Below are 72,089 nucleotides of genomic sequence, written 5' to 3' on the forward strand. Positions count from 1 at the left end.
GCTATAATTCAGACCTGTTTTGACTTCATCACAGACTTTGCTTCTCTAATCTGATGAGCATGAGAGACCAAAAGAATAGAAATATTTGGCTACGATGAATTTGGTTTATTAAAATCAGACAGCTTGATATAGTACAGTGGTACTATTGTATTGTGGCTTCCTTTCCTTGAAATGATGAACCAACTAACAGATTAAAAGAAGAGCATGAGGCATAGTGGGTGTCAATGAGTGTTAGTTGTTAATGTCGACTTTGATGAAAAAGATAACAATAGCTTACATTGTATATTTTTACAAATCTAAAAAGGCAAAAAACATACTTAGCCCTGGCCCCCCATGCTGTATGAAAACAGGCTGCAGGCTGGGTTTGGCTGGCAGCCATTAATTTGCTGACTCCTAAACTAGCATCAGCTATGCAGAAAGCCAGAACCTATTTATTTATTTCCATTCTCCTTAGAGAAAGTGCTCTTTGCAAGTGGAAGGAATACTTTCATCATCTGCTTAAAGTACGGAACACTGAAACACCACCTGCCTCCTCCCTAAGGTATATAGCCGAGTGACAATGGCCTGATACCAAACAGCCTTCCGAGTAGGGCAGGTCTTTTCAATCACAGAGCTCTCACTTGGCTTAGTGAGATTTGCAGCTTGGGGGTCAGAGCTGAATTGCCCAAGACGATAGGGACAGCATTGACCATTCCCTGCTTTGCCACCAGGAAGCCCTCAGCTTGCATCTCAATATATGCTGGCCAAATCCTTGAAAAGTGCCACACACTTATTTCTCTGCCCAGGTCGTACTCTGCAGGAAGGGCATATTGTGTAATACGTCTGAGACCCAGATAACGAAGACAGAGATGAATAGAAGAGACAAGAAACATACCCTCCTACATTTCAGAGCATTTTTATTTTATCCCTCACCACGCCTCCGCTATTCCTGGGGTAGCTTATATGCAGGACGTGGAGTGACCTTCCTTGAGCACCAGAATTCCTTCTTTCATGCAGTGCAGTAGAAGAGGAGGCACAGACACCTAGTTTTATTGGATCCAGAGCAGGTAAGTGTACAGACAAACTGCCTGGTGATCAGGCCCCACTAAGGCTGCTTTTCCTTGTCCTACCTGCTGATGAAACTTCCACAAGGATTAAGTTACTTATCTTGGGAGCTGTTTCCCATAGTATCCTACAGTGAGGACTCAGGCATGTGATAGGTTTAGATGAGAACCAAGGATGGATATAACCAGGGCAAATGGACAAGCCTAAGCTGCTTGACTTTAGGGAATAGAGTAGAGAGAGAATACTTTACATTATGATTCCTAAATTGATCCTATTGCCAGCTGCCAGGATGGGTATGTTAGAATTACATTGGAAGACTATTTCAAAGTAGAGATTTCTGAGCATCACCCAGGAAAAGTTTTATTTGGTTGATCAGAAGTTAGTCTGTCAATCAATGTCTTTTATAAGTTTCACAGGTAGTTGTGGTACCCAGGCTCTTGGAGGAGCTGACTTTGAAAATACTCTTGTAGGAGAAAGCACTAATTCTCAGAGAATGGCCTGTGGTAATTTATCAAGGGGTCAGAAGTTGTTTGGGTAGTTCTCAAAGAAAAACAAATATCTTGTTTACTAATATTTCATAGATTTGAAATGAAATGCATTTCATCCTACCCCCTCCTTAGGCTAGTTTGAGGTTGATTTCTATCACCTGTTTAAAAAAAGGTCTTGTCTAATACAGAGGACTAAAGCCATGAAAAATTTGATATAATTATCAGGCAAAATTACGATTTTCCTCAAATTTCTCCATATTCTTAATAAAAATCGGTTACTCAAAGGTGGTGCACGAGCCATAAGGGCTGTTTGGTCAATTAATCTTGACTAGTATTCAGTTCAAATGGAACAGTTTGGGATTCGTAAACATTTTTATATATCATTTCAGAGTTGTGTTTGTTTATGTTAAATTTACATTTTACTGGCTTCCATTATGTAATTTTAGATTCTCACTACACAAATAAATAACTTAAAGGCTTAAGAGTGGATTATTGAAATTAAGTGTAGTGGTAAAAATAGTGACAAATACTTCAACTTAAAATAATTTTAGACATAAAGTGAAGAGCTTCTTTCCAAATATCTGTGTATACAGTGGTTTTACGCAGTTAAGTTAAAAAGAAAGTGTAAAAAAAATACAACCACAAATTTCTGACAATTAAATTCTATGGAATTAGTAATCTACTTTCCCCTTGGGTATTATTTTTTATGAGACTTCATCAAATACATCTGCAGGAAAAGAAAAACATTTTTGTGTCTACATTCTGTCCTTCACTTCTAACAATAGAATCTGGCCATAAGGGTGGACATATGATCTAGACTTGATAACCAAAATCATTTACACCCTGGGCCACTGTCATTGGGTCCAACATGGACGTGTGACCTAAACAGGACAACCAGAGTCTTCTCTATGTTTTTTATCTATATATAGGCACTAGAAGAGGGTTCTATTCCTCTGGGATCACAAGTCCCAAGGATCAAGCAACCTTTCAGCTATCGCATGTAAAAATCCTGCCCCAAAATGAAATCACCAGAGAAACACAGAACCAAGAGGTGGTAAGGGAGAAACAGAGGCCTAGCAATGCTCTGTAAGGATCTAGAGGCAACATTCCTCAATTTTTCTGCCCTCCCTGTAGTTTATAGTTATGAGTCAATACGTTCCTTCCTACCCCTCCTTAGGCTAGTTTGAGGGGGATTTCTATCACTTGTAAAAAAAAAAAAAACAAAGTCCTAACACAGAGGACTCATGCCATCAAAGATTTTATATAATTGTCAGAGAAAGCACAGTCACCTCTCTGCTAAAGCAATCTGCTTTTTTTCCAGAGCAGCACAAACGATGTATTCTATCAGTAAAGTCAAAGGAAAGATTAGAATTACTAAGGTATTATTCAGCATTGCCCTCCCGATAGTGAAAAAAGGTTCACATCAAATCACTGATGAGAAGTTTATAAAGCCAACCACAAGTTAATGATAAATATGGTTAGTGCTAAATGGGGAGGAACTTTTGGCAAGATTCCTTTATCAAATGAAACTGTTATGCAAACACAGCATGGATAGCCTACAATGTGGATTGAAAGGTGTGTACTAGAACACATTTTGCTTTACAGTAAGTTGAAGTGATTGATATGTAGGGTCTGAATAAGCTCTTGGCATCTGTGCAGCATTTATAAGAGACTGAAGCACTTGATGGTTTTTTGCTTCTGGTTGTCATTGAAAACTCATGCTGTAGAGGAAGAATTTTTATTTTAAGTTATTTTGTGAGCTATGGTGTAGAATGCAAAGCAGCATTGGGATGACTCCTACTAGGACAGCAGCTGCATGTGCAGCAATACTTATACCTGAAGCCAATTCGCATGGTGCTTTACTAACAGAGAACAGTTAGGGTTTTGTTCGTTTGTTTGTTTGTTTGTTAACAATATGCCTCCTAATGCTGACTTACTATGAAAGAAAATTAAGAATTCAAGTCACTAACAGCCACTGAGCAACTGAGACCATTTCATTGTAACATGCTGAGCAACGAAATGAGCAGCTCTGGATTTCGACACTGATGTTTGTTTGCTATGAAAAGGAAAGAACATACATCATGTAAAAAACATATAACATTAAAGTTACCACCTTAACCATTTTTAAATGTTCAGTTCAGTAGCATTAAGTATATCCACATTGTTAGACAACAGGTCTCTAGAACTTTTGTCTTGTAACACCAAAGCCCTACACCCACTAAATACTGGCTCCCCCCTCCCCCACCTTGATAACCACATTTGTACTTTCTGTTTCTGTGATTTTTGACTACTTTAGATACTTCATATGAGTGAAATCATACACTTTGTCCTTTTGTGACTGGCTTATTTTGCTTAGCATAATTTCCTTGAGGTTCATCCACGCTGTAGCATGTGATAGGATTTCCTTTTTTTTCTTAAGACTTCCATTATGTTCCATTGCGTGTATATACCACCTTATTCATACATTTGTCAGTGAGCATCTGGGTTGTTTCCATACCGTGGCTATTGTGAATAATGCTGCAGTAAACATGGGAGTGCACATATCTCTTTGAAATCCTGATTTCAGTTCTTCTGGATATACCCAGAAGCAGGATCAGTGGGTCATATGGTAATTTAATTTTTTAATTTTTTGAGTAATCGCCATATTGTTTTCCACAATAACTGCACCACTTTACATTCCCACTAACAGTGCACAAGAGTTCCAACTTCTCTGCATCCTCACCAACACTTGTTTTGATAGTGTCCATCCTGATAGGCATGAAGTGATGTCTCATTTTGGTTTTTTTTTTATAACTTTACTTTTTTTTAATTTATTTATTTATTTTATTGGTTGTGTTGGGTCTTTGTTGCTGCACACGGGCTTTCTCTAGTTGTGGCGAGCGGGGGCTACTCTTCATTGTGGTACACGGGCTCTTCATTGTAGTATCTTCTCTTGTTGTGGAGCACGGGCTCTAGGTGCATAGGCTTCAGTAGTTGCAGCACATGGGCTCAATAGTTGTGGCTCATGGGCTCTAGAGCACAGGCTCAATAGTTGTGGCGCACAGGCTTAGTTGCTCCGTGGCATGTGGTATCTTCCTGGGGCAGGGATCAAACCCGTGTCCCCTGCATTCACAGGCAGATTCTTAACCACTGAGCCACCTAGGAAGTCCTCATTTTGGTTTTGATTTGCATTTCCCTAATGATCTCATTAGGGAATGCAAAGATGTGCAAAAGCACATCTTTTCATGTGCTTATTGGCCATTGGTATGTCTTCTTTGGAGAAATATCTTTTCGTTTCCTTTGCCCATTTTTTTCTCTGATGCATGTCACTAATCTGGTGACTGACTATGCCATGAGGGCCACAGCCAGTGAAGACAGTCAGCAGTTACTCTTCAAGGACTCTAGCACACTAAGGCGATAGCTGATACCCAAGTGTGACTCCAGCCTCGATCCTTTGCCCATCTTCTAATCAGGTTGTTTTGTTGCTGTTGTTGTTGAGTTGTAGCTGTCTCTTATATATTGTGGAGATTAACCATAATCAGATGTATGATTTACAATTATTTTTCCTGTTCTGTAGGCTATCTTTTCATGAATTGTTTCTCTTGACATGCATAAGTTTTTAAGTTCATGATATAGTCCCATTTGTCTGTTTATTTTGTTATTTGTGCTTCTGGTGTCTCAAAGAAATCATTGCCAAATCTAATGTCCCAAAGATTTTCCCCGATGTTTTCTTCTAGAAGTTTAATAGTTTTAGGTCTTATGTTTAGGTCTTTAATCAGTTTTGAGTTAATTTTTGTATGCAGTGTAAGTTAAAGGTCCAACTTCATTGTGTTGTAGGTGGATGTCCAGTTTTCTCAATAGCATTTGCTGAAGAGACTGTTCTTTCCCTATTGTTTAGGCTTGGCACCCTTGTTAAAAATCATTTGGCCATATGTGCAAAGGGTTATTTCTATACTTTCTATCCTGTTCCATTGGCCTACATATCTATCTTTATGCCAGTACCACACCACCTTAATTACTATTGCTTTGTAGTATCATTCTGAAATCAGGAAGTCTGAGTCTTCCAACTTTGTTCTTCTTTTTCAAGATTGTTTTGGCTATTCAGGATCCCTTGAGATTCCATATGAATTTTAGAATTTTTTTTCTATTTCCACAAAAAATTACCATTGGAATTTTGATAAGTATTACATTGAGTCTATAGATTGCTTTAGGAAGTATGAACATTTTGATAATATTGTCTTCCAATCCACAAGTATGTAATGTCTTTCTATTTATTTGTAAACTCTTTGATTTTTTTAACAATGTTTTATATTTTTTAGTGTACAAGTCTTTCACCTTCTTTGGGATAAACCTAAGTCCTTCTCTGGAATAAACTTAAGTTTATTCCAAAACATTTTATCCTTTTTGTGGCTATAGTAAAGGGGATTGTTTTCTTAATTTCTTTTTCAGATTGGTCATTGTTAGTGTATAAAAATACAACTGATTTTTTTTATTGAAGTATAGTTGATTTATAATATGGTGCTAGTTTCAGGTGTACAGCATAGTGATTCAGTTACATTTTTCTGATTATATTCCCTTAAAGGTTATTACAAGGTATTGAATATACTCCCCTGTGCTATATAATACATCTTTGCTGCTTACCTATTTTATGTACAGTAGTTTGTATTGTTAATCCCATACTCTAATTGTTCCCTCCTTCCCTCCCTCCCACTCCCCTTCGGTAACAATAATTTTGTTTTCTGTCTGAGTCTGTTTCTGTTTTGTATACAGATTCAATTTGTATTATTTTTAAGATTCCACATACAAGTGTTATCACATCGTATTTGTCTTTCTCTGCCTGACTTGCTTCACTAAGTTTAATATTCTCTAGGTTTATCCATGTTGCTGCAAATGGCATTATTTCATTCTTCTTTTTATTGCTAGTAATAAAAGTCCATTGTATATGTACCACATCTTCTTAATCCAGTCATCTCCTGTTTCCATCTTGGCTATTATAAATAATGCTGCTATGAACATTGGGGTGCATGTATCTTTTTGAATTAGAGTTTTTATTTTTTCTAGGTATATACCCAGGAGTGGGATTGCTGGATCATATGGTAGCTCTATTTTTAGTTTTTTAAGGAACCTCCATACTGTTTTCCATAGTGGCTCTACCGATTTCCATTCCCATAAACAGTGTACAAGGGTTCCCTTTTCGCCACACCCTCTCCAGCATTGATTATTTGTAGATTTTTTTTATGATAGCCATTCTGACCATTGTGAGGGCATACCTCATTGTGTTTTTTATTTAAAAATGCAACTGATTTTTGAGCGTTGATTTTGTATTTTGCAACTTTGCTGAATTTGTTTATTAGTTCTAACAGGTATTTTTGTAGAATCTTTAGGATTTTCTAAATATAAGATCATGTCATCTGGAAATGGAGATAATTTTATTTCTTCTTTTCCAATTTGTATGCCTTTTATTTCTTTTTCTTATCTAATTGCTCTGACTAGAATGCCCAGTACTATGTTGAATCTTTACCTTGTTCCTGATTCTAGGGGGAAAGCTTTCAGTCTTTCCATGTTGAATATGATGTTAACTGTGGGCTTTTCAAATATGGCTTTTATTACATTGAAGTAGTTTCCTTCTATTCCTAGTTTGTTTAATGTTTTTATCATGAAATGGTGTTGAATTATGTCAAGTGTTTTTCCATATTGATTGAGAGAATCAAGTGGTTTTGTCCTTTTTATCAATGTGGTACACTACCTTGATTGATTGCTGTATGTTGAACTGTCCTGGTTTCCAGATATAAATGATGTATGATCCTTTTAATATGCTGTTGAATTCAGTTTCCTACTATTGTATTTAGGATTTGTGCATCACTATTCATCATGGATATTGAGCTATACGTTTTTTGTTGTGTCTTTGGTTTTGGTAACTGGTAATGCTGGCTTCATGGAACACACAGAGGGAATGTTCACTCCTCTTCTATTCCTTGGAGCAATTGGAGAAGGATTGGTATTATTTCTTCTTTAAATGTTTGGTAGAATTCTCCAGTTAAGCCATCTTGTCCTGGGCTTCTCTTTGTTGAGAAATTTTTGATTACTGCTTTAAAGATCTGTTTGTATTCCGTGTGGTTATATGTTGTTCAGATTTATTATTTCATCATGATTCAGTTTTGATAGGTTGTATGTTTCTAGGAATTTATTCATTTCTTCTAGGTTGTCCAACTTGGTGGATCATTGTTCATGGCAGTCTCATAATTTTTTTTATTTCTGTAATATCAGTTGTGATGTCATCTCTTTCCTTTCTAACTTTGATTCTTCTTTTTTAAATTATTTTTTTATTTTTATTTTTTTATTTTTGGCTGTTCTCTAGTTGCAGAGAGTGGGGGCTACTCTTTGTTGTGGTGCGTGGGCTTCTCATTGCAGTGGCTTGTCTTGTTGCAGAGCATGGGCTCTAGGTGTGTGGGCTTCAGTAGTTGTAGCATGCAGTCTCAGTAGTTGTGGCTCATGGGCTTAGCTGCTCTGCAGTTTAGCTGGTATGGATCTTTCTGGACCAGGTATCGAACCTGTGTCTCCTGCATTGGCAGGCGGATTCGTAAACACTGTGCCACCAGGGAAGTCCCTGATTCTTCTTTTTTTCCCTTAGTTAGTCTAGCTAAGCATTTGTCAACTTTTTTGATCTTTCCAAAAAACACAACTCTTGCTTTTGTTGATTTTTTTTCTATTGTTTTCCTTTTTTCTCTTTTATTTATCTCTGTTCTAGTCTTTATGCTTTTCTTTCTTCTACTGACTTTGGGTTTAGTTTGTTGATTTGAGAACTTTCTTCTTTTTCCAGTGTAAGCGTTTATCACTATAAACTTCCCTCTTAGCACCACTTTTGCTGTATCCTGTAAGTTTTGATATTTTGTGTTTTCATTTTCATTTGCCTCCAAATATTTTCTAAATTCACTTGTGATTTCTTCTTTGACTCACTGATTTTTTTGAGTCCATTGTTTAATTTCCATGTATTTGTGAATTTTCCTGTTTTCTTTTTGTTACTGATTTCTAGTTTCATTCCTTGTGCCTACAAGGGCTTTTGAAAGAGGCTTGATAATACCAGTAAAGAACATATTTAGCATTTCAAATGACTTGCTCAAGTCTTGTAAATACACAAGCAATGTAGTCAATATCTGTAATAATCTGAAGCTATCAGTTCAAGGCCAAAGCATTATGAACTATAAAGATACCAGGATTACTTTAAGAGACTGAACCAAAAGAAAATGGCTTAAAGGTCAAGAGTTTGATACTTAGCAATATTTGATAATTTTTTTACTCACCATAAAAAAACTACAATATATCATTGGCCTTATTTTTAAAAACACATTCAAATACTACAACAAAACATTAAAAAATACTCTCCAGAAACAAACGAAAGTAAACATTGTGCTGTCAGTTCAGCACCACTAGCCACATGTGGCTACTGAATGTGAAATGTGATTAGTGCAACCAAGGAAATGATATTTAATTTAATTTTGATTTAAACAGCCACATGTGACTAATGGCTGTAATACTGTACTTTGCAGCTTTAGAACAAGTGAAGTATTAGACCTGCATTATTCGATGCTGCTTGATCACATTTAAATTAGAGCACTCAACTTGTTGAGGTGAGAGATGGGGTAGAAGGCATGCTGTAGAATGACACAGACACACTTCAGTGCAATCAGAGAAGGGTAACGGTAACAAAACTGGAAACTCTGTCATCTCAAAACTAGGTTAAAGGAACTTAAGGTAACTTTGGTGGGACAATGATAACTCACGTAAGCATTTAAGAGTGCAATGATTGGAAGAACAATTAGATTTATTTTGAAAGTTTCCTATGCCAGGAATTAGAACCAAAGGAAAAGATTTCTAATGTGTGTTCCCTTATTTAGAGGAGCCTGGTCCTAAGCTATATGGACTGACCTTTATACTGATGTTACAGTACTATAATTTCACTTCCTCTGCCTAAGAAATACAGTCCAAACAAAGAAATCATCTTGGAGTAACGATATTTCCACTCTTGTGACCTCAAATATATTAATGGGAAAGGAGGATACTTTTATTCTGAGAGGACAATTTAGAGACAAAGCTTATAAAGTCATTTGAGGTCCTCTGTAGGGGCTCTCACCTCATCCTTTTAGGGTCAGCAAGAACCAGGGCTGTAGGGTCTGTACATTGACATAATACTATTTGGTTTCTTTCTTAATGAGTTTGTGTGTTTGGACTGTGATCCCCGATTCTTACTGAAATCTAGAGAACAACTGGTTACAAAATTTCAAATAATTATCTAAAGCACAAAGACTGATATTACGATTCCACTGAGTTTTCTCCTACATTTCACATTTTCTCTAAACTTGAATCATTTAAACTGCTCCTTTCTAGGCCTTACATTTCTTAAAATTAAACTATGAATGATGGAGTTTTGCTGTTCTGTCATCATACTCAGCACTGGAGACAATTGTTTATATTTGGTTTCCTCTTCATAGCAGCATTATTCACAATATCCAAAAGATGGGAAGAACCCAAATGTCCGTCAACAGATGAATGGATAAACAAAATTGCGGTACATACATAATACAATAGAATACTATTCTGCCTTAAAAAAGGAAAGAAATTCTGTAATATGCTACAACATGGACAAACCTGAAAGACATTACAAAAGACAGTACAAAGGACAAATGCTATAGAATTCCACTTATATGAGCTACTTAGAATGGTTTAATTCATAGAGACAGAAAGTAGAATGGTGGTTGCCTAGGGGTAAGAGGGGATGGGGAATTACTGTTCAATGGATATAAAGTTTCTGTTTGGGATGATGAAAAATTCTGGGTATAGATCATGATGGTGGTTGCACAATATTGTGAATGTCATTAATGCCCTGAATTGTACACTTAAAATGGTTTAAATGGTACATTTTATGTTATGTACATTTTAACAGTAATTTTAAAATTTTGTTTCCTCCTACCTTGGATTGCATTAAACTATCCTTGCAGTATAAGTGAAGTTATCTATAGAGAATGGCTGGTACTGTTTTTTTTGTATTTTTCCTCTAGCAAATGTAGTTTAAGAACATGTTAATCTGATTTCCAATCACATAATCAGGTGGATGGGCATTATCAGTTTTATATGCAATAGTCATGTCCCAGGCATCAATAATACCCACGTTGAGGTCCACAAAAATATCCCTCATGACAAGATTCTGAATATAATCATGAAAGTCACTAAACATCTCTGCATCTTGAGGCATCCCCCTGGTGTTTTCAGTTTTCAGAATCACCTTGGTCTCCGGGCTTCGCAAGAATAGACGTTCAATGGCCTTTTGAATATTGATGACCCTACGGATAAAAATTTTGATGGGGGAGGGCCTGAAGTGCTGACCAAGAGTGATGACAATGGCTGTGTCATTGTCTCCTGCTACCTGGTCAATTTCCCGTGGGATATAATTTTCATCCTTCACCGAGAACAGATTTTTGGTAATAAATGGATGACCGTGCTTTTTCCACCGAATCAAAGTATGTCTTTTAGCATCCAGAAGCACATGTGTTTTAAAGATCCCAACTCCATGGTGATCAAAACATTTTAAGGCTGATGGGAAAAAAAAATCAATAAATCTTTTAACAAAAGGAAAATAACAATATAATTTTTAAATGCACACATTTATAAAATTCTAACCAAGATCACTTCCAACTATGAGAGCATTGCTGCTTATAGGAGGAAGGGAACTTTACCAGGTGCAATAAAATCTTAACAAAATTTTGAACTTATTATCAGCATAGAGAAAGAGGAAGAAAATGTTAATATTCATGAATGAAAAAAATAAAATTTAACTTTTTATTAAAAGCAAATTTGGCAAATTTTAAAAAAATAAAAACATCAGAAAAGGAAAGCAAAGAATTCTATTATAAAAAATAACCTCTGAGGACTTCCCTGGTGGCATAGTGGTTAAGAATCCACTTGCCAATGCAGGCAACACAGGTTCGAGCCCTGGGCTGGGAAGATCCCACATGGCGCAGAGCAACTAAGCCTGTGAGCCACAACTACTGAGCCCACGTGCTGCAACTACTTAAGCCCACACTCCTAGAGCCAGTGCTCTGCAACAAGAGAACCCATCACAATAAGAAGCCTGTACACCGCAACAAAGAGTAGCCCCTGCTCACCGCAGCTAGAGAAAGCCCATGTGCAGCAACGAAGACCCAACACAGCCAAAATAAATAAATAAATAAAAATATTAAACAAAAACAAAAACCTCTGGAGGCAACTACAGTTACAAAATAAAAATAAAATACATACTTTTTACCACTTTTTGCAAGTAGTAAATCCACTGACGCAGTGTTGAATCTCCCATGAGGTAAATAAGTTTTCTCTTCAAGCAGTCATTTATACTTTTTGTTTCACTTAACTCGATCTGTTTGCAAAATGCTGAGATCCACCTTCTTTTCACAGTATAACCACTGGGGGAAGGAGTCTTCATGCCAAGCTGACATTTTGTTTCTGTGTTCTCACTCTCTGGAGATAAAAATTCCCACAGTCAGCAATTTTTATTATCACAAATTATTTCAGAGACATGGTCCTCATTTTCTTTCACTTTTTCCTCTTTTCCCTTTACCCTTTTCTATCTCTGCCCTCCTCTCTTCCAAAATATTTATTTAATAAGATCATGTTAAGGGATGAGTTAAAAGGTCTCACTTTTGAATAATCTCAATAACAAATGGTATTTCCTAGTAGGGGCTAGATTTTCTTCCTTGTGCATTTGCAATGTTTCCCAGGGCTTCATCTTGTCCCTAAGGTCACTCAATTGTGAGACAGCTAGCCAAAATCAGTGGGAAATGTGTGGTGGTGAAAGAGCAGGACTCAGTAGCTCAGCTGAATACCAAACCCATGACACTGGCCAGGCGGGACTGGACATCTTCTCCTCAAACTACTTACCCATGGAGAAAGCTGGAACACATTTACAAAATGACTGTTACACGTTGTTTATCTTGTATGTATCAGAACCATGTTTTCTAGTTAATAGGAAAACTCCTTCAATGTTTCTTTCTTGTGCCCAGAACTGAACTTAATATTCTGTGTGGTCTGATTAGTGCAGAAAAAGAGAGGAACATTGTCTGTTTATTCTGAATATTCCACTTTGAAAGTGGCCTAAGCTATCCATGTGTGACTCAGGTCGTGTTTATATTTTGCCACTTTAAAGATATATATTTTTGTCATCTACCTACATTGTTTGGAATTGAGGTTTAAGTTTAGGGACTTAAGTTTATCCATATTGAATTATATCAGGTTTATAAAGGGCTCCAAAAATGTCTGGCACTGTCTTATAAGAAACTGCCTGACTGTACTAGAAATTTCTGTCCAGGCAAGAGGGAAACCACAGGGGTGTTAAGAGGGCTCAAGCGGCCTCAAGAGTCAAAGAACTTTTTCTGGTGTAAAAGTTGGGTATGGATGATGGTTGCCATGGCAGAGAAGGGATCAGTCTCCCCCATAGACTGTGAGCTTTAGGTCTGGGTTCCTGATTTATTTATGACCCCACAGGGTTTAGCAAAGTTCTTTGCCTATAGTTGGTCCTCAATAAACATTTGCTATGTACATGAGAAAAAGGCAGTGGATAAATGTATACCCCATCAACTGTTAAAACGGAAGTAATTTCCTTTTCTGAAGTCACTTTAATTTCAGTATAGCAGAAACATCACTTCGATAAGTGAGATGTCTTTGTATTGACCGCTGAAGTTTATGTGATAAAGTTGAAAAAAATCCACACAAATTGCTAGTTCATAGGACTTTAACTGAGATGGTTTGGCTGAAAGAGGGATTAGAAACCACCAAAGAAATTTCCTAGCTCTGTAGTTCATTTGAGAGATTTTCACCACTACCCAATTATTGGCTTTTCAGGAAAAAATCCCAAGTTGAAATATAAATACAAATAACCTGTACATTTTGAGAGAAGGCAGCTGAAATGAAGGGTTGCCTAGCCTTTCATACCTGACTCAAGATGAAAATTCGTTTAAATTGATATGAAAATAATTTCCAAGAATAAAACCGCTTCTGCAAAACCCAAGATGATTAGCACTATTTATCCCAGGAAATGAAAGATTGAAATGGTTAATGTTCAAGAAATATCTCTTAAAGTAAGAATGTCCTTTAAATGGATAACTTGTGAACACAATAGACTTACTGTTACATGGTAAGACCTTGATGGAGGTAAAGTTCTTCATTATTTCAAGCCCCATGTTGGACCTTTAAGAAATGGGAAAGTAAATTAGCCTGATATCTATCTAGCCATTAAACTTCAAATGAATCATGAGGGACTTAGAGGGATCAAACCACTCTCAACTCTCTGCAAAGACTTTTTTTCTTTATTTTGATATATTTTAGATATTCTGCAGGAAATAAATGGGCCAGGATTCTATAAATCCGTTCTCCTATAAATGACAGGAATCCAGAGATCTAGAGAGTCAGTTACCTTCTATGTGCAATTAATTGTATATCTCTTTGATTTTTACCTTCCATATGATTTTCTAACACAAGCCATCCTTTCCACCTTTATCACTGGTAGTAATTCAGTCCTTCATGGACGTTTTCCCAGGCAGGTACCTTTCTAACTTGACGGTGCATCAGTCACTCAGACCTATCTTTGGTACAAATTAAAATTTGTCTCAGTGGGAAACTAGAACTTTGTTTTTTGTTTTTTTTAATAGGGATTTTATTTATTCATTTATTTATTTATTTATTTACTTATTTATTTATTTATTTATTATTTTTGGCTGCATTGAGTCTTTGTTGCTGCATGAGGGCTTTCTCTAGTTGTGGCAAGTGGGGGCTTCTCTTTGTTGTGGTGCACAGGCTTCTCCTTGCAGTGGCTTCTCCTGTTGTGGAGCACAGGCTCTAGGCACTTGGGCTTTAGTAGTTGCAGCACATAGGCTCAGCAGTTTCAGCACACAGGCCCTAGAGTGCATGGGCTTCAGTAGTTGCAACACATGGGCTCTAGGGCACACAAGCATCAGTAGTTGTGGCTTGTGGTCTCAGTAGTTGTGACTCTCAGGCTTAGTTGCTCCTCCGCATAAGGGATCTTCCTGGACCAGGGACCAAACCCGTGTCCCCTGCGTTGGCAGGTGGATTCTTAACCACTGAGCCACCAGGGAAGTCCCAGAAACTTGAACTTTAAAACTCTATAAACATTGATTTTCCCACATCCATTCCAGGTAAGGTTAAAGTTGATAAAAGAGACCAATACCTGGCTACCTTGTAAATTTGGTTACCAAAGCCAAACTTTGATGGAACATTAAAATTAGGATTAAAAATATGTACTCATGGTATAAAGGCATTCATTTCAATGTGTCTTGTCTTAGTACTGAGTGTGCCTGTGTATTACATTACAGAAGGGGGTCCATAGTGTTAGAAACATACGGAAAGAATTGTCAACAACTTGTTGCCTGAATGATGTCTTCTCGTGTGATAACCCATCATGATTATCAATAAAACTCTTAAATTGAGAAAAAAAAAGACTTTTTTTAACTTTGAAGAAGTATCTGAGAAGGTAACATCTGATTCTACCACCAGGGTTGGGAGAGAGAACCCTGGTAGGAAAATGTATGTACTGTGTGACAAATAAAAGAGAAACAGGCTTAGTCCCTGGACTTGTGGGATAGAAAGATCACAGAACCTGGCTTGGGCCTAAGAAGGGGCCCTAGAACTTAGTTATAGAATGATCCACGAGAGCTCTTGGATCCGGAATCACCTGTGTAGCCAACTATTCCTTTCGTGGGCACAAAATCACCTGTGAGAAGATTCAGATCTCTACTTCCATGCACTGTTGGGGGCGGGCAGGATGGGAGGGGTAGGTGGTTTGAAGAGAGCAGGGCATCTGAGAAGTATATGTGTCTTTGGGGAAGTAAAATGGGGTCAGGCAGACTGTTGTCATGAACATAGCTCACTTAAGAAACATGATTAGACCCAAAATACAGACCTGCAGATCTTCCAGACCAGGGACTTAACATTTCCTGAGAGCAGCCAGGAGAATGTGCAAGGAGGACCATCTCAAGAGGGAGCATATGTGGCCAACAGGGAATATGGAATCTGCTCAGGTAGTCTCTGCCCACAGAGTTAAGACATGGTTCTGAGACCTTCAAGACAGGAAGGTCTCTATTTCTTTGTAATTATTTAGGCCTTTATGTCTCCCTGATTATGTCTCCTTTAGTTATTAGTAAAATATTTGTTTGAAAAAGCCCAGCCTCTTTTGGCTGGGCCGTAGGATAAATGGATTTTTTCACCCCTTGACCAGGAAAAAAAAAGAAGTAAAAGTGACCTAGGGGTGGAAAGGAAATCTTATAGCCAGGTAGGGTTCATTGTATCCTGCCCCCTCCCCTGTGTCATCATAATGTTTGAATTGGATCTGAACTTGAATTTCCAGAATATTATGCTATCCAACTTGCTCTTCTGAATCCACATGAGAAAACAAAGGCCCTTTCTACAGCAGCATTTACCAAACTATGGAAGCACAATCCCTTAAAATGATCCATTAAATAGGTGGTCCTGGACTTCCCTGGAGGTCCAGTGGTTAGGACTCTGTGCTTCTACTGCAGGGGTCATGGGTTCGATCCCTCGTTGGGGAACTAAGAACCCGCATGCCACACGGTGCGGCTAACAAATAAATAAATAAATAGGTGGTCCGTGGTCAAATAGTTTTGGGAAATGTTTTGTGTTCTATCCCACTTGAAGGAATAGATACTAAAGTTAGCAGGTCCCCTAAGTCTCTGCCTACTCGCCTGACCTCCTTTCTCTCTCACTCATTGCACTCCAGCCTCACTGGTCCCCCTCATGGCTCCTGGAACATTCCAGCATGCTGTTGCTTCAGATGCTATTTCCCTCCTTGATATAGTGTTACCCCAAAACTCACATGGCTCTCTTCCTCACTTCATTCTGGTTGCTGTGCAAGTGACCATCCTCAGGTTGGCACTCAAGACAGGTCTTACCTGAGGATGCTTTTAAAACAGCACTCACCGTCACATTCAGATCTCCTGCTCTGATGACTTTGTGTGACAGATCTATTTGTTTATTTGTTTGCTCTCTTTCTATCCCAATAGAACATTAAATTCTCAACACCTATAGCTGTGTCTGGAATATAGAATGTGCTATTTGTAAATTGAATGAATGAATGGTGAAAAAAATAATGACAGTTATTGCCTCACAGAGCTTATAATTTAGCAGAAGATATAAAATACATATCTGAAATTTAATAGTGTAATCACTGTTATGATTGGGGAAGAACAGAATGCAGTGGAAGTGTGGGACTAGAATTTTACCCAAACATAGAGGAAATGATGTTTAGATTAAGGCTTTTGAAATGCCAGAGCTGAGAAAGCGCACAGTCCATTTGTGAAATTAAAGGAGTTCAGGTTCCCTGCCAGAGAGCAAGACAGCAGAAAGGTGAGATCAGGGGCTTCAGAGCTAGGCAAGCCCTTGTAAACACATTAAAGAGTTTGGATTTCATCCTTAGAGCAATGGGTTCATATTAAGGGTTTTAAGCAAGGAAAAGTAAAACATTGGTCTGGGTGCAGTGTGGATAGGAAGGAAACAGGGCTATGAGCAAGGAAACGTCTCTGGAGATTGTTGCAATAATCTAATTGTGGGAGGATTTCAGTTTACACAAGGATAGAGGCGACAGCAGTAGAGGAAATGGCTGGGTTCAAAAGATATTGGGCAGGTAAAATTCACAGGATCTGGTGATTCATTTGATGTACAGGGTGAGGTAGACTAAATAATGATAGCATTCACTCCCCTTGGGCTTTTCATTTGTTTGTTTTTTTGGGGGTGGGGTTGTTGTTCTTTTGTTTGTTTGTTTTTGCATAGCATCTACTAACATATAGGATCGGTACTCCAGGGAATACATGGTAGAAAACACTGATCTGGAAGTATTACAAATCACGGAGATCTATAGACCTATGTGCATTGCTTCGTTGGTTATACTCCTTTTAGCAAACGGTTCAGGATGAATAAAGCCACAGTTTTAGAGGTGACCTGTATGGGCCCTGTGAGTATATTACCATCTGCACTGACTCTGATTATAGCCTAGTCCACATTCATTGACAGAAGGAAGCTTGATTAAGAAGAGTTATTACAAATGACCCAATTTCAGAATAGAGACGCAGATGTCAAGAATGGACATGTGGACAGGGGGAGGGGGAAGGGGAGGGTGGGGTGAATTGGGAGATTAGATTTCACATAAATACATGACCATGTGTAAAATAAACGGCTAGCGGGAACTTGCACTGTAGCGCCGGGAGCTCAGCTTGGTGCTCTGTGGGATGAGGCGGGTTGGAGGGAGGTCCAAGGAGGGAAGGATGTATGTATACATAGAGCTGATTCACTTCATTGTACAACAGAAACTAATACAACATTGTGAAGCAACTATACTCCAATTAAGAGAAAGAAAGAAAGAAAGAAAGAAAGAAAGAAAGAAAGAAAGAAAGAAAGAAAGGAAGGAAGGAAGGAAGGAAGGAAGGAAGGAAGGAAGGAAGGAAGGAAGGAAGGAAGGAAGGAAGGAAGAAAGGAAGAAAAAGAAAGAAAGAAAAAGAAAGTTATTAGTCAGAGTTGGTCTGAACCCAAGTCTCCCTCTTTGTATTGATGATTGTATTTGAAGGCCTGTTTACCTGTGGAAAAGGATCCACTCTTCCTGTGTAAGATAGGAAATGTTTGCATTCCTGGTGGTCATGTGGGTCAGCGCCTCACAGGGAATGTGAGGAGGCCTCACGCAGTAGAATGCTTCCTGGTCACGATAGTCCAAGTACTCGCACAGTTCAGCACTCGAGTGTAGGGTCAGGCCACATTTAGAGAGGACCTGGGAGGTGCCATTGGCAAACCGGCCCGTGAAGATCACCCTGTCATAGCCTTGGTTCCTTGCCCTCCAGAGAGCCGACACCCCTTCACTGGGGTGGATGAGCAGGACAGACAGAGACACCCGGCCCTCCCAGAACAGGGTGAAGCTGACAAGGTAGGTGCCATTGTTGAAGTCTGTCACCTTTCCCGAAGCGCCTGCCTTCAGGGCTGGGGAGGACATCCTGGCCCTCAGGAAATCCCCACCATATTCCTTCCTGTGTCCCGAGTGGTCCCTCACCTCCAGCAGGACGTCTAGCTGGTCCCCCATGCAGTATGTGTCTTGAGGGCTGAGGAGGGTGGCTCTGCTGTGTGTGGCGCTGGTGGTGGAGGCCACATCACTGAAGGGTCTGGGTGGGATCAGCTGGTCTAGTTTCTCCACAATCCCCTTTATTCTCAGCTCAGTCTCTGTTGGTGAAATTTCTGAATCAGGTGGTGCTTCCAGGTAGAAGGACTTCCTGAAGGCGTTCCAATGATTAAGAGAGATCGGGTTTCTCAAGCTGAACAAGAGCTGAAGTGTTGAGGGAAAACAGATATGTTATCAGCAAATAATATGGCTTGCTTTTCAACATAAATTATATGGTTTAGTTTAAATATGTTTCAGTTGATGTAATCACATATCAAAAATGGATTCTAACTAGTTTTCAGTTTGGAATCACAGGATTAATTTCCATGAAATGTGACTTCATCTACTGCCAGCTGATGATTTCTTTTAGAAGTCATTGGCTTAAAAATTAAATATATAGAATAATTATATACTGTTTAATGATTGGAATTTTAAGTGTTTCCCTTTGCCATCTCCTCACTTGGCCTATTTTTTTTATGAAAATCATATAGCTGTATTATAGGCAATATGGAAAACCACATATTTTTGAAAATATGATCCTACTTAAGCTTTGCTATTTTTATGGTATTTTTAAAATTATTTTGTCCACTCTTTCTTTTTCCTTCCACGCATATATTTTGTCTAGTTGTAATCATACTAAAAGTATAGTTCTAATACTTTTTTGCAAGTAATACCATGGATCATAAACATTTTAATATTGTTACATAATTTTCACAATCATTTTTAATGGTTTCATGACACTCCATCCAAAGGATGTAAAATGGGTTGTGTGGCCAATGATGTTGGGCAATTGGATTATAACTATTCATTTCCATTTTACATCACATTTAGATATTTTCCAACTTTTCATATATGGGATTACTTACTTATGATGGCTTCCTGGGGTGGAAGTACCAGATCATATATTATTGAATTAAATTATCAGTCAACCAAAGAATATAAACATTTTTATTCTTCTTGACTGTCAAATATATTCTCTAGACAAGAGTCTATATTGCCACCAGCAATATGTAAGACTAGCTGTCATGCCACACCAGTGTCTCTTTTAACACTGCAGCAAAGTGTAAGAGTTAAGTATAATGCTTCTTAACAAGAGTACGGAGAGACATATTTAGTCAAATCAAAATTTTGTTTAGCTGACAATGAATGCCATATAGTCACCTGGACCATGAGGTAATTGGAGGAAACATTACCAATTTAAAGTCTGTTCAAGTCCCAGGAATCTCTCAAGCTCCATGGAGGTACATTTAGCCATGGCCTAAAATGACATGGGTAAAGCCAGGGTTGGAAATCACTCCTGGTTGTTTCTTAATTGGCTTGCTTGTGTTTTTGCTTTGTTTTGCTTTTTAAGTCAACTGCTGTTTAATATTTTTACAGAAAGCCTTGAAGCCCAGGTGTCTTATTTCATCTGTCGTAACTATAGTCAAAGATTTTTCTGGAACAAGATATTTATGCCAAAACAATTATATAACATCACATAAATCATATTCTAATAATTGCCTGAATAAAAGAGTCATACAAAATCCATCTTCTGACTGAGGAGTTTGAATAGCTGTCTGCTTACCAAGAGAAAGGAGTTGGATATCTCAGTTAACTAAGTCTCCCTTACAAAATTCATCACTTCAAATACTGTTGGTTAAATTATAAAACATTGTCATTAAAATGATTTGCATATGGACACCAAGGGGGGGAAGTGGGGGTGGGTGGATGGAATGAATTGGGAGATTGGGATTGCCATATATATATTACTAGTAAGAAAAAAATATCAAATTGTACACTTTAAATATATGCAGTTTATTGTATGTTAATTATATCTCAATAAAATTTCTTAAAAAAGAACTACTTGCAAATGTGACAGGTGAAAATGGAGACTTACTATTGTTTTAAATTACATTTATTTTAATACTAGTGTGTTTCAACTTTATTTTCCCTCAAACACTAGTTTTACTAATATATTTCTTCTCTTCAGTATGGTCTATTTCCTTTGTTCAACTTTTTTATTTTGATTTCAATGTTTTTTAATTTCTCGGTTGACATCAGTTCTTTATATAACAAACATCTTAACATTTAGTCTCTCAATTTTGCAGAAAATATTTTATCAGTTCATTTCTTGACATTTTTAGAAGTATTTAATATTTATAGCTAAAGCACTGAAAAATTCCTTTGTGGCATACTTTTACTGCTTCTAATCTTAGATTGTTCTCCACACTTTCATTTTCTAAGTATGCAACTCTATTTTTTTAAAGCAAGAAAATATTTATTTAGTGGATAAAAATATCCTATCAGTAGAGCACAAAATTTTGAGAAAATATTAGTTCTATAGGAATTAGCACTACTAGAAAATCATGAAAAATGTGTCACTTCAAATTATAAATAAGTACCTTTGTACTAAGTTTATCAGGTACAAAGTGAAGAGAAAAATCGACTATTTTATTAAGGAAAAGTCTAATCAGCCAAACGAGAACACTTAGACTACCCAGATTCATTCTAATTAGATTTAGCTAAATTAGCAGGATAATTACCTGTTTTGAATTTATTTTGACATTTTATTACATTATTGTCATCCTTTTTTATTACCATATATGATCATAATTTCATTATCTGGTAAATAATCATTTCCAAAAATTTGACCACCTCTCCACTCCCCACGCTTCCTCTCTCCTCCCCTCCTCCTTTTCCCTCCTTTCCTCCCTCCCTCCTTATTTCTCTTTTTTCCCTCCCTCTTTTCATTCTTCCATAAAATATGTAGTAAGTCCATGCTATGCACCGAATATTGTGTTAGCCGTGGCAACGTGGAGACAAAAGCAAGACACATCCAATCTCCCCTTAACAGCAATTTTATATTTTAAGTTGGAAGACTTAGATGGAAAATTGGGAAACAAAATGAGAAATTACAGTAGTATTAAACAATATTGGGACTTCCCTGGTGGTCCAGTGGCTAAGACTCCGTGCTCCCAATGCAGGCGGGCTGGGTTCAATCCCTGATCGGGGAACTAGATCCTACATGCATGCCAAAGACGCCCGTGCCAAAACTAAGACCCAGGACAGCCAAAAATAGATAAATAAATAAATATTTTTAAAAAAGAATTCTATGAGTTTTTAAAGTAAATAAATAACTAATATTAATAATAATGATAAGCAAATATTTTCTATGCATCGATGCCGTTCTCACCATTTTCATCGTATTTTCTAATTCATTCTCACGACAACCCTATGAAGCTAGTAGAATTGTTTCACCTCTTCTACAGGAAGTGAAACTGAGGCCCTGAGAAAATTAAATAACTTGGCCAGAGATGCAGAGCCCGTAAGTGGTGGGATGTATGATTCAAATGCAGGGAGGCGAACGCCAGAACCTGTAGTCTTAACCACTAAATTGTACTACACGCTAGAGAAATTCTTTGGTTGACTAGAAAGGAAGAAACAGCTTAGCTGGTTTATTTTGACCTAAAATTTTTTGATATATATGTAATTTGTACCTTTTATGTAAGTATAATTTTGACCTAACTTAACAGTGAAGTTTTCATCTCGATGTGGTTAGTACAGGTTGTTTTACTAAGTTTAAATTCGTGTTTAGCTTTTAATATATGGAATCCAGTTCTGCTTGAAAATATGCTTCAACTTTTGACTGTAGGACTAGAAGGTGTTCTGGCTATAAACTAGATCGATCAAATAAACCTTCTAAAGAAATGGCTCTTCAAAGGGGTTTGGCAAAGGGTATGTGTGTGGTGAAGGTACATTTCATGTTTAAGCAGTGGTAGAGTGTTCCCTTGGGAGAAGATCGTTAATATTGAACAACTAGCATTTCCCATGGCAATTTTGAGATAAATAAAGGGATCTTTCAGTTTGGGAACTGATGTGCTAGCAACAACTACAGCCTTATCTAAAAGCTCATCTTTCGGATTCTAAAGGTAGATGCTTCAGTTACTCTGTGTGTGTGTTACCTATGTATCAAGTGGTTTGTAGGTTTTTTCCCCCATGTAAATGTGCCAAATAATCCTAGAGGGCAAAAAAAGCATTCTCTGTATATTTTGGGTAACAGTTCTTTATCAGATGTGTCTTTGCAAATATTTTCTCTGTCTGCAGCTTGTCTTCTCACTCTTGCCTTTCATAGAGCACAAGTTTTTAATTTTAAGGAAGTCCTGATTATGAGTTATTCTCCTCATGGATTGTGCCTTTGGTATGATACCTAAAAAGTTATCTCTATACCCAAGGTCAGCTAGGTTTTCTCCTTTGTTACCTCCTAGAAGTTTTAGTTTTATAGGTTTGCATTTTACATTTAGGTCTATGATTCATTTTTTTATTTTAATTAATTTAAATTTATTTTTTAATTAATTAATTAATTTTGACGTTGCATTGCATCTTTGTTGCTGCACATGGGCTTTCTCTAGTTGTGGCAAGCAGGGGCTACTTGTGGTGTGCAGGCTCCTCATCGCAGTGGTTTCTCTTGTTGTGGAGCACGGGCTCTAGGTGCGTGGGCTTCAGTAGTTGTGGCTCATGGGCTTTAGAGCGCAGGCTAAGTAGTTGTGGTGCTAGGGCTTAGTAGCACTGCAGCATGTGGGATCTTCCTGGACCAGGGCTCAAACCTGTGTCTCCTGCATTGGCAGGCGAATTCCTAACCATTACGCCACCAGGGAAGTCCCTATGATTCATTTTTAGTTAATTTGTGCAACGAGTGTAAGCTCTGTGTCTAGATATTTTTTTCCATGGGTGGATGATGACCAGTTGTTCCTGTACCATTTATTGAAAAGACTGTCTTTGCTCCATCATCAAACATCAGTTGATTTTAATAATGTGGGTCTGTTTCTGGAGTCTCTGTTCCATCCCATTGACTTGTTATCATTCTTTCACCCATATCCTATTGTCTTGATTACTATAGCTTTATAGTAAGTCTTGAAGTCAGGTAGTGTCAGCCCTCTGACTCTGTTCTTCAGTATTCGTTTGGCTATTCTGGGGAGTTTGCCTCTCCATATAAACTTTAGAATCAGTTTTTTCATATTTTGTATGACTGGATTTTTAATTTCTTTGTCTATCTAGATCCAGTCAAGTGGATAGAAAGATTTACTCTACTGGTTCTTATGGTAAAGGTACTCTTTGCCCTCTTTACTGACATTAATAACAATAATTTTAACTATTTCTGATTAATTATGAAAGGAAGTACGCAGTTATTATTTGCAGCTGATATGATTGTATACCTAGAAAAACCAATCTAGTGAAAGGAACAAATGTGTAAACTTATTATTACAAAAAGTGAATACTTTGAAAGATATATAAGTAGAACTGCATGGGCATCTAAAAGAAATTGTTGAAAACTTGTCTTCAGACTATTAAAAATGGCCTCAGAGAGGACTGGGATGGGGAGGGTGGGGGGGACTCGAGGGAGGGAGGGAATACGGGGATATGTGTATAAAAACAGATGATTGAACTTGGTGTACCCCCAAAAAAATAATAAATAAATAGAATTTTTTTAAAAAATGGCCTCATGGGGGGGAAATGGGAGTTATTGTTTAATGGTTCACAGAGTTTCTATTTGGAGAAATGAAAATGTTTTGGACATAGATAGTGGTGATGGTTGCACAATATTATAAATGTTGTTAATGCCATTGTGTTATACACTTTAAAATGGTAAAAATGTTAAAATTTTATGTTATATTTAACCACAGTTTTTATAATTAATAATGTAATATACCCAAAATCATTGAATTGTATACTTTAAATAGGTGAATAATATGTAAGTTATATCTCAATAAAGATTTTTTTTCCTTAAAGAATGGCTTCACAGAGCTGCTGACATTTGATTCTCAAAAGATGAGAGGAAGATTACAGATAGAGAATGGGAGAAAGGATTTTTAGGCAGAGCTATTTTTGGCACTGAGATTTTTATCTTTTCAGAAAAAACTTTATGTTTACTATGTATCTGTAAACTGTAGCCATAAATCCAGAACCATTAACCTTCCATCAAGAACAATTCTTTGAGTCAAGAAGGCAATTAGTATCAAAAAAAGAAAAGAAAAAAGAACAAAAAGTCTAACCTAAATATTTAAAGGGCCTGGAGAAGCTCTGAGGAACAAACTAATAAGAAGAACCAGTCATCTTGGGGTCCTCCTTTCTGACAGTGGTCTTCATTAATTATAACTAGGTAATTCTGCTTCCTAACTTCTTTATAAAAACAAATATCCTAAAGTTCTTATGTTATAAAGATGCCAATAACAACCAAATTAAAGAAGAGTCTAGGCTAACAGATGACAAGGACATTGTGGAAGATTTTGAAGAACTGTAACTTATTCTTGTTGGCACGGGACTTCCAGAGCAGAGTTTACATCTGATTACTCAGGACTAAGGTGTATTTATTCTTGATTTTATTAGGATTCTTGTTTTCAGGATCCATTTCCCAACACTGGGTCCTTAATGATTGAGGAGACAAACTCTGAAGTTAAAGAGGTGGGGATCTTCTTCACTAGCCGATGGTCATGCCTGAAACTCTGGAATCCAAGCTTAGTATTATTCTGAGAGTGAGGTTGCCGAGGACTCAACTTAATAAGACATCAGCTATTCCTAGAAAATAAAAACGTTTCCTTCGACCCTGATACAATGATTACATACTGTAAAGAACAGTAGGTTTTGATTCCTGGTATCACCATTTACAACCTGTGTGATGGAGCCTCATTTCCTCACTGTTAAGGTGGGGTTCTTTATACATGAGACATCTGTGTTGAAACATAATAATAGAATAAACTTATTTAGTTTCAGGTGTGCCTTTTATAAATAGCAAATCACTGGATCTTTAAAAACTTTTTATTCCAATATAAGAAACTTACCTACCCGTAGCTATCATCTCTTTGGAAATTGGGATACAATTTCTCCTTTTAGTTCTAGCATACTTTGGTATTTTGCATAAGATATTGGGATAACAAAGGAAATGTTTAAGGCAACAGTCGTGGAAAGGCACCATGCTGAGAGACAAGTGCAGATTCTACATCTTTATCATGTTTCCAATCTTCTCATCTCCAAGTCCATCCTGACTCTAACTAGAAAAATTCACCAAATTTAGGTAAGACAGGAACTGGCATGAGCAGACCTGAGGTATATACATGTTGTTCTTTGTTTTGTTTCATTTAACTAAAATACAGTAAAATTGACTTCATGTAACATTCAATTCTATGAGTTTTAACACTTGTCTAGATTTGTGTAAGCACTACCACAATCAGAAGAGACACCAGTTTCATCATCCTCACAAACTGGCCCTTTGTAACACCCTCCCTCCTCCCCTAACCTTTGGCAACCACTGATCTATTCTCCATAGCTACAGTTTCATCTTTTTCCATAAATGTCATGTGAACGGAATGGTGTATATGGCCTTTTGAGACCAGCTTCTTTGCATCAACATGATGCCTTTGAGATTCGCCCATATGGTATGTACGTCAGCAGTTTGTCCACCTGCATTACTGAGCACTATTCCACTGTATGGAGGTGCCAGTTTGTTTATCCATTCCCTTTCTAGAGAGCATTTGGATTGCATACAGTTTGGGGCAATTATGAATAGAGCTGCTGTGAACATTCCTGAACAAGTTTTGTGTGAATATGAGTTCTCATCACTCTTTGATTTTGCCCTGAAGGGAAACTTTGGCAATGCCTGAGGGACATTTTTGGGTTTAGGGGTTTCGTGGGGGGGGGGGGGCGGATTGTTTTCTTGATTTTATTTTTTTTTAATTTTATTGAAGTATTGTTGGTTTACAATGTTGTGTTAGTTTCAGGTGTACAGCACAGTGATTCAGTCATATGTATACATATATTCATTCTTTTTCAGATTATTTTCTGAAGTAGGTTATTACAGAATATTGAGTAGAGTTCCCTGTGCTATACAACAGGTCATTGTTGATTATCTATTTTACATATAGTAGTGTGTATAGGTCCTTATTGGTTATCCATTTTATACTTGGTAGTGTGTGTATGTTAATCCCAAACTCCCAATTTATCCCTCCCCCGACATTTCCCCTTTGGTCACCATAAGTTTGTTTTCGAAGTCTGTGAGTCTATTTCTATCTTGTAAATAGGTTCTTTTATATCATTTTTAAAAAAAGATTAGGTTCCACATATGAGTGATATCATGACATTTGTCTTTCTCCATCTGACTTACTTCACTTAGTATGATGGTCTCTAGGTCCATCCTTGTTGCTGCAAGCGGCATTACTTTGTTCTTTGCTATGGCTAATATTCCTTTGTGTATATGTACCACATCTTCTTTATCCATTCATCCATTGATGGACATTTAGGCTGCTTCCCTGTCCTGACTATTGTAAACAGTGCTGCAATGGAGTGTATGTATCTTTTCAAATTATGATTTTCTCTGGATATATGCCAAGGAGTGGGATTGCTAGATCACATGGTAGTTCTATTTTTAGTTTCTTAAGGAATCTCCATACTATTCTCCATAGTGGCTGTACCAATTTTCATTTCCACCAACAGCGTCAGAGGGTTCCCTTTTCTCTACACCCTCTCCAGCATTTATCATTTGTATACATTTTGGCGATGTCCATTCTGACTGGTGTGAGGTGATACCTCATTGTAGTTTTGTTTTGCGTTTCTTTTTCATGTTTACTATTGAAAAAAAATCCACTTATAAGCAGACCTGTGCTGTTCAAACCCATGTTATTCAAGGGTTCACTGTATATTATGGACACAAGTGCTTTGTTGAATGTGTGATTTGCAAATATTGTTCTCCCGTTCGGTAGCTTGTCTTTTCATTCTCTCAACAGTGTTTTTCACAAAGGAAAATGTTTTAATTTTGATGAAGTCCCATTTATCATTTTTAACTTTATGGGTTGTGTTTTTAGTATTATGTCTAAGAAATCTGACTAACTACAGGTCATTAAGATATTCTGTTTTCCTTAAAACTTTTGTGGGTTTACACTTTAGATCTATGATCCACTTGAGTTAATTTTGGTATAAGGTGTGAGGTTTAGGTTGATACAAATTTTATTACCACTACTGATTGTTCTAACCATATTGTAAAGTTATCATTTTTCCATTGAATTGCCTTTCTACATTCATCAAAAATCAAGTAGCCGTATTTGTTTGGCAACATTCCTGGACTTTCTATTCTGTTTTATTCATTTTTGTATCCATCCCTTCATTAACTCTATCCTGTGTCAACTATTGTAGCTTGATAGTAAGTCCTGAAATTTTTTTAAAGATTTATTTACTATTTATTTTATTTTTGGCTGAGTTGGGTCTTTGTTGCTGTGCAAGGGCTTTCTCTAGCAGGGGCTATTTTCATTGCAGTGTGTGGGTTTTTCATTGTGGTGGCTTCTCTTGCTGCAGAGCATGGGCTCTAGTGCATGGGCTTTAGTAGTTGTGGTGCACAGGCTTAGTTGCTCCATGGCATGTGGGATTTTCCCAGACCAGGAATTAAACCCATGTACCCTGCATTGGCAGGCAGATTCTTAACCACTATGCCACGAGGGAAGTCCCAGTCCTAAAATTTTTTAGTGTGGCCTCCAACTTTATTGTCCTTTTTAAAACTTGCTTTGTCTGTGGGGGTTCCCTTGCTTTTCCATATAAATTTTAGAATCATCTGGATCAACAAAAAATCCTGTGAAGATTTTGTTTCAAACTGTGTTAAATCTATAGTTTGGAACCAGTTAACATATTAAATATTGAGTCTTCCAATCCACAAACACAATATGTCTCCCTATTTATATGTCTATAATTTTTTTCATCGGCATTTTATAGTTTTCAGAGTACAGATTCTGCCCTATTTTGTTAGAATTTTATCTCAGGATTTCATTGTTTAATCTCTTGTAAATGGCATTGTGTGGTGGTTTTTTTTTTTTACTTTTTATTTCTAATTTTTCATTGCTAAAAATACAGTATATAGAAACACAATTGACTTTTGGGTTGTCCTTATATCCTATGACCTTGATAAATTTGCATAGTAGTTCTAGGAACATTTTTGTAGGTTCTTTGGGATTTTCTATGTAGACAATCATGCCATTTGCAAACAGGGACAGTTTTATCCCTTCACTTCCAACCTACTGTGCATTGCTTCTTATTCCTTCTCTTACTGCAGTAACTAACCCTTCCAGTATCATGTTAAACAGAAGTGGTGAAAGTGGACATCCTTGCATTCTTTACAGTGTTAAGGATAAAGTATTCAATCTTTCACCATTAAGAATGACCTTAGTTGCTTCATTGGCAAATATTTGCCAACGAAGCAACTGACAAAGGATTAATCTCCAAAATATATAAGCAGCTCAGGCAGCTTAATACCAAAAAGACAAATAACCCAATCCACAAATGGGCAGAAGACCTAAATAGACATTTCACCAAAGAAGACATGCAGATGGCTAACAAACACATGAAAAGATGCTCAACATCACTAATCATTAGAGAAATGCACGTCAAAGCCAAAATGAGGTATCACCTCACACTGGTCAGAATGGCCATCATCAAAACATCTAGAAACAATAAATGTTGGAGACGGTGTGGAGAAAAGGGAACTCTCCTGCACTGTTGGTGGGAATGTAAGCTGGTACAGACACCATGGAAAACAGTTTGGAGGTTCCTTAAAAAACTAAAAATGGAACTACCATATGACCACTCCTGGGCATATACCCAGAGAAAACCATAATCCAAAAAGAAACATGTACCATAATGTTCATTGCAGCACAATTTACAATAGCCAGGACACGGAAGCAACCTAAATGCCCATCAACAGATGAATGGATAAAGAAGATGTGGCACATATATACAATGGAATATTACTCAGCCATAAAAAGGAATGAAATTGAGCTACATGTAATGAGGTGGATAGACCTAGAGTCTGTCATACAGAGTGAAGTAAGCCAGAAAGAGAAAAACAAATACCGTATGCTTACTCATATATGTGGAATCAAAAAAACAAAAAAAAATGGTACTGGTGAACCCAGTGACAGGGCAAGAATAAAGATGCAAATGTAGAGAACAGACTTGAGGACACAGGGTGGGTGAGTGGACAAAGGGGAAGCTGGGACGAAGTGAGAGAGTAGCATAGACATATATACACTACCAATTGTAAAATAGATAACTCATGGGAAGTTCCTGCATAACGTAGGGAGATAAAGTCGATGATGGGTGATGACTTAGAGGGCCAGGATAGGGAGGGTGGGAGGGAGTCACGGGAGGGAGGGGATATGGGGATGTATGTATAATACAGCTAATTCACTTTGGTGTACCTCAAAAATTGGCACAACAATGTAAAGCAATTATATTCCGATAAAGAGCTTAAAAAAAAAATAACTTTGAGCTTGCTGACATATGAACCAACAAAAATGTTCCTAGAAATAACAAAAAAAAAAAAAAAGAATAGCATTAGCTATATATTTGCTGTGGATGTCCTTTAATGGATTAAGGAAATTCTCTTTCATTCCTAGCTTGCTAAAGATTTTATCATGAATGACTTGTGAATTTTGTCAAATATTTTTTTCTGTATAAATTGATATGATCAAGTTTTTTTCTTCTGTAGTCTGTTGACATGGTTGATTTCATATATATATATATGAAATCTATCTATATATAATATATATATTAGCTCTTTATTGAAGTATAATTGCTTTACACTGTTGTACCAGTTTCTGCTGTACAAAGTTGATTATATTGATTGATTTTTTTAAAACATTGAATCAGCAATTGTATTCCTGGGATAAAACCCAGTTGGTTATGGTATATTATTCTTTTTATATATTACTATATTTGATTTGTAAATATTTTGTTGAGGATTTTTGCACCTATGTTTATAAGGGATATTGGTCTGTTCTTTTATTTCCTTGTACTGTCTTTGGTTTTGGCATCAGGGTAATGCTGGCCTAATAAATAATTTGGGAGCTTTCCTTTCTCTTTTATCCTTTGGAAAAAGAAATCGTGTAAAATTGGTGACCTTTATTTTTTATGTATTTGATAGAATTTTCCCATGTAACTCTCTGGGCCTAGATATTTCTTTTTCAGAAGAGTTTTAACTATGAATTCTATTTATTTAATTGATTTAGGACTATTCAGAACATCTATTTATTCTTGGTTGACTCTTGGCAGTTTGTGGTCTTTAAGGTATTCATCCATTTTATCTAAGTTGTCAAGTTTATATTAATAGAGTTGTTTTTGGTGGTTTCCCCTTATCATCATTTAATGTCTGTGATTTCCTTACTAATATCTCTTTTGTCAATTCTGATATTGGTTATTTATGCCTTCTCTTTTTTTTCTTTATAAGTTTGGCTAAAGTTTTATGAGTTCTAATAATCATTTTAAAGAACCAGCTTTTAGTTATCAGAATTAGAAAGGAAGAAGTAAAATTGTCTCTATTTGTAGATGATATGATTTTCTATGTAGAAAATCCTAAAAACTCAACAAATAAAACTGTTAGATTTAATCAATAAATTCAGGGGTGGGATGGGAAGGGTGTGAGAGAGGCTCAAGATGGAGGGAATATGGGGATAGATGTATAAATATAGCTGATTCACTTTGCTGTACAGCAGAAACTAACACAGCATTGTAAAGCAATTATACTCCAATAAAGATGTATAAAAAAATTTAAAAAAATAAAGAACCAACTTTTGTTCTATTGATTTTCTCTATTGTATTTTTGTTTCCAATTTTAATGATTTCAACTGTAATATTTATTATTTCCTTCTTTCTGCTTGCTTTTTCTAGTTCTTTAAGGTGGAAAATTTTAGATTATTGATTTGGTACCTTTCTTCTTTTTCAGAACAACCACTTAATGCTATAAATTTCACTCTAAGTACTGCTTTAGCTGTGTACAACAAATATTAATGTTATACTGCCATTTTTGTTTAGTTCAAAATGTTCTCTAATGTCCCTTGAAACTTATTCTTTGATTCATGGAATATATAGAAGTATGTCATTTAATTTCCAAGTGCTGTGAGATTTACCAGTTATTGTTCCATTACTGATTTCCAGTGTGATTTCATTATGGTCAAAGAACACACTTTGTGTAATTTCAATTGTTTTGAAATCTGTTAAGGTTTGTTTTATGACTCTAGATATGTACTATCTTGGTGAATGTTTCATGTGCATTGAAAGAATCATATATTCTGCTGTTGTTGGGTGATATGATATATAAATGTCAAGCAGATTCGTTTAATTATATTCTTGAGTTCTTCTATATTTTTGCTGACTGCATTAGATCACCAGGACTGCCATAACAAATTGTCACAAATTTGGTGGCTTAAAACCAACATAAATTTATTCTCTCACAGTTATGGAGGCCAGAATTCTAAAATCAAGATGTCGACTGAGATGATTCCTTCTGGAGGCTCTGAGGGAGAGTATATTCCATGCCTCTCTCCTAGCTTCTGGTGGATGCTAGCAATCCACAGCATTCTTGGCCTATAGATGCATCACTGAAGTCTCTGCTATCATCTTCACATCACCTTCCCCTTGTGTGTCTTCTCCCTCTCTTCTTTTAAAAAGACACTTGTCATTGGCTTTAGGGTCTACCCTAATTCAGGATGATCGCATCTCAAGATCCTTAACTTAATTATATCCACAAAGAGTATTTTTCTAAATAGGTTAGATTCAGAGGTTTAATGTAGACATATCTTTTGGAAAGGAGGACCACGTTTCAACCCACTACACTGACTTTCTGTCTATTTGTTCTATCAATCACTGAGAGCAATGTAGAAGTCAACAACTATAATTTTGGATTTGTCTTTTTTTTCTTTCATTTGTATGTGCTTTTCTTAAAATATTTTGAAGCTGTCAGATGTATACAAATGTATGGTGGTTATAAATTTAGGATGAATTGACTCTTTTATCATTATGTAATGATCCTATTTACTTCTGGTAGCTTTTCTTTTTCTGAAATCTACTTTGTTATTAGTAAATCCATACAAGCATTATTTTGGTTAATATTTGCATGACATCTATTTCCATCATTTTACTTTTAGCCTATTTGTATTTAAAACAGGTGTATTACAGATAGCTTATAGTTGGTTCATTGTTTCTTTAATCCATCCTGACAGTCGTTGTCTTTAAATTGTTATATTTGGACTATTTATATTTAACATATTTATTGACATGTTTTGACTTAGGCCTGCCATTTTAATTTTTTCTCTTTGTTCTCTCTCTTTTTAATTTTTCTGTAACCATTCTGAAACACACCAAGAGTGCTCTGTTATCCATAACAAGCTTTGCCCTCAAGGGAAAGTATTTCACCGGAACTTAAATTACTTGGGTTTACCAAAGCCTAACCAACCTAGGGGAAGGAAAATACCCAAATCCAGCTCCTCTCTAGGCTTCTTATTTCATTTAAGGGGTGTGGTGGGGAGAGGGGGACAGGAAGTTAAGAAGCACTTGTGAAGGCCACAGCTTAGGGGCACAAGCTCACTAAAATAATGAGGCTAAATCATAGGACTATAGCATGCTCCCTCCCCCCTACACTTACCACATCAATAGGGATCCTATATAAAAGTAGGGGATGACAAATAAAAACACTGGAAGCTTCAGACCCTATTTGAAAAGGAGTCTCTAAGAAAACCCAGAGACAAAGTCTCTAGGGAAACAAAACCCAGGACTCTAGAGGAAGCTTTAGGCTCTGACACCAAATCTGTAGTAAACAGTAGATGCAGTCTAACTCCTATCCAGATAAACATAAAACCTCATACTAAAGGCCTATGTACCTCAGTTACCCAATATATCATGTCCAGCTTTCAGTGAAAAATTACAAAGCAGGACCTCCCTGGTGGCACAGTAGTTAAGAATTTGCCTGTCAGTGCAGGGGACACAGGTTCAATCCCTGGTCTGGGAAGATCCCACTTGCTACAGAGCAACTAAGCCCAGGCACCCCAATTACTGAGCCTACACTCTAGAGACTGCGAGCCACAACTATTGAGACTGTGAGCCACAACTACTGAAGCCTGTGTACTCTAGGGCCCATGTGCCACAAATACTGAGCCCTCATGTTGCAACTACTGAAGCCTGCACCTCTAGAGCCCATGCTCTACAACAAGAGAAGCCACCACACCGAGAAGCCTGTGCTCTGCAACAAAGAGGAGCCCCTGCTCAACACAACTAGAGAAAGCCCATGTGCAGCAACAAAGACCCAACACAGCCAAAAAAAAAAAATAAATGAAATTGTTAAAATGGTAAATTAAAAAAAAAATTACAAGACATGCAGAAAAAAGAAAAAAAAACAACAGTCTGAAGCAACAGTGTGGGCATCATAACCAGTCTCAGCTATGGTAGAGATTTTGGAATTATCAGACCAGGAATTATAACTATAATCAACATGCTAAGGGTTCTAGTGGGAAAAGTGAGCAACATACAGGAACAGATAGGTAAGGTAAGCAGAGATATGGAAACTCTAAGAAAGAATCAAAAGCAAATGCTAGAAATCAAAATCACTGTAAGAGAAACAAAGAATGCCTTTGATGAACTTGCTAGTAGACTGAACACAGCCAAGAAAAGTACAGTGAGCTTGAAAGTATGTTAGTAGAAACTTCCCAAACTGAAAAACAAAAATAAAAAGGAACAGAACACTTAAGAACTATGGAACAAATATAAAAAGAATAATATACACATAACGGAAACATCATAAGAAAAAGAAAGAGAAAAAGAACAGAAGAAACATTTGAAATAATAATGGCTGAAAATTATGCAAAATTAATAACAAACACCAAACCATAGACCCAAGAAACTCACAAAACACCACAGAGGATAAATAATTTTAAAAATCTACTCCTAAACATTCATCCCAAACTTTAGAAAATCAAAGACAAAGAGAAAAATCATGATAGAAGCCATAGGGAGAAAAAACATCTTACCTATTGAGGGAAAAGAATTAGGTATCTGTGTTTCTATTGTACAAAATTTATCCATATGTTAGATTACATGTCAAAAGGAAATTAAACTCAAAGGTGCAATTAAGGTTGCTAATCAGCTGACCTTAAAATAGGGACTACTGAATTATAATGAATTATCCAAGTGGGCCAAAGGTAACCACAAGAGTCCTCAAAAGTAAACAAGGGAGGCAGAAGAGGGAGAACCAGAGAGATGATGGTGTGAGAAGAACTTGGCCCAAAGTTGCTGGCTTTGAAGATGGAGGAGCCCAAGGAAGGCAGACAAGTTCTAGAAGCTAGAAAAGGCAAGGGGATGAACTCTCCCACAGAGTGTCCAAAAGGGTGTACACACTGCCAACACCTTGATTTTAGCCCAGTGAGATTCATTCTGGAATTCTGACCTCAAGAAACATAAGATAATCCTCAAGAAATGTAAGATAATACATTTGTGTCACGTAAGCCAGCAAGCTTGTGATAATTTGTCACAGCAGTAACAGAAAACTAATACAATTATAACTACCATTTTAAAGTTTTTGATAGTTTCAACACCTACATTATCTTAGGGTTGGTGACTTTGCTTATTCTCTTGCAAGTTGTAATTTTCCTGGTTCCTCATGTGCTGAATAGTTTTGGCTCATATCCTAGATATTTTAACTATTGTGCTATGAGATTCTGGGTCTTGTTTAAACCCTAAAGATAACGTTGATTTTTTTTTTTTGTAATCAGGCAAACAATCTAGTTAGGTTAAAGCCATAAGTTCCAACTCACATTTTTTTTTCCATTTCCTTCAATTTTATTTTAATTTTTATATTTTTTATTGGAGTATAATTGCTTTAAGATGTTGTATTAGTTTCTGCTGTACAACAAAGTGAATCAGTTATATTTATACATATATCCCTTTAGACCCTCCCTCTGGAGCCTCCCTCCTCTCTAGGTTGTCATAAAGCACCAAGCCAATCTCCCTATGGTATGCAGCAGCCTCCCACTAGCTATTTTACATTTGGTAGTGTATATATGTCAGTGCTACTCTCTCACTAGGTCACAGCCTACCTTTTTCCTCCATGTCCTCAAGTCCATTCTCTACTTCTGCATCTTTTTTCTTGCCCTGTCACTAGGTTCATCAGTACCATTTTTCTAGATTCCATATATGTGCGTTAGCATACGGTATTTGTTTTTCTCTTTCTGGCTTACTTCACTCTGTATAACAGACTCTAGATCCATCCACCTCACTACAAATAACTCAATTTCATTCCCTTTTATTGCTGACTAGTATTCCATTGTATATATGTGCCACATCTTCTTTATCCATTCATCTGCTGTTGGGTATTTAGGTTGATTCCACATCCTGGCTATTGTAAAAGTGCTGCAATGAACACTGTGGTACATGTATCTTTTTGAATTATGGTTTTCTCAGGGTATATGCCCAGAAGTGGGATTGCTGAGTCATATGGTAGTTCTATTTTTGGTTTTTTAAGGAACCTCCACACTGTTTTCGATAATGGCTGTACCAATTTACATTCCCACCAACAGTGCAGGAGGGTTCCCTTTTTTCCACACCCTCTCCAGCATTTATTGTTTCTAGATTTTTTGATTATGGCCATTCCGACTGGTGTGAGGTGATACCTCATAGTGGTTTTGATTTGCATTTCTCTAATAATTAGTGATGTTGAGCATCTTTTCATGTGATTCTTGGCCATCTGTATATCTTCTTTAGGGAAATGTCTATTTAGGTCTTCCCCCAATTTTTGGACTGGGTTGTTTGTTTTTTGATATTGAGCTGCATGAGCTGCTTGTATATTTTGGAGAGTAATCCTTTGTCTGTTGCTTCATTTGCAAATATTTTCTCCCATTCTGAGGGTCGTCTTTGCATTTTGTTTATGGTTTCCTTTGCTATGCAAAAGATTTTAAATTTCATTAGGTCCCATTTGTAGAGACATGGATGGACCTAGAGACTGTCATACAGAGTGAAGTGAGTCAGAAAGAGAAAAACAAATATCGTATATTAACACATATATGTGGACTATAGAAAAATGGTACAGACCAACCGGTTTGCAAGGCAGAAATAGAGACACAGGTGTAGAGAACAAACACATGGACACCAAGTGGGGAAAGTGGGGTGGGTTAGGGGGGAATGAATTGGGAGATTGGGATACCAAATTTTACACCTTAAATATATGCACTTTATTGTAAAATAAATAAATAAATAAATTTCATTAAGTCCCATCTGTTTATTTTTGTTTTTATTTCCATTACTCTAGGAGGTGGGTCAAAAAGGATCTTGCTGTGACTTATGTCATAAAGTGTTTTGCCTATGTTTTCCTCTAAGAGTTTTTTGGTGTCTGGCCTTACAATTAGGTCTTTAATCCATTTTGAGTTTATTTTTATATATGGTGTTAAGAAATGTTCTAATTTCATTCTTTTACATGTAGCTGTCCAGTTTTCTCAGCACCACTTATTGAAGAGGCTGTCTTTTACCTATTGTATATTGTTGCCTCCTTTGTCAAAGATAAACTGACCATATGTGCATGGCCAACCCACATTTTGTGGGCTCTAGTTTCAAGATCTGTTCAGTTCTCGAAGGTTTTGGCTGTACTATTTGAATCTGTCCCATGTATGTAACATCCAGTGGCCAGTCTGGGACCTGGGCAATGGTCCAGCCTGTAGTTCAATTCCCAAGGCCTTAGTGTGCTATTTAGGGTAAGAGTGACACATGCTAAACTCAGAGTTGAGCCCAGAAGTTCATCCACCACTTTATGGGATAACCCTTTTGAGCTTTGTCTTCTCTGTAATCTCCCCAAACCTTTCTCATTCTATGGCATCCCTACTTTTCCTCCTTCAGCCAGACAAATGGGGCAGGAAGAAATTTTCTCAGCCTGAGTGAGAAACCTAATGTGTTTCCTTAGAATTCCTATAGCACCTGAGATCAGGCAGGAACATTTGAATAAGATCTGATAAAGGCAAGCTAAGCACCATGTGAGGTTCTAAGCTCTTAAGGGAAATATGGTTTTGGTAAGATTTGGTGTGTAATGAGATTTTTAACTTGAACAGTAGTACAGCAATGAGAGAAAACAAACTTTTTAGACAATTGTAAATTCACGTGTAGTTGTCAGAAATAATAAAGAGACCTCATGTTCTCTTTACCCTGTTTCCACAATGATAACATGTTGTGGACTGTAGTAAAATATCACAACCAGCTTATTGACACTGAATATAGTCAAGATACAGAACATTTTCATCATCACAAGCCTCCTTCATGTAGCCCTTTTTAGCCACACTTACTTCCCTCCCATCCCCACCCCTCCTTAATCCATTAATCCCTGAAAACCATTTATTTGTTCTTCACCCTCCATTATTTTGAGAATATTATGTAATGGAATCACACAATATATGAACCATAAATATGAGCAAGGAAAAATGAATAATTTTGTCCCCAACCCTTAAAATGAGTCATATAAAGGATAAAGTATCTTTAAAACAGTAGTAGCAGGGCTAGGATCAGGATTCAATGCTCAATTTCTCTCACCCCAGTTGCCTCATTCTTTTAACAAACTGTTTCAAATATATTTATTTCAAATATGAATATTAGGGGCATATATATATTTCAAGTATATTTTAGAGATAAATATGTAGTAAATACATATAAATATTAAATATAAATATATAATTCAAATACATGTATATTTCATATATATAGACCCTAATACATATGGTATTTTTCAGAAGACTAAGATCTTTTGTTCTCCATGATATGTTTGACCAAATATCACCAATTACTACATAATTCTCCTCTTGTCCATCATTTGCTAGTCATTGGTACCTTCTACTCATTGACTGAAAATTTTGAAGAAATTGGCTTAGAGTCTTCATCATTAAAAATCTTGATATCCTCCAAGTGGACCTCAATGTCCAGGAGGCAACTCCTCCAATACCTAAATTTTTTGTACCTTAACCTCAGCTTTAGAAATCTAAAAAAGTAGTCCAATGGCAATTCGACTTTCTGCCACCCTGCCTTACTTAATTGTATCACACCGTTTTTTTTTACTTCCTATTTATTTTTGTTAATGTCTTTCCATAAGAATTTAAATGTATATTTCCTCCAAGCTCACCTCTGGCAGCTAAACGACCTTTTCATAGGAACAAGAGCCTGAAATGTGGTATTCTCCCAGAGAAGTGTGCTCTAACCAATTGGCTCTGTGCTTTGAGGCCACTCTGGTTTGGTGTGTGCAAAAAGTCTGAGCACTATCCATCAGGGAGGTTTTGTTATGATCCCTGCTCCTTTTTTATTTGCATGCTAATGCAACTTACCTCAAATTAAATTTAATTCAACACCAAGAATTTGCTGTGTGCAAGAAACTGTTCTGAGTGCTATGGAGATGTGAAAAGCAAGACTCCTGTCCTCAAGGAGTTTACAGTCCAGCAATTCTTCTTCTTTTTTTTTTTTTTAAATTAATTACTTTGGAAGAGAACAAGATGGTGGTGAAGTAGAGGGATGTGGAATGCATCCCTCTCCACAGATGCATTGGGAATGCACCAAAAGATGCAATAATTCCCACAGAGAACAAACTGAACACCAGCAGATGACCTCAGACACCAGAAAGGACCGCAAGCATCCTGACATAACCGTTAGGGAGGCATCTACGATGGCTCAAAGAGGGTGAAGCAGCGGAGCTGTGGCAGATGGGAGGGAGTGAGAAATATATGGAGGATCCGCACCACAGCTCAGCGCTCTCGGACTGAGACATTGATTCACAGCTGAACAGTGGGTCCGGAAGCAGGAGTGTGGGAACCGGAGAGCTGATTCAGAGTGAGAAACATTGTTGACAGAAAGGTGATGGACCAAGAGGACAGGAGGGAAGAGGTCAGCGTCGACGAGTGCCTGCCCCTGAGAGCTGCCCGGCCATGATGGAGGCTGGATGCTGCAGGCTCACGGGCGGGGGGGGGGGAGGAGCCACAGGCATAGCCTCTCTCTCTCTTCCTGGGCCTCTGCAACAGGCAGTGGAGAGACACACTGTGGGCCACCTAAGGTGCTCAGGGATAACAAGCACCCTCAGGCACTCAGGCGGGGCTGGATTAAAACCACTTGGAACTCCAGCAGCAGGGAGGCTGCCAGGAAAAAAACAAACAAACAAAAAAAAAACAGAGAGAGGCCCAACTCTAAGACTTTCTGTTTACACTTGAGCCACTGGCATCCCTCTGCAACAGGCACCTCCAAGCCCGACTGAAACAACAGTGTGCCATTGCTCACTCACTCCCAGGGAAAGGAGCCACTATTGTACCCTCTCCCTCCCCACACACCGACACTTACAGACAAACAATAAAGGAAGCTCTGCTGGTCACAGAATAATGCAAAAAAAACCCAAGGCGAGTAGAAGGATACTTACAGCTGAAACTCTAAGGAAACAGAAATAGTAGTATCAATCCTATTGAACTGGTCCATTCTGGGATCAGTTCTGGATTTCTTTTTCCTTTATTAATTACGATCTTAGTCCTAAGGGATCTACAAGTTTTATAACATTTTTTTTAATTCTATTTTTTATTCTATTTTTATTTTTGTGCCTTTTATATACTTCTATTTCTAGCTAACTTTTTGGTAGTATGGACAATATTCTCTCGTACTTTCCTTTCATCCCTATCTTTTATACATTTCTATTCCTTTCTTTTTATTTGCAGATTTCCAATCACACTACGCTCTTCTGTGCCCCTTTCTTCCATCCATTTTTAGTTTATTTTATCTTAACATACTTATAAGCAACACTATCGATCTGCTCAGACACCTTGAGTTATTCTCCAGATGACACAACCCCTTGGTATTTAATATTAGGTTTTTGTCTTTATCTTAGTTCTTAGTACAATTGTCTAATTTCATTCTGAGAATCTCCAATCTGTCTGGTGGTACTCTAGCTCTTTTTTACATTTGATCCTAGCTTACAAAATCTCCCTGGATTAGTGTTTGCATGTGTAAAGTGTTATTTGCTTGCTTGTTTGTTTTTGCTTTTGTTTCTGATTTGTTCTGTTTCAGTTGTCAATTTCTGTTGGGTTTCTCTTTGAATATCTGATAGCATACTGAGGTTCTGACAGGTCTTTGCAGAGCCTTATGTCCTAATGGATTCAGTAATTGTGTGTCTTATACATGTATGTGTTTCCTAGACTTAGTACTTGTTTAACCCAACACTTGGACATTAGTCTGAGGCTTGGACAGTCTTCTATAAACACCTCTATCGCCAGGACAAGCAACCCCAAAAGTTTGGACAACCATGAGGAAACAAAGAAACACCATGCAGGCAAAGGAGCAGGAAAAAAACCCACAAGACCAAATAAATGAGGAGGAAATAGGAAAAATGCCTGAAAAAGAATTCAGAGTAATTATAGTAAAAATGATACAAAATCTTGATAACAAAATAGAGAAAGTACAAGAAACAGTTCATAAGAACTCAGAAAAACAAACAGCAATGGATAACAAAAGAACTGAAATTAAAAATACTCTAGATGCTATAACCAGCAGAATGACTGAGGCAGAAAAACGAATAAGTGAGTTGGAAGATAGAATGGGGGAAATAACTGCCACAGAGTAGGAAAAAGAAAAAAGAATAAAAAGAATAGAAGACAGTCTCAGAGACCTCAGTGATAACATTAAGTGTACCAACATTCGAATTATAGGCATCCCAGAAGAAGAAGAAAACAAGAAAGGGTCTGAGAAAATATTGGAAGAGGTTATAGTGGAAAACTTCCCCACCATGGGAAAGGAAATAATGAACCAAATCCAAGAAGCACAGAGAGTCCCATACAGAATAAACCCAAGGAGAAGTACACCAAGACACATATTAATCAAACTAATGACAATTAAACACAAAGAAAAAATATTAAAAGCAGGAAGGGAAAAGCAACAAATAACATATAAGGGAAAACCCATGAGGATAACAGCTGACCTCTCTACAGAAACTCTGCAGGCCAGAAGGGAATGGCAGGATATACTGAAAGTCCTGAAAGAGAGAAACCTACAGCCAAGAATACTCTACCCAGCAAGAATCTCATTCAGATTTGACGGAGAAATCCAAAGCTTTCCAGACAAGCAAAAGTGAAGAGAATTCAGCACCACCAAACCAGCCTTACAACAAGTGCTAAAGGAACTTCTCTAAGTAGGAAACACAAGAAAAGGAAAACACCTACAAATACAAACCCAAAACAATTCAGAAAATGGTAATTGGAACACACATGTCAATAATTCCCTTAAGTGTAAATGGATTAAATGCTCCAACCAAAAGACACAGACTGGCTGAATGGATACAAAAACAAGACCCATACATATGCTGCCTACAAGAAACCCACTTCAGACCAAGGGATACATATAGACTGAAAGTAAAGGGATGGAAAAAGATATTCCATGCAAATGGAAGTCAAAGGAAAGCTGGAGTAGCAATACTCATATCAGACAAATTAGACTTTAAAATAAAGACTATTACAAGAGACAAGGAAGGACACTACATAATGATCAAGGGATCCATCCAAGAAGAACATATCCCAATGGTAAACATCTATGCCCCCAACATAGGAGCACCTCAATACATAAGGCAAATGCTAAGAGCTGTAAAAGGGGACATCGACAGTAACACAATAATAGTGGGAGACTTGAACACCCCACTTATATCAATGGACAGATCATCCAAGCAGTAAATAAATAAAGACACACAAGCTTTAAATGACACATTAGACCATCTCAACTTAATTGATATTTATGGGGCATTCCACACAAAAACTACAGAATACTCTTTCTTCTCAAGTGCACACAGAACATTTTCCAGGATAGATCACATCTTGGGTCACAAATCACACCTCGGCAAATTCAAGAAAATTGAAATCATATCAAGCGTCTTCTCAGACCACAATGCCATGAGACTAGATATCAATTACAGGAAAAGAACTGCAAAAAATACAAACACGTGGAGGCTAAACAATTCACTCTTAAACAACCAAGGAATCACTACAGAAATCAAAGAGGAAATCAAAAAATATCTAGAAACAAACGACAAGGAAAACACAACAACCCAAAACCTATGGGACGCAGCAAAAGCAGTTCTAAGAGGGAAGTTTTTAGCAATACATTCCTACCTTAAGAAACAAGAAAATTATCGAATAAACAACCTAACCTTACACCTAAAACAATCAGAAAAAGAAGAACAAAGAAACCCCAAAGTGAGCAGAAGGAAAGAAATCATAAAGATCAGAGCAGAAATAAATGAAAAAGAAAGGAAGGAAGCCATAGCAAAAATAAATAAAACTAAAAGTTGGTTCTTTGAGAAGATTAACAAATTTGATAAACCATTAGCCAGACTCATCAAGAAAAAAAGGGAGAAGATGCAAATCAACAGAATTAGGAACGAAAAAGGAGAAGTAACAAAGGACACCACAGAAATACAAAAGATCATGAGAGACTACTACAAGCAACTATATGCCAATAAATTGGATTACCTGGAAGAAATGGATACATTCTTAGAAAAATACAATCTTCCAAGACTGAACCAGGAAGAAATAGAAACTATGAACAGACCAATCACAAGTATGGAAATTGAGAATATGATAAAAAAATCTCCCAAAAAACAAAAGCCCAGGACCAGATGGATTCATGGGCGAATTCTATCAAGCATTTAGGGAGGAGCTAACACCTATCCTTCTCAAACTCTTCCAAAATATTGCAGAAGGAGGAACACTCCCAAACTCATTCTACGAGACCACCATCACCCTGATACCAAAACCAGAAAAAGATGTCACAGAAAAAGAACATTACAGACCAATATCACTGATGAAATATAGATGCAAAAATCCTCAACAAAATACTAGCTAACAGACTCCAACAGCACATTAAAAAAATCATACACCATGATCAAGTTGGGTTTATCCCTGGGATGCAAAGATTCTTCAATATACGCAAATCAATCAACGTGATACATCATATCAACAAAATGAAGGATAAAAACCATATGATCATCTCAATAGATGCAGAAAAAGCTTATGACAAAATTTAACATCCATTTATGATAAAAGCTCTCCAGCAAATGGGCATAGAAGGAAATTACCTCAACATAATAAAAGCCATATATGAGAAACCAAAAGCCAACATCGTTCTCAATGGGGAAAAACTGAAACAATTCCCTCTTAGAACAGGAACAAGACAAGGGTGTCCACTCTCACCATTATTATTCAACATAGTTTTGGAAGTTTTAGCCACAGCAATCAGGGAAGAAAAAGAAATAAAAGGAATACAAATTTGAAAAGAAGAAGTAAAATTGTCACTTTGCAGATGACATGATATTTTACATAGAAAACCCTAAAGACTCTACCAGAAAACTGCTTGCACTAATTGGTGAACTTAGTAAAGTAGCAGGATACAAAAGTAATGCACAGAAATCTCTTGCATTCCTATACACTAACAATGGAAGAGCAGAAAGAGAAATTAAGGAAACTCTCCCATTTACCATTGCAACAAAAAGAATAAAATACCTAGGAATAAACCTGCCTAAGGAGACAAAAGATCTGTATGCAGAAAACTTTAAGACATTGATGAAAGAAATCAAAGAGGACACAAACAGATGGAGGGACATACCATGTTCCTGGATTGGAAGAATCAACATAGTGAAAATGACTGTACTACCCAAAGCAATTTACAGATTCAGTGCAATCCTGATCAAATTACCAATGGCATTTTTCACAGAACTAGAGCAAGAAATCTCACGATTTGTATGGAAACGCAAAAGACCCCGAATAGCCAAAGCAAACTTGAGAAGGAAAAATGGAGTTGGTGGAATCAGGCTTCCTGACTTCAAACTATACTACAAGGCCATCGTGATCAAGACAGTATGGTACTGGCACAAAAAGAGAAAGGAAGATCAATGGAATAGAATAGAGAACTCAGAGGTAAGCCCAAACACACATGGGCACCTTATCTTTGACAAAGGAGGCATGAATATACAATGGAAAAAAGACAGCCTCTTCAACAAGTGGTGCTGGGAAAATTGGACAGCAACATGGAAAAGAATGAAATTAGAACACTTCCTAACACCATACACACAAAAAAACTCCAAATGGATGAAAGACCTACATGTAAGGCCAGACACTATAAAACTCGTCGAGGAAAACATAGGCAGAACACTCTATGACATCCATCAAAGCAAGATCCTTTTTGGCCCACATCCTAGAATCATGGAAATAAAATCCAGAATAAACAAATGGGATCTCATGAAACTTAAAAGCTTTTGCACAGGGAAAGAAACCATAAACAAGACTAGAAGGCAACCCTCAGAATGGGAAAAAATAGTTGCCTATGAAACAACGGACAAAGGATTAACCTCCAAAATATACAAGCAGCTCATGAAGCTTAATACCAAAAAAGCAAATAACCCAATCCACAAATGGGCAGAAGACCTAAATAGACATTTCTCCAAAGAAGACATACAGATGGCCAACAAACAGATGAAATGATGCTCAACATCACTAATCATCAGAGAAATGCAAGTCAAAGCCACAGTGAGGTATCACCGCACACCGATCAGAATGGCCATCATCACAAAATCTGGAAACAACAAATGTTGGAGCGAGTGTGAAGAAAAGGGAACTCTCCTGCACTGTTGGTGGAAATGTAAGTCGGTACAGTCACTATGGAAAACCATTTGGAGGTTCCTTAAAAAACTACAAATAGAACTACCATATGATCCAGTAATCCCACTACTGGGCATATACCCAAAGAAAACCATAATCCCAAAAGAAACTGTACCATAATGTTTATTGCAGCACTATTTACAATAGCCAGGACATGGAAGCAACATAAATGCCCATCAACAAATGAATGGATAAAGAAGATGTGACATATATATACAATGGAATATTACTCAGCTATAAAAAGGGTTGAGATGGAGCTATATGTAATGAGGTGGATAGGCCTAGAGTCTGTCATACAGAGTGAAGTAAGTCAGAAAGAGAAAGACAAATATTGTATGCTAACTCACATATACGGAATCTAAAAATGGTACTGATGAACTCAGTGACAAGACAAGAACAAGGACACAGATACATAGAATGGACTGGAGAATTCAAGTTTTGGAGGGGCGAGGGGTGAAGGGGAAGCTGAGACGAAGGGAGAGAGTAGCATAGACATATATATACTACCAAGTGTAAAATAGATAGCTAGTGGGAAGTTGCTGTATAACAAAGGGAGTTCAACTCGAGGATGGATGTTGCCTTAGAGGACTAGGGCGAGGAGGCTGGGGGGGAGTCGAGGGAGGGAGGGAATATGGGGATATGTGTATAAAAACAGATGATTGAACTTGGTGTACCTCCAAAAAATAATAAATAAATAAAATTTTAAAAAATGAAAAAAAAAGAATATAAATGTATTCACCTTTCTCCATTTTAAAAAGAGAAAAACTGCTATACTAACTTTTGCTCATTCCCTAACGCTACCCAGTTAAACTTCTCAGGATTTCTCATCAATCACGTTCTCTCCTACCACTCACTTCGCAGACCAGTGCATTTTTGTTCCTCAGGGCAGCATCATTAACAACTTTTTTAAATTTTTATTTGTTTTTTAAATTTTTTTTAAGGGTATAGTTGATTAACAATGTTGTGTTAGTTTCAGGTGTACAGCAAAGTGAATCTGTTATACATATACATATATCCACTCTTTCTTAGATTCTTTTCCCATATAGGCCATTACAGAGTGTTGAGTAGAGTCTCCTGTGCTATACAGTAGGTCCTTTTCTGTTCACTCTGTAGCTCACCCAAGGAATTGTCACAGATGCATGGCATTTTTATTTTAGAAATATAATCTCAGACTCTTGAACACAAAGATGATGTCCCATATTTCTGTATCCCTAATACCTAGTTCAGCCCTGACACACAATCTATACCCAACAGACGTTTGTTGAATGAATGATTAGAGCAGGCTAAGACTGGAGGCAGGGAAATTAATTAGAGGACTATTTCAACACCATAGATGAGAAATAACAGAGGACTGCACTAAAGCAAGACTCTGGGAATGGAGATCAAAGGATAGATTTGAGAGAGATTTAGGAGGCAGAATTTATGAGATTAGTGGTTGACTGCTTGTGGAGAGAGTTTTGGCTTGGTTGACTAATGGGCTGTGGCAACATAGGAGAGATAGAAGAAAGAGCAGAGAATTTGTTTCTGTATGATTCTGTTTTGCCAGGGAAGGTGGTGAGGAGGAGGATAAACTGTGCTTTTCTTTGTGTTGGTAACACTAGTGAAACTGAGGTAGAGAAAACCAATGAATATATTCAAGAGAAAAACAAATAAAGTATGATAATACATATATATGGAATTTAGAGAAATGATACTGATGAACCTAGTGGCAGGGCAGGAATAGAGATGCAGATGTATAGAATAGACTTGAGGACTCAGGGAGGGAAGGGGAAGCTGGGACGAAGTGAGAGAGTAGCGTTGACATGTACACATTACCAAGTGTAAAATGAGAGCTAGTGGGAAGCTGCTGCAGAGCACAGGGGGATCAGTTCGATGCTTGGTGACAACCTAGAGGGGTGGGTTAGGGAGGGTGGGAGGGAGGCTCAAGAGGGAAGGGATGTGGGGATATATGTATACATATAGCTGATTCACTTTGTTGCACAGAAGAAACTAATACAACATTTGTAAAGCAATTACACTCCAATAAAGATGAAAAAGATAAAAGAGTGGGACACAGAAGAGATCTCAACTCTGGAAATACATATGCGGCGATTCTCAAACTTCAGAGGGCATAAGAATCAGCTGGGGGACTTGTTAAAACTTTATCATTTTATTTATTTTTTTATTGAGGTATAGTTGATTTACAATGTTGTGTTAGTTTCTGGTGTATAGCAAAGTGATTCAGTTACATATATATTCTTTTTCAGATTCTTTTCCATTATAGATTATTACAAGATATTGAATATAGTTCCCTATGCTGTGCAGTAGGACCTGCTGTTTATCTTTTTTTTTTTTTTTTTTTTTTGGCTATGCTGCACAGCATGCTAGATCCCCCATCAGGAATCAAACCCGTGCCCCCTGCAGTGGAGGTATACAGTCTTAATCACTGGACCGCCAGGGAAGTCCCTCTATTTTATATATAGTAGTGTGTATCTGTTAATCCCAAACTCCTAATTTGCCCCTCTCCCCCACCCTACTTTCCCCTTTGGTTACCATAAGATTGTTTTCTATGTCTGTGAGTCTACTTCTGTTTTGTAAATAACTTCCTTTGTATTTTTTTTTAGATTCCATAATAAGTGATATCATATAATATTTGTCTTTCACTTGCTGAAATGAACTTAGTATGATAAACTCTAGGTCCATCCATGTTGCTGCAAATGGCATTATTTCATTCTTTTTTATGGCTAATAGTCCATTGTATATATGTACCACATCTTCTTTATCCATTCATCTGTGGATGGACACTTAGGTTGCTTCCATGTCTTGGCTATTGTAAATAGAGGAGCTATGAACACTGCAGTGTATGTATCTTTTCTGATTAGAGTTTTCAAAACTTCATCATTTTAGGCTCAATTCCAGAGATTTCTTTTTAGTAGCTCTGGAGTAGGGCTCAAGAATCTGCATTTTACACACACATAAAAAACAGGTGCTCCCGTGCAGAGAGTGTCCAGACCTCACTATAAGAAACACTAATATTGGTGGTGGATGGGATCTGAGCATATGAATTAAAGGGTACAAGCATGAACGAGAAAAGGATTGATGGAAGAAATCTAGAAAATGCATATTTACAGAGAGGACTCACAGAGAGAAAGCTTCTGAGCTGTGGCTTGAGAGCTCTACCATTTACCAGTTCACATCACTGTCTGAATATCCTAAATTTGTTGTCCTTCTTGTTTGGAGCTGAGGGTTTGTATTAGACAAAAATGAAACAGATACTTTGAAAAGAAGTTGGGTTCAAATTTAGAAGAAGCTTCAATTTTTAACTAAGGAGTTGATCTCCTTAGCACGGCCATCTGTGAAAGCCACTGGAGAACGTTTTTGATCAGGACAAGATGATGAAAGCAGAATTTTTGAAAGATTGGATTTGTACTAAATGGTTGAGAAGAGGAGAAAGTAAAGCAAAATCAGTTTTTAAAAAAGGCTGCAGAAAGCGAAAATGAGAACTAAACTATATAAAAATAATAAAATAAAATAAAACCCTGTGAAAAAGGCAGAGGCTGACACAGAGATTTAATTGGATTGGAGGCTCAGAGGCCAAGGTCAGATTGAATGTTTAGGTGGGATGGTTAGCAGTGCCAAACACTAAAGTGATGGCTTTAAATCCACCTGCCACTAAAAAAAATAATAATAGAATATATAGTGTCAAAGGAATTGCTGCTGAAAGAAGGACCCTCTCATTCACATCTATTGCTAAGATGACATGATTTTAAGTTTTAATTCTTGCATTGATCACAGTGAGCATTCAAAGTCACTGTGACCTTTCCTGAAATTCTGAAAAAGGAAAAAATTCCTACCTTTGTGTGATCTTTGGTAGAGAAGTAAATGATCCAGAAAACTAAGACAAACATCAACAGCAGCAGTAATTTATGAGCTATGGCTTTTGGAAACAAAGCAAGGATCCTGTAAGAGCGGACAGAAGAAATAATCACATGTTAAATCAAATGAATGTAACATTGCTCTGTATACCTAGGTTCCTTCTTGGTACTTTTCCAGAATAGAGTTATGTTCTATACAGGGCTGCTCTCTTCTGGGTTTCCAGGAAGTTTCATCACATGTTCTGTTAGAAATCAGAAACAACTGTCCTCCCTAGATCAGGGAGCTAAACTGGGTGAGGCAGGAAAGAACTCCTGGTTCCTGACTCTCTTTTGTTTGGAGTCACATCAGGGCTCTGAGCCTTTTCTCTCATCAAGGGCTCAGAGGGCGTAGCAAGCTTTTAGCAACTGTTTACCCTAAGACACATTTTTTTTCTTGTGCCCTCTAATGAATTCTGGCCTCTAAATCTCTCAGATACACACAGACACGTGCACACATGCACACACATGCATTATCTGGTATCCACTCTCCCTGGTCTTACCTGCTTCTGGTCGCTTCCTTCTAAATCTCCCCTTTGTTTTCTTAGGCAGCTTGTTTCCACCTCAGGTTTTTAATCACCTTATGCTAAAGTAGTTGAGAAACACTGCCATAAAGGGCAAGAGTGTATTCTCTAGAGAAGGTCATTATTGAGTGGCCAGAATTTTAGTTTTAGTTTTGCAAATCCGGAATCCCAAAAGTATGTGGCAAAGAGCTAAATTATAGCAGTGTTTCCCAAACTTCTTTTGCCTGGGACCTACAGTAAGAACATCATATCAAATCTCACCTCAGGGCACGCACACACACACACACACACACACACACACACACACACACACACACACACACACACCCCACAAGTTTTACAAAACAATCCTTATCCTTACTGCAGGCAATGTACTGTGATATTTTCTAGTTATTCTATTTTACTCTATGCTACTCTATTTCATTTTTAAAGTATTTTTCATGCCCAAATAAGATAATTTGCCTATCCCCTAAAGGCTTGCATTGCACCACTTGAAAAACACTGAGTAGTCTATGATCCCCCTATCCCCCCCACCCCCGTGTCTGCCATTAAGCCTGCAAATAAGAGCTGGACGATACCTGTGGATGAATAACTCCTCCATCATATTCTCTCATGGGAATTACAGCCATCTGGAGTTTCTTTAGATAAAGCAATCTTTGCATATACTTCAGGACTGGAGTTTCCCTATAAGCTTCATTGATCAAAAGCTGAAATACCATTTGTGGCCAGAGTGTACCAGGTAGGATCACAGTCCTCCCTTGCGATGACCTGACCCTGCTTACTCCACAGAGCCAGAGAAAGAAGCCAGGAGGGAGTTCGCTTTAGAGAGCGGACATACCTAATCCCAGCCCAGAGTCGCCTTTGGTCGAGGTCTTACATATTTACCTAGCTACGTATTTATATAGAGGATTTCCCTTGCTCATGTCCTTGTTTCACTGTCACGTGGAATTAGTCACTTCCATGGTAGCAGACGTATCTGAAAAGCTGGAAAGAAGGAAAACAGAAGCCCTCGTCCATGGTTCTTGGATGACTGAGACTTGATATGGCTGGTTCTTTTCAGTATTTGGAATGTATTCTTTGCAAACTCCTCCCCTTGCTCTATCTAAACAATTGTGTCCATTAAGCATGCCAGCAGTGATGATTTAAATTAAATCTCCGGGGACTTCCCTGGCAGTCCAGTGGTTACAACTACTCTGTGCTGCCGCTGCCCCTTCGGGGGGCACAGGTTCGATCCCTAGTCGGGGAACTAACATCCTGCATGCCGTGGGGTGTGGCATGAATGAATGAATACATAAGTAAATAAATAAATTTCAATCATAAATAAGTAAACAAAATCAACCTCAGGCCATAAGAGGAGGAGCCATAGTTCTAAATCCCACTGCACCCTGCATCTGTAACAGGGTAGGAGAGAATCCAAAAGAGCAAATTCAGGACTTCCCTGGTGGCGCAGTGGTAAAGAATTCACCTGTCAATGCAGGGGACACGGGTTTGATCGCTCGTCTGGGAAGATCCCACACACCGCGGAGCAACTAAGCCGGTGTGCCACAACCACGGAGACCGAGTGCTTGCAACTACTGAAGCCCTCATGCCTAGAGCCCGTGCTCTGCAACCAGAGAAGCCACCGCACTGAGAAGCCCGCGCACCACAACTAGAGAAAAGCCCAAGTGCAGCAACGAAGACCCAATGCAGACAATCAATAAAAACAAATTCTGTGGACATGGGGATCATTGTCACTAACAGGGCAAGTAGTCACAGTGCAGCCACCCACCAGGTGGCCTGTTAGCACCATAGTATACCAGCCATGCTCAATTTGCATTGCTCTGTATGGAGATAGCTGCAGAGACAGAGATACCTAGGTAGAGATGTATATAGATATACGTATGTATATTTCACATATATGATATATGTATGTACACATAACATTTGTTTGTTTGCCTCTGTACTAGTCTGTCCAGGCACATATCCATATAACCGTATAGATATCAGGGTATGATCACAGCATGTAGAAGGTTGGCACAGAGATTCAGTAGATAATTTCTAAAGGAACGTATTGAAAGAAAAGAGATATAGATCCTGCCAATCCTTCCCCGCCCCTTATAAGGCATGTTTCTCTCTACTGTCTTGTACTACTGTTTTGTGACAATGATAATAGCAGGTCCAGGATTCTTAAACTAAACGCTAAAAGCCTTCTTTCTTGTGTAGAACTAAGTGAAAACACTTGACTCCCTAAATCTTTGATGATAAATGTGTGCTCCAAGCCACAGGCGTAATTACCACAGCTCCATAGATAATAGCATAGTAAACAGACAAATGCTTTGTACCCCGAAAATGTATAATTACCTCGTTTTGTTTTCATAAGACTTGCTGAGCTAGTCAGGACAGACACTACCACCCCTGTGTAACAAAGAGCCTGGGACACGGAGAAGGGCTACAAAACCCAGCCCAAGGTCATGTGTCAGCAATTGCGCTGAGGCTAGAGCTTCCGGCCTTTGACTTGTGTGGGCCTGCAGCCCACAGAAACGGGCGTGGTGGGCTCAGGGTGTGGTTTCACATCCTGGAGACTGATTTGAGAGGAAATAAATGGAGTGAAGGTGAGCTGATTTTTGGTTGAAATAACGTAGTCTTGGCTTTTGCTTACCAAATGAAAATTACTTTACCTAATGGCAAGGGTAGTATGAGGCTACATTTGTGGGGAAGATGGTACTTAGATACTCCAAGAGTACATTTTCCTATAGTGTGAATTTTACTCAATGATGGGAGGTGGGGAGAGTAAAGCTGCTTAATTGTTAAATAACTTAGACAATTTTGTCAATTTAGACTTCAGCATACCCCAGGGGAAATGCAACATTGGCATAAGTTTTTTTTTAAGATAAAAGAAAAGATGGCCAAGGAATCTTAATCCTTCAGCAGGGTCTTTTTTAGCCACATGCATAGGCTCCAGGAGGTTACAATCCATTCTAGTCTGCTTTCGGAATATATTCACAGAGGAGTGTGAACTAAACTCAGAAAAACTCTCTGGGCACACACTCAGGAAACTATGAGAAAGCATGAGGTGTGGCCAGTGCCCCTGTGGGAGAGGTGGCCTTGACCATGAACCTAAACATCCAGTCTGGGGACAGTGGGGGAAGGCGGCAAACATTTGCTCTGGGCAGAATATTGAGAACCCATTCCTGATACTTCCATCCATTTGGACGGATTTTAATGATTTTTTTTTATAAGGAAAGTACCCAGTCTCCTTGGCTTCTTCCTGCTCAAGAAGGCCTGGCTTGGTCTCGTGCTGCCTGGACAGCATAGGTAAGCTACTCTTATTCTGGGGTTCAGAATTAGAAAGGCTGCTTGCCTACAGATATAAGCCACCTTCTCCAATTACAGCTTTCTTATAAGTAACAGTGAATTTGGGGTTGAGGCATTGTTTTCCATTTGCTTTCTCCTTACTCCTCAACTCATTCAGAACTAAGCCTAAAGAAAGATTTTATTAGAACTCCTTTTTAAAAACATGGGTTTCCTCAGTGCTGTGTGCCATCGATTACACAATGCTGGCGGTACATCTTCTCATTTATGCTTGTAAACTTGGAGACTTAGAAAACACCATCCCCAATCATTGATGGAGAAAGGGAGACTCAGAAAAGTAAAATAATTTGCTTATTCTTATATAAGCCCATGTCTGGGCCTGAGTCTAAGCTCAGAGGAAAAGAGTATAAACCATGGTCATGGGACCAAGTCTGATCTGTGGCCTGTTTTTGTAAATAAAGTGTTCTTCAAAGACAGCCATTCCCATTTGCTTACGTATTGTCTAGGACTGCTTTTTCCTTGAAACAACAGATTTGAGTAATTGCGGCAGAGATTATATGACCCAAAAGGACAATTTTTTTTTTTTTTATTTTTGGCTGCATTGGGTCCTCATTGCTGTGTGCGGGTTTCCTCTAGTTGCAGAGAGCAGGGGCTACTCTTTGCTGCAGTGTGCGAGCTTCTCCTTGCAGTGGCTTCTCTTGTTGCGGAGCACCAGCTCTAAGTGCACGGGCTTCAGTAGTTGCGGTGCGTGGGCTCAGTAGTTGTGGCTTGTGGGCTCTAGAGCACAGGCTCAGTAGTTGTGGTACATGGCTTATTTGCTCCCCAGCATGTGGGATCTTCCTGGACCAGGGATTAAACCCATGTCCCCTGCATTGACAGGCAGATTCTTAATCACTGCACCACCAGGGAAGTCCTAAAATTTTATCTGGCCCTTGACAGGAAAATTTGCCTATGACCCCCAGTCTAAGCAATCTAATAACTCATTAGATTAGTAAGAGTGAAAAAATGAGAAGGCTACAGGAAGAAAATGAGGATGTACTCACTAAGGGGAGTAATGAAGTGGCAGAGAAATTATAGCTAATGACAAACTGTAATATATGTCCATGGGTCTGATTCTCTAAAGTGGTGTAAGAAGGAAGATCACTGGATTGAAAAGACAACAAACAACTGTGAAGATTTAGATGTCAGATGTGTCATCCATGTGACTATTAAAAACACACAGAATGAGAGCAGGATTTGAGGTGGGAAAGAAGGTCATGAACCCAATACTAAACTCTTTTCTGATGTAAGGGAAAAATTGATAGATGGCAAATGAAGGAGGGTGGTGATGGGCGTTCACAGAAGAGAATGATCCTAAAAAAAGAGGAATTCCACAGAAGAGGATGAAGGTTTAATTGTTTGAAAGCAGCTCTGTTGATGGCAACAGTGGTTATCCACTGTCTCCTTGCCACTTATATTTAAATCCCTGATACACAGGACCCACCTTAGGCCATCAGAAGTCATAGTCACCTACCGGCTGACATGTCCTTTTGTATCACAAGCAAATTTCTAGGCATTTTTATTTAAATTGTTGTTGAAGTTTGCTTCCATGTAAATACTGCTGCAATGAACAATGAACATAGCAGCACTCTTTACAATAGCCAAGAAATGGAAGCAACCTAAATGTCCATTGACAGAGGAATGGATAAAGAAGATGTGGTACATATATACTATGGAATATTACTCAGCCATAAAAAAAGAATGAAATAATTCCATTTGCAGCAACATAGATGGATCTAGAGATTATCATATTAAGTGAAGTAAGTCAGACAGAGAAAGACAAGTATCATATGATATCACTCATATGTGGAATATAATTTTTTAAATGATACAAATGAACTTCTTTATAGAACAGAAACAGATTTACAGATATGCAAAAAAGCTTATGGTTACCAAAGGGAAACATGGGAGAGAGGTAAATCAGAAGTAGTATACACTGCTATATACAAGATAGATAACTAACAAGGACATACTGTATAGCACAGGGAACTCTACTCAATATTCTGTGATAACCTATAAGAGAAAGGAATCTAAAAAAATGAATATATGTATATGTATAACTGAATCACTTTGCTGTACATTTGAAGCTAACACAACATTGTAAATCAACTATACTCTAATAAAATTAAAATTTTATAAACAACAACAAAAAGGCATTTACCAAGCAACAGCATCCGCTGCTCCATCTGCACAAAATTCAGTGAGGCTCTGCAGGCAAATATAAAAGCATGTGTCTAACAACAACAACAACAAATTGTTGTTAAAGGGAATGTATAGGAGACCTTTGAGATGACATTTGAGAATCTCCCCATTTCCAAATACTACTGTCACAGACAATTTTCTACATAAAATATTCATATAACCCTAGGAGAAAGTAACAAAGCATTGCTGAGACATGGATTCTGCGCCCTTGGCTCCCAGCACCAGATTTATGTGACCCCCTTCTCTGCACCAATCTCATAGTGGACTGGCTTAAACTCTAACCTTAGAAAAACTACAAGTGACTGTATTGAATGAATTTGGGAGTTGTGCAGGTACGAATAAAACCAATAATGGTTTCCATTCCGTGTTTCCTGTTTAGTACCCTTCAACTTGAAACAGAGTGAACTGATTTTCCCTCAATTTGTTTCTAGTATGTGATGCATTCCACTATTTGAACATATATCCCATATAACTGTATTTTTTTTGTTTTAACAGATTTATTAAGCTATAATATCCATACCATAAAATTTACCCATTTTAAGTATATAGTTCACAGACTTTTAATAGTTACCTAATTATGAAACCATTAATAAAAATCAATTTTAGAATATTTTATCATCTCCCAGAGATCTCTTGTCTCCATATTTAGTCCTTTTTTCCTCCCACCTCCAGCTTCAGGCAGCCATTAATCTGCTTTCAGTTACTCAGCCTTTTCTGGACATTTCATGTAAATGTAATCATTCAACATATGGTCTTTTATGCCTGGCTTTTTTTGGGAGGGGTATGGTAGGCATAAAGTTTTGGAGGTTTTATCTGTGTGGTAGCATAAATCATTACTTCATTCACTTTAATTGTTGAACAATATACCACTGTGTGGATAGACACATTTTATTTATCCTTTCGTCAGTTGATGAACATTCAAGTTGTTTCCCCTTTGGGACTTTTATGAATTAAGCTGCTATAAACATTTGTGTACACATTTTTGTGTAGACATATGTTTTCATTTCTCTCACTATATAACTAGGAGTGGAATTTCTGGGTATATGGTAACTCTGTGTTTAACATATGGAGGAACTGCCAGGAAATGCACCACTTTATTTACTCCCACCAGCAGTGGATGAGGATCCCAATTTCTCCACACCTTCACGAACACTTAGTGTTATCTGTCTTTTTCATTATAGTCATTCCAGTGTATGTGGCGTGGTATCTCACTGTCATTTTGATTTGCACTTCCCTAATGACTAATGATATTGAGCATCTTTTCATGTGCTGATTGATCTTTTATGCATCTTCCTTGGAGAAATGTCTATTCATATCTTTTGTCTGTTTTTTAATTGGATTATTTGCCTTTTTATTATTGAATTGTAGAAGTTCTCTGTATATTCTAGATACAAGCCCCTAATTGGATATATGATTTGCAAATGTTTTCTCCCATTCTGTAGATTGTCTTTTCATTTTTTAAGTGGTGTCCTTTGAAACACAAAACTTTTTAATTTCAATGAATTCAAATGTATCTATTTTATTTCCTTTGTCACTTGTACATTTGGTCAAATCTAAGAAGGCTTTGTCTAATCTAAGGTCACAAAGATTTACTCATTTTTTTTATTATTGAACTATAGTTGATTTACAATATTCTGTTAGTTTTAGATATATAGCAAAGTGATTCATATATATGTATTTTTTCAGATTCTTTTCAATTATATATTTTCTTTTTAAGAGTTTTATAGATTTGTTGTAACATGTAGGTCTATAATCCATTTTGAGTTAATCTTTGCATATGGTGTGAAGAAGGGATCCAACTTCATTTTTTGCATGTGGATATCCAGTTATCCCAGCATCATTTGTCAAATAGACTATTCAAACTATTCTTTCCCCACCTAATTGTCTTGGTGCTTTCATCAAAAAGCAATTGATTATATTTGTAAGAGTTTATTTCTGGACTTTGAATTAATTGCATTGCTCTGTGAGTTTACCCTAATACCAGTACCACATAGGCTTGATTACTGTTACTCCGTAGAAGGATTCAAATTGGGAAGTGTGGATTATCTGAACTTATTCTTTTTCAAGATTGTTTTGGCTATTCTGGATCCCTTGCATTTCCATATGAATTTTAGGATCAGCTTGTTAATTTCTGCAAAAAAGTTAGATTTTTGGTATTTTGTAGCAATTGTGTTGAATCTACAAGTCAGTTTGGAAAGAACTGTCCCCCTAACAATATTAAGTCTTTGGATCCATGAACATGGATGTCTTTCTTTTTTTTTTAGGTCTTATTTAATCACTTGCAACAATGTTTTGTAATTTTCAGAAAATGAGAATTTCACTTATTGTATTGAATTTATTCCTGAGTATTCTTTTTGATGCTACTGTAAACACAGAATTGTTTTATTACTTTCATTTTCAAATTTTTCATAGATAATTTATAGAAATACTATTGGGTTTGGTATATTGATTCTTATACTCTTCCACTTTGCTGAACTCGCTTATTTTTTTCTAATAGTTTTTAGTGACTTGCTTAGGATTTTCTATATGGGGTATTGTGTCACCTGCAAATAGAGGTAGTTTTATTCTTCCTTTCCAATCTGAATGTCTCTTATTTCTTTTTCTTGCCCAATTGCCCTGCTTAGAACCTCCAGTACAATGCTGAATAGCAGTGTTGAAACCATGTGTCTTTGCCTTTTTCCTCATCTTAGGGGAAGCTTTCAATCTTAAACCACTAAGTACAGTTGTCCCTCAGTATTGGTATTGGTTTCAGTACCCTCTCATCCCCCACTTTCCATGGACACTAACATCCACAGATGCTCAAGTCTCCTACAATCAGGCCTCCATATCTGTGAATGCAAACCCATGGCCACATGTATGATGTCAGATAGATAGATAGATAGATAGATATAGATAGATAGATGATAGATAGACAGATGATAGATAGACAGATGATAGATAGATATAGATAGATAATGATAGATAGATGATAGATGATAGATAGATAGATAGATAGATAGATAGATAGATAGATAGATAGATGATAGATAGATAGATGATAGATAGATAGATGATAGGTAGATAGATATGCTTGTTTTGTGGCATAGTATATGTTCTAACCTGGAAAATATTCCCCATGCACTTGATAAGAATGCGTAATCTGCTGTTGTTGGATAAAGCATTCTGTAGATGTCTGTGAAGTCTAGTTATTTTATAATGTTGAAGTCTTTTATTTCCCTGTCAATCTTCTGCCTAGTTGTTCTAACCATTGTTAAAGTGGGATATTGAAGTCTCCATTATTGTTGAATTGTCTTTTTCTCCCTTTAATTCCTTCAGTTTTTCCTCCATGTATTTTGGAGCTCTATTATTACATGCAAATATTTTTCTACTTGCTATTTATGCATGATGGATTGACCCTTTTATCATTAGAAATGTTCCTGTTTATCTCTGTTAACATTATTTCTTTTAAAGTCTATTTTCTCCAATATTGGTATAGCAACTCCAGTTTTCTTATGGCTGTTATATGAATGATACATCTTTTACCATCATTTTACTTTCAATCTGTTTGTTTCATTAAATGCAGTGTAGCTCCTTTATCAGCACATATTTGGATCTTGTCTTATAAACCAGTCTGGTAATCTTTGTGTTTTGATTAGACTGATTAATCCACTCAAATTTAATGTTATCATTGAGATAGTTGCTTTTTTGTTTTGTTTTCAGTGTGTCCCATATCTTTTTGTTCCTCTATTCCTTCTTTATACTATATGAAGATTTTCATTGTTCATGGTAGTTATGTTCTACTGATACACCTTTTATGTGTGTGTATCAATTCAAGTTACTCTCTCAGTCACCTACTTTCAGCCTGAAGAATTCCCCTTACAATTTTCTATAAGGCAGGTCTATTAGCAATGGATTCTCTCCATTTTTATTTATCTGGGAATGTCTTTTTTTCTCAAACTTCATTTGTGAAAGATACTTTTGTGGGACAAATGTCTGGTTGGTGAGTTTGGGGTTTTTTTCCCTTCATCTTAGCACTTTAAATATTTATCCTACTGCCTCCTGGATCCATTGTTTCTAATGAGAACTCAACTGTAAAACTTGCACAGAAGTCAACTGTTAATCTTGGTTTACTTGCACATGACTAGTCATTTTTCTCTTTCTTTTTTTCCTTCCAGTTTTATTCAGATATAATAGGTAGTAAGCATTGTTTAAGGTGAACAACATAATGATTTGAATTTCGTACATCATGAAATGATTACCACACTAAGTTTAGTGAACACCCATTATCTCATATAGATACAAAATTAAAGAAATGTAAAATTAAAATATTTTCCTTGTGATGAGAAAGTTTTTACTGTCTTAATAACTTTCATATATAACAAATAGCAGTGTTAATTATATTCATCATGTTGTACATTATATTCCTAGTATTAATTTATTTTTTAACTGAGAGTTTGTACCTTTTGACTGCCTTCATCCAATTCACTCTCTACCCAGCCTTCACCCCTGCCTCTGGTAACCACAAATCTGATCTCTTTTGCTATGAGCTTGTCAGTTTTTGAACTATAATTGACCTACAACACTATGTTAGTTACTGTTGCACAACATAGTGAGTCAATATTTAAATACATTTGAAAATGATCACCATCATAAGTCTAGTTACAATTTGTCACCATAAAAAGATATTACATTGTTATTGACTATATTCGCCACACTGTACATTTCATAACCATGGCTCATTTATTTTGCAACTGGAAGTTTGTACCTCTTAATATCATTCACCAGTTTTTCATTTTTCTCTTTCTGATTTATAAATTTTCACCTTGTTTTTCAACACCTTCACTGAGGTGTCTGGATGTGGATCTCTGTATACTATCCTCGTTGGAGTTTGTTGAGCTTCTTGGATGTGCAGATTAGTGTTTTTCATTAAATTTCAGAAATTTTCTATAATTATTTCTTCAAATACTTTTTCTACACTTTTCTCTCTCTCCCCTCTCCTGGGAATCTCCTGGGATGTGGCTGTCATTGTGCTTAAAATTGTGCCACATGTCTGTGAGGATCTATCTATTGTTCTCACGATCTTTCTCTCATTTCTCTATACTCTCTATCAATTTATCTTCAAATATAGTAATTTGTCAATTCAAGTATACTATTGAGCTTTTCTTTTCAAGTCTACTATTGTAATTTCAACTCTAAAATATCTATTTTGCACAAGAGGGCAGATAGCAGTATCAAGCAGTATCAGAAGTATTTCATTCTGTGGAACTGAAAACCATAGCCACAGAAAGATAGAGAAAATGAAAAGGCAGAGGACTTTGTACCAGATGAAGGGACAGGACAAAAACCCAGAAAAACACCTGAATGTAGAGGACATAGGCACCCATCCAGAAAAAGAATTCAGAATAATGATGGTGAAGATGATCCAGGACTTTGAAAAAAGACAGGATGCAAAGATCAAAAAGATGCAAAAAAAGTTTACCAAGGACCTAGAAGAATTAAAGAACAAACAAACAGAGATATGCTACACAATAACTGAAATGAAAAATACACTAGAAGGAACCAATAGCAGATTAACTGAGGCAGAAGGGCGAATAAGTGACCTGGAAGACAGAATGGTGAAAATCACTGATGTGGAAAAGAATAAAGAAAAGAGAATGAAAAGAACTGAAGACAGACTAAGAGATTTCTGGTACAATGTTAAACACACCAACATTCGCATTATATGGATCCCAGAAGGAGAAGAGAGAGAGAAAGGACTCGAGAAAATATTGGAAGAGATTGCATTTGAAAACTTCCCTAACATGGGAAAGGAAAGAGCCACCCAAGTCCAGGAAGCACAGAGGGTCCCAGGCAAGATAAAGCCAAGGAGAAACACACCAAGACACATAGTAGTAAAACTGACAAAAATTAAAGACAGAGAAAAGTTATTAAAAGCAACAAGGAAAAATGACAAATAACATACAAGGGAACTCTCATAAGGTTAACTGCTGATGTCTCAGCAGAAACTCTGCAAGCCAGAAGGGAGTGGTATGATATATTTCAAGTGATGAAAGGGAAGAACCTACAACCAAGAATACTCTGCCCAGCAAGGATCTCATTCAGATTTGAGAGAGAAATCAAAAGCTTTACAGACGAGCAACAGCTAAGAGAATTCAGCACCACCAAACCAGCCTTACAACAAATGCTAAAGGAACTTCTCTAAGCGGGAAACATAAGAGAAGAAAAGGACCTACAGAAAAAAAATTAAGAAAATGGTACTAGAAACATACATATCGATAATTCCCTTGAATGTAAATGAACTAAATGCACCAAGCAAAAGACACAGACTGGCTGAATGGATACAAAAACAAGACGCATATATATGCTGTCTCCAAGAGACCCACTTCAGACCTAGGGACACATACAGACTGAAAGTGAGGGGATGGAAAAAGATATTCCATGCAAATGGAAATCAAAAGAAAGCTGGAGTAGCAATACTCATATCAGTTAAAATAGACTTTAAAATAAAACATGTTACAAGAGACAGGAAGGACACTACATAAAGATCAAGGGGTCAATCCAAGAAGAGGAGATAAGAATTATAAATATATATGCACCCAATATCAGACCACCTCAATACATAAGGCAAATGCTAACAACTAAGAAAGAGGAAATTGACAGTAACACAATAATAGTGGGGGACATTAACACCCCACTTACACCAATGGACAGATCATCCACACAGAAAATTAAGAAGGAAACACAAGCTTTAAGTGACACAATGAACCAGCTTGATTTAATACATATCTGTAAGACATTACAGCCCAAAACAGCAGATTACATGTTCTTCTCAAATGCACATGGAACATTCTCCAGGATAGGTCACATCTTGGATCACAAATCAAGCCTTGGTATATTTAAGAAAATTGAAATCGTATCAAGCATCTTTCCCAACAACAATGTTATGAGATTACAAATCAATTACAAGAAAAAACTGTAAAAAACACAAACACATGGAGGCTAAACAATACTAAATAACCAAGAGATCACTGAAGAAATCAAAGAGGAAATAAAAAATATACCTAGAGACAAATGACAATGAAAACACAACAATCCAAAACCTATGGGATGCAGCAAAAGAAGTTCTAAGAGGGAAATTTATAGCAATACAATCCTACCTCGACAAAAAAGAAAAATTCCAAATAAACAATCTAACTTTATAGCTAAAGAAACTAGAGAAAGAAGAGCAAGCAAAACTCAAAATTAGCAGACAGAAATCATAAAGATCAGAGCAGAAACAAATGAAATAGAAACAAAGAAAACAATGGTAAAAATCAATAAAACTAAAAGCTGGTTCTTTGAGAAGATAAATAAAATTGATAAGCTGCTAGCAAGACTCTCCAAGAAAAAAAGGGAGAGGACTCAAATCAATAAAATTAGAGATGAAACAGGAGCAGTTACAATGGACACCACAGAAATAAAAAGCACCATAAGAGACTACTACAAGCAACTATATGCCAAAAAAAATAGACAATCTGGATGACATGGACAGATTCTTAGAAAGATATAACGCTTCCAAGACTGAATCAGGAAGAAATAGGAAATATGAACAGAAAAATCACAAGTAATGAAATTGTGGTTTTAAATCTTCCAACAAACAAAAGTCCAGGATAAGATGCATTCACAGCTGAATTTTATCATACATTTAGAGAAGAGCTAACACCCATCCTTGTCAAACTCTTCCAAAAAATTGCAGAGGAATGAACACTCCCAAACTCATTCTATGAGTCTGCCATCAACCTGATACCAAAACCAGACAAAGATACTACAAAAAAAAAAAAGAAAATTAAAAACCAATATCACTGATGAATTTAGATGTAAAAATCCTCAACAAAATACTAGCAAACAGAATCCAACAATACATTAAAAGGATCATACACGATGATCAAGTAGAGTTTACCCCTGTAATGCAAAGATTCTTCAATATACGCAAATCAATCGTGATACACCATATTAACAAACTGAAGGATAAAAAACACATGACCATCTCAATAGATGCAGAAAAATCTTTTGAGAAAATTCAACACCGATTTATGATAAAAACTCTAGAGAAGGTGGGCATAGAGGGACTATATGGCTATACTACAAGGCTACAGTGATCAAGACAGTATGGTACTGGCACAAAAACCGAAATATAGATCAATGGAACAGGATAGAAAGTCCAGAGATATACAGTGGAGAAAAGACAGCCTCTTCAATAAGTGCTGCTGGGAAAACTGGACAGCAACATGTAAAAGAATGAAGTTAGAACACTTCCTAAAATCATACACAAAAATAAACTCAAAATGGATTAAAGACCTACATGTAAGGCCAGACACTATAAAACTCCTAGAGGAAAGCATAGGAAGAACACTCTTTGACATAAATCACAGCAAGATCCTTTTTTGATCCACCCCCTAGAGTAATGGAAATAAAAACAAAAATAAATAAGTGGGACCTAATGAAACTTTACTTCTGCACAGCAAAGGAAACTATAAGCAAGATGAAAAGACAACACTCAGAATGGGAGAAAATATTTGCAAATGAATCAACAGACAAAGGATTAATCGCCAAAATATATAAACAGTTCATCCAGCTCAATATCAAAAAACAAACAAACAACCCAATCAAAAATTGGGCAGAAGACCTAAATAAGCATTTCTCCAAAGAACACATATGGATGGCCAAGAAGCACATGAACAGCTGCTCAACATCACTAATTATTAGAGAAATGCAAATCAAAACTACAATGAGGTAGCACCTCACACCAGCTAGAATGTGCATCATCAGAAAATGTACAAACAGTAAATGCTGGAGAGGGTGTGGAGAAAAGGGAATGCTCTTGCACTGTTAGTGGGAATGTAAATTGATACAGCCGCTATGGAGAACAGTATGGAGGTTCCTTGCAAAACTAAAAATAGAACTACCATATGACCCAGCAATCCCACTGCTGGGCATATATCCAGAGAACACCATAATTCAAAAAGACACATGAACTCCAATGTTCACTGCAGCAGTATTTACAATAGCCAGGTCATGGAAGCAACCTAAATGTCCATCACAGATGAATGGATATAAAAGATGTTCTACATATATACAATGGAATATTCCTCAGCCATAAAAAGGAGTGAAATTGTGACTTTTGTAGAGACATGGATGGACCTAGAGACTGTCATACAAAGTGAAGTGGGTCAGAAAGACAAAAACAAATATTGTATAATAACACATATATGCAGAATATAGAAAAATGATACTAATCAACTGGTTTGCAAGGCAAATATACGGACACCAATTGGGGAAAATGGGGAGAGTTGGGGGGGAATGAACTGGGAGATTGGGATTGCCATATATACATTACTAATAAGAAAAAAAATCAAATTATATGATTTAAATTATGCAGTTTATTGTATGTCAACTGTATCTCAATAAAAGTTCTTAAAAATAAAAATAAAAAAATTTCAGCAATACAATAAAATAAAATTTCTATTTTGCCATTTTTTTTTATTTTTTAATAATTTCTTTTTATTGATCATCTCTTTGATGAGATTTTGTCATAACACCTTCCTGTTTTAAACTCTTTATTGGAATATACTTGCTTTACATTGTTGTGCCAGTTTATTTCTGTACACAAAAGTAAATCAGCTGTATGTATACATATATCCCCATATCCCCTCCCTCCCACAACTCTCTCCCACACTCCCTATCCCAGCCCTCTAAGTCATCACCTATCATCGAGTTGACTTCCCTATGTTATATAGCAACTCCTCACTAGCTATCTATTTTACATTTTGCAGTGTATATATGTCAATGCTACTCTCTCACTTGGTCTCAGCTTCCCCTTCGGCCCCCCACGCCCCCACCCACCTGGTGTCCTCAAGTCTGTTCTCTGTATTTCCATCTTTATACTTGTCCTGTCACTGGGTTCATCAGAATCATTTTTTTTTTTTTGGATTCTTTACATATGCGTTAGCATAGGGTATTTTTCTATTTCTGACTTACTTCCCTCTGTGACAGTCTCTAGGTCCATCCACTTCACTACAAATAACTGTTTCATTCCTTTTTTTTTTCTTTTTTTACATTTAGATGTCATTTGTTTTTTGTTTCTTTGTTTGTTTGTTTTAACATACAATAAACTGCATATATTTAGAATGTTCAATTTGGTATCCCAATCTCCCAGTTCATTCCCCCCCAACCCTCCCTGCTTTCCCCACTTGGTATCCAATTGTTTGTTCTCTACATCTGTGTCTATATTTCTGCCTTGCAAACTGGTTGATTTGTACCATTTTTCTATATGTGTTAATATATGATATTTGATTTTCTCTTTCTGACTCAGTTCACTCTGTATGACAGTTTGTAGGTCCATCCATGTCTCTACCAATGTCCCAGTTTCATGCCTTTTTATGGCTGAGTAATATTTCATTGTATATATGTGCCACATCTTTTTTATCCATTCATCTGTTGATGGGCATTTAGGTTGCTTCCACATCCTGGATATTGTAAATAGTGCTGCAATGAACATTGTGGTACAGGATTCTTACTGGATTATGGTTTTCTCTGGGTACATATCCAGTAGTGGGATTGCTGGGTCATATGCTATTTCCATTTTTAGTTTTTTAAGAATCTCCATACTGTTTTCCATAGTGGCTGTACCAATTTACCTTCCCACCAACAGTGCAGGAGTGTTCCCTTTTCTTCGCAATCTCTCCAGCATTTATTGTTTCTAGATTTTTGATGATGGCTATTCTGACCCGTGTGAGGTGGTACCTCATTGTGGCTTTGACTTGCATTTCTCTGACGATTAGTGATGTTGAGCATCTTTTCATGTGTTGGTTAGCTATCTGCATGTCTTCTTTGGAGAAATGCCCATTTAGGTCTTCCACCCATTGGTGGATTGGGTTACCTGCTTTTTTGGTTTTAAGCTGAGTGAGCTGCTTGTATATTTTGGCGATTAATCCATTGTCTGTTGCTTCATTGGCAAATATTTTCTCCCATTCTGAGGGTTGTCTTCTTGTCTTGTTTATGGTATCTTTTGCTGTGCAAAAGATTTTAAGTTTCATTAGCTCCCATTTTTTAATTTTTTATTTTATTTCCATTATTCTAGGAGGTGGGGCAGAAAGGATCCTGCTTTGATGTATGTTATAGAGTGTTCTGCCTATGTTTTCCTCTAAGAGTTTTATAGTGTCTGGCCTTACATATAGGTCTTTAATACCATTTTGAGTTTATTTTTGTGTATGTTTTTAGGAAGGGTTCTAATTTCATTCTGCTACACGTAGCTGTCCAGTTTTTCCAGCACCACTTATTGAAGAGGCTGTCTTTTGTCCATTGTATATTTTTGCCTCCTTTGTCAAAGATAAGGTGCCCATATGTGCGTGGGTTTACCTCTGGGCTCTCTATTCAGTTCCATTGATCTACATTTCTATTTTTGTGCCAGTACCATACTGTCTGATCACTATAGCTTTGCAGCATTGTTTGAAGTCAGGAAGTCTTAATACACCAATTACATTTTTCCTTCTCAAGATTGCTTTGGCTATTCGGGGTCTTTTGCGTTTCCATACAAATCGTGAGATTTCTTGATCTAGTTCTGTGAAAAATGCCATAGGTATTTTGATAGTGATTGCATTGAATCTGTTAATTGCTTTGGGTAGTACAGTCATTTTCAAAATGTTGATTCTTCCAATCCAAGAACATGGTATGTCCCTCCATCTGTTTGTATCGTCTTTGATTTCTTTCAGCAGTGTGTAACAGTTTTCTGCATACCAGTCTTTTGCCTCCTTAGTTAGGTTTATACCTAGGTATTTTATTCTTTTTGTTGCAATGGTAAATGGAAGTGTTTCCCTAATTTTTCTTTCTGCTCTTTCATTGTTAGTATATAGGAAGGCAAGAGATTTCTGTGCATTAATTTTGTATCCTGCTACTTTACTAAATTCATCAATTAGTGCTAACAGTTTTCTGGTAGAATCTTTAGGGTTTTTTATGTATACTATCATGTGATCTGCAAGGAGTGACAATTTTACTTCTTCTTTTCCAATTTGGATTCCTTTTATTTCATTTTCTTCTCTGATTGCTGTGGCTGAAACCTCCAAAACTATGTTGAATAATAATGGTGACAGTGGGCCCCCTTGTCTTGTTCCTGTTCTTAGAGGGAATGCTTTCAGTTTTCACCATTCAGAATGATGTTTGCTGTTGGTTTGTCATATGTGGCTTTGATTATGTTGAGGTAATTTCCTTCTATGCCCATTTTCTGGAGAGTTTTCATCATAAATAGATGTTGAATTGTGTCAAAATCTTTTTCTGCATCTATTGAGATAATCATATGGTTTTTATCCTTCAGTTTGTTAATGTGTATCACATTGACTGCTTTGCATATATTGAAGAATCCTTGCATCCCAGGGATAAACCCCACTTGATCATGGTGTATGATTTTTTTAATGTGCTGTTGGATTCTGTTAGATAATATTTTGTTGAGGATTCTTGCATCTATATTCATCAGTGATATTGACCTGTAATTTCTTTTTGTAATATCTTTGTCTGGTTTTGGTATCAGGGTGATGGTGGTCTCGTAGAATGAGTTTGGGAGTGTTCCTATTTCTGCTATATTTTGGAAAAGTTTGAGAAGGATAAGTGTTAGCTCTTCTCTAAATGTTTGATAGAATTCGACTGTGAAGCCCTCTGGCCCTGGGCTTTTGTGTTTTGGGAGATTCTTTATCACATTCTCAATTTCCATACTTGTGATTGGTCTGTTTATATTTTCTATTTCTTCCTGGTTCAGTCTTGGAAGATTGTCCATTTCTAAGAATTTATCCATTTCTTCCAGGTAATCCAATTTATTGGCATATAGTTGCTTGTAGTAGTCTCTCATGATCTTTTGTTTTTCTGCAGTGTCAGTTGTTACTTCTTTTTCATTTCTAATTCTGTGGATTTGCATCTTCTCCCTTTTTTTCCTGATGAGTCTGGCTAATGGTTTATCAATTTTGTTTATCTTCTCAAAGAACCAACTTTTAACTTTATTGATATTTGCTATTGTTTCCCTCATTTCTTTTTCATTTATTTCTGCTCTGATCTTTATGATTTCTTTCCTTCTGCTCACTTTGGGGTTCTTTTGTTCTTCTTTCTCTAATTGTTTTAGGTGTAAAGTTAGATTGTTTATTCGATATTTGTCTTGTTTCTTGAAGTAGGACTGTATTGCTATAAACTTCTCTCTTAGAACTGCTTTTGCTGCATCCCATAGGTTTTGGGTTGTTGTGTTTTCCTTGTCGTTTGTTTCTAGATATTTTTTGATTTCCTCTTTGATATCTATAATGATTTCTTGGTTGTTTAATAACGTATTGTTTAGTGCCCATGTGTTTGTATTTTTTGCAGTTTTTCATGTATTAATATCTAGTCTCATGGCATTGTGGTCTGAGAAGATGTTTGATATGATTTCAATTTTCTTGAATTTATGAAGGCTTCATTTGTGACCCAGGATGTGATCTCTCCTGGAGAATGTTCCATGTGCACCTGAGAAGAAAGTGTATTCAGTAGCTTTTGGATGGAATGTTGTATAAATACCAATTAAGTCGAGATGCTTTCATGTGTCATTTAAAGCTTGTGTGTCCTTATTTATTTTCTGTTTGGATAATCTGTCCATTGGTATAAGTGGGGTGTTCAAGTCTCCCACTATTATTGTGTTCCTGTCGATGTCCCCTTTTATCACTCTTAGTATGTGCCTTATGTATTGAGGTGCTCCTATGTTGGGGGCATAGATATTTACCATTGTGATATGTTCTTCTTGGATGGATCCCTTGATCATTATGTAGTGTCCTTCCTTGTCTCTTGTAATAGTCTTTATTTTAAAGTCTAATTTGTCTGATATGAGTATTGCTACTCCAGCTTTCCTTTGACTTCCATTTGCATGGAATATCTTTTTCCATCCCTTTACTTTCAGTCTATATGTATCCCTTGGTCTGAAGTGGGTTTCTTGTAGGCAGCATATGTATGGGTCTTGTTTTTGTATCCATTCAGCCAGTCTGTGTCTTCTGATTGGAGCATTTAATCCATTTACACTTAAGGGAATTATTGACATGTATGTTCCTATTACCATTTTCTTAATTGTTTTGGGTTTGTATTTGTAGGTGTTTTCCTTCTCTTGTGTTTCCTGCCTAGAGAAGTTCCTTTAGAAATTATTGTAAGGCTGGTTTGGATGTGTTGAATTCTCTTAGCTTTTGCTTGTCTGCAAAACTTTTGATTTCTCCGTCAAATTTGAATGAGATTCTTGCTGGGTAGAGTATTCTTGGCTGTAGGTTTTTCTCTTTCAGGACTTTCAGTATATCCTGCCTTTCCCTTCTGGCCTGCAGAGTTTCTGTAGAAAGATCAGCTGTTATCCTCATGGGTTTTCCCTTATATGTTATTTGTTGCTTTTCTCTTGCTGCTTTTAATCTTTTTTCTTTGTGTTTAATTGTCATTAGTTTGATTAATATGTGCCTCGGTGTGTTTCTCCTTGGGTTTATTCTGTATGGGACTCTCTGCGCTTCTTGGACTTGATTAATTATTTCCTTTCCCATGTTGGGGAAGTTTTCCACTATAACCTCTTCCAATATTTTCTCAGACTCTTTCTTGTTTTCTTCTTCTTCTTGGATGCCTATGATTCGAAAGTTGGTGCACTTAATGTCTTCCTGAAGGTCTCTGAGACTGTCTTCCATTTCTTTTTATTCTTTTTCTCTTTCCTGCTTTGTGGCAGTTATTTCCCCCATTCTATCTTCCAGCTCACTTATTCTTTCTTCCCCCTCAGTCATTCTGCTGTTTATACCATCAAAGAGTATTTTTGATTTCAGTTATTGTGTTGTTGATTACTGTTTGTTTGCTCTTTAGTTCTCTTAGGTCCTTATTAAATATTTCTTATACTTTATTTTATTTTTGAGATTTTGGATCATCTTACTATCACTACTCTGAATTCTTTTTCAGGCAATTTTCCTATTTCCTCTTCCTTTATTTGGTTTGTGGCTTTTTATCTTGCTCCTTCTCCTGCAAGATATTACTTTGTTTTCTCATTTTGTCTAAATTATAGTATTTGCTGTCTCCTTTCCCTATGCTGCCTAGTAGTAATTCCTCTTGATTCTGCTCTCTGCCTCCTGTGTTGGGGTTGGTCCAGTGTCTTGAGTAGGCTTCCTGGTGGGAAGGTCTGTTGCCTGCTTTCTGATGTGTGGATCTGAGTCTTTTCTCTCTGATGAGCAGGGCCATGTCAGGTGGTGTGTTTTAGGGTACCTGTGAGCTCTATATGGCTTCAGGTAGTCTGTGTGCTGCTGGGTGGGTTTGTATTACTGTCTTTATTGTAGCTTGGTGTGAGACATCCAGCACTGGCAGTTGCAGACAGTCTGGTGAAGCCAGGTCTTAGACTCTGATAGACATCTCTGTGAGAATTTTCTGCAGTTAATCTTCGCTGTGGCTGAGGACTCTCTAGTGGTCTAACATCCTGGATTCGATGCTCCCTCCCCAGAGCCTACAACTTGATTTCTAATCGAGTAATCCAGACATCAGATGTCACTTGTCCTGGCAATAAAGGGAATTAAAAAGGGACTATCCAAGCCCCAGACTAATGACAAAGTGTTAAGTCAAACAAATACTAAATCAAGGAAATGTGTACATGCACAAGAAACACAAATACCAAACCCAATAGAACATAAAGCACTAGAACAACCTGACAAAAGAACCATAGAATGCAATCAGACAATCAAAGAGAAAACCAACAAAAATTCAAAACAAAACAGAACAAAAAAATCACACACACACACACACAAAAAACAAAAAAACCACACAAACACAAAACCAGGGAAATTGTGGAAACAAGGATCAAATATAATAAAGAGCAAGAGAACAACCAGACACACTGAAGTTCCCCAAAATGTAATCAAATAATTATAATTAGAAGTAAGATAAAGACAAAAGCTACTAACAAAAACAAAAGCAGTGTTTCACCTGGAGAATAAAGCAAGGAAATAGAGCAGACAAATATTATTGATTAAAAGTATAATAAGATAAAATAAACTAAAAAAGGATAGAACACAGAGCAACAGAAGACCATAGTATAACTGGAAATATGAAAAGAAAAAGAAAAAATAGAAATGTATAAAAGATAAAGCAGAAAGGAAAATAAGAGAGATAAAATCAGCACTGCAAAAACAATAGAAATATATAAAAATGCTAAAAATAAAAATAGAAGAAAAAATAGAATAAAAAATACATTATAAAACATGTAGATCCCTTAGGACTAAGATTGTAATTGAAAAAAAAAAAAAAAGCTAGAACTGACCACAGAATGGATCAGATCAATAGAATTATTAATAATAATAATTTCCTTGGGCTCTCAGCTATAAGTGTCCTTGTACCCACCTTGGGCCTCAGGCCACTTTCATCTCCCCAAAAGGCCCTCTTCTGCCTCTGGGTTGGATTCTGGACCTGCTGTGTGTCCTATGGGGTCCACTTAAGCTCTGATCTGGCCCCATTCCTATGTGTACTTGTTCCCACAGTCCACAGCTGCCAGAGTTAGATTTTTTACATTTGTGGGATCATTCATTGTTTACTCAGATATTCTGAAGACACAGGGTCTACCTAGCTGATCACAGGGATTTGGTTTGCAACATGTATATGTGATGGAAAGATTTTAGAACCTCTTCCTTAGTCCCCCTGTCCCTGGTGTTCAGCTTTGGTTTTGTCCCTACTTCTGCATGTGGTCTAACCACCAGAGTCTGGTCCTGAGGTTGCCTTGGAGCTCTTTGGGTCTGGATCAGTAAGGGTTTCCTTTATTGTTCCTTTGCACACACAAATGTGTAGGGAGAGAGAGATTTTGATAGTGGCTCCTCTCCCTGTGTGTGACTCAACAGTAGCACCCTGCTGGGAATGCAGTAGTCCCAGGGGTGACACGAAATGCACAGGGATGCTGGCAGCATGGGTATAGGAAATCTGGCCTTAGT

At 37.1% G+C, this 72,089-nt stretch overlaps 1 protein-coding gene and 1 non-coding gene across 3 annotated transcripts; both read right to left on the minus strand.

The window, feature by feature from the left end:
• Window positions 1-4,832: 4,832 nt before the first annotated feature.
• Window positions 4,833-4,962, minus strand: LOC130829550 (small nucleolar RNA SNORA3/SNORA45 family). The gene has a single exon (XR_009047574.1). It is a non-coding gene; the product is annotated as a small nucleolar RNA SNORA3/SNORA45 family (small nucleolar RNA).
• A 5,601-nt stretch (window positions 4,963-10,563) lies between these two features.
• On the minus strand, window positions 10,564-50,218 carry NXPE2 (neurexophilin and PC-esterase domain family member 2). 2 transcript variants are annotated; one of them, XM_057749776.1, is made up of 6 exons: window positions 50,193-50,218; window positions 49,034-49,139; window positions 18,158-18,891; window positions 13,684-13,745; window positions 11,805-12,020; window positions 10,564-11,099 (listed from the first exon to the last, which is right to left on the minus strand). In XM_057749776.1, exons 1-6 carry the CDS (start codon window positions 50,216-50,218, stop codon window positions 10,564-10,566), a joined length of 1,680 nt encoding a protein of 559 aa, XP_057605759.1. The 2 variants fall into 2 exon arrangements, with proteins under 2 accessions (XP_057605759.1, XP_057605760.1); XM_057749777.1 differs by lacking the exons at window positions 49,034-49,139; window positions 50,193-50,218 and having other exon boundaries at window positions 11,805-12,012; window positions 13,673-13,745; window positions 18,158-18,786.
• Between the last annotated feature and the right edge of the window lie 21,871 nt (window positions 50,219-72,089).

Source organism: Hippopotamus amphibius, chromosome 9, assembly GCF_030028045.1.
Source record: "Hippopotamus amphibius kiboko isolate mHipAmp2 chromosome 9, mHipAmp2.hap2, whole genome shotgun sequence".
Classification (NCBI taxonomy): domain Eukaryota; kingdom Metazoa; phylum Chordata; class Mammalia; order Artiodactyla; family Hippopotamidae; genus Hippopotamus; species Hippopotamus amphibius.

What these genes read in the sequence shown, in the direction of transcription:
- NXPE2 (XM_057749776.1), bottom strand. Translation starts at nt 50,218, where the DNA reads ATGATGGAGGAGTTATTCATCCACAG. An exon ending in GAGTGGATCCTTTTCCACAG is followed by an intron (nt 13,746 to 18,157) that starts GTAAACAGGCCT and finishes CATTTCTTAAAG; the next exon opens with GTCCAACATGGGGCTTGAAA. An exon ending in CTTGCAAAAAGTGGTAAAAA is followed by an intron (nt 11,100 to 11,804) that starts GTATGTATTTTA and finishes TTTTCCCATCAG; the next exon opens with CCTTAAAATGTTTTGATCAC.